Source organism: Acipenser ruthenus, chromosome 20, assembly GCF_902713425.1.
Source record: "Acipenser ruthenus chromosome 20, fAciRut3.2 maternal haplotype, whole genome shotgun sequence".
Lineage (NCBI taxonomy): Eukaryota > Metazoa > Chordata > Actinopteri > Acipenseriformes > Acipenseridae > Acipenser > Acipenser ruthenus.
This window is the reverse complement of record NC_081208.1, coordinates 24,084,366-24,156,454: the sequence shown is the minus strand read 5'-3', so window position 1 is coordinate 24,156,454 and position 72,089 is coordinate 24,084,366. Positions and strand designations below refer to the sequence as shown.

At 36.5% G+C, this 72,089-nt stretch overlaps 1 protein-coding gene across 2 annotated transcripts; it reads left to right on the top strand.

Moving 5' to 3' along the window:
• The first annotated feature begins 12,387 nt into the window (after positions 1-12,387).
• Positions 12,388-39,562, top strand: LOC117425530 (uncharacterized). Of its 2 annotated transcripts, XM_058993709.1 has the most exons (6): positions 12,388-12,589; positions 12,885-14,025; positions 23,577-23,753; positions 32,045-32,272; positions 36,350-36,563; positions 39,154-39,562. In XM_058993709.1, the coding sequence occupies exons 2-6, from the start codon at positions 13,540-13,542 to the stop codon at positions 39,330-39,332; spliced, it is 1,284 nt and encodes a 427-aa protein (XP_058849692.1). In that variant the 5' UTR covers positions 12,388-12,589; positions 12,885-13,539; the 3' UTR covers positions 39,333-39,562. The 2 variants fall into 2 exon arrangements, with proteins under 2 accessions (XP_058849692.1, XP_033898397.2); XM_034042506.3 differs by lacking the exon at positions 12,388-12,589 and having other exon boundaries at positions 12,820-14,025.
• Positions 39,563-72,089: the final 32,527 nt, after the last annotated feature.

Genomic DNA, 72,089 nt, shown 5'->3' with positions numbered 1-72,089 from the left:
TAGTGCTTTCTAGCATGCAAAAGAATTATTGTGAAGAAAATGCCTGTTCCTATTTTTAGCAATATAATATCGCTACTTGTACTCCCTATCTGAATGAAATAGATTTGTTTTCATTAACTTTCAGGGGCAGTTAAGCTCTGAACCATTTGAAAGACAAAAAAGAACGACAGGTTTGAATATCCAGTGCCTCCTTTACAAATGTTCTTTGGGAATTAATTACTTATGTGAATGCAGAGTCTGACAGAAAACTAAAATATTAAGCTTTCTTTTCACAATCCTGAAACCAATTCAATGTCCCTTAGAAGAAAGTAACAGTTTATGATGAAACCACTGTGCAGTGTGTGTCCTTGGCAACATGATGCTGAATACCAGACACTCTTTACCCTTGTCTCATGACCTGAACACCCTGACCTGTCATTCAGTCCTGAGACCCTAAAGCCTCTAAAGTTAGTGTAGATTGGGATAAATTTTAAGTTGGACTATTGTCAACCAAATGTATTTCCTTTGAACCAAGGTTCCCAGAGGTTAAAGGTAAGGGAGCTAGTGAATTATCCCCGTAACAACATGTTTTATTGAACACACATTTTAAAGTGAGCCGACTATTTATTAAGGGCAATTTAAAAAAAAAAACAGTGGTATTTCTTACAGGCAGCTGACGAGCATTGATGAGCCAAATTACCTTCTCGTGTTCGTACATTTTCTTATGTGCTGTATTTATGTCGGAAAACAGAGCCATTCTTTATGTCACAACAATGGAAACAGATAATATAATACTTGGCACTGTTCATTAAACTTGTAAAAACCATTATTGGGTCAGACCCTGGAGTTGGCCCAGGTACAGTTCTAAAATAGAGTCAACTGTCAACTGACATAAGGCAGTGTTTTAACTTGTAGTGAGAATGTGATAATAAGGTGATCACACAGGAAAGCTGCATAATTTATGGAGCTTAAACAGACACGTTTAGTATTAATACATAGGTTCAGCACTTGGCTGGCAGAAGAGCAGGTGCCAGTTTGTGTGAATCTAAAATGAATGAAGTGCTTAAAGGGTACCTAAGGACCTTTTTACTTTATTGTGTTACACGTTCCCATGTGTTGCTACAAACTGTTTACCTAAGGTGTGTGTATTGTTTTCATTTTTTTTTTTTTTTTTTACATTTTGACCACTTTTTTAACTTTTAAATTGCATTCCCTGTCTCAAGATGGCTTCACAAGTACCCGCATGGATCTCTCTGAACTACGTTTCAGGCAGGGAATGGAATGTAAAACTTTAAAAAAGTGGTCAAAATATAAAAAAATTAAATAAAGCAATGCACACACCTTACATAAACAGTTGTAGCAACACATGGGAACAAATAAAAAAAGGTCCTTATGTACCCCTTAAGTAGTAACGATGCACTAAGTGAACTAGTAGTCTGCAAAGCTTTGGCTCATTTGCTAGCAGTACAGTTGTAGAGTTACAGTAGGCAGCCTCAAAAATATGACGAGTTAAACAGTAATAATTCATGTAGAATAAAAGAAGTGTACAATAAACTACACTATACCTTAGAATAATTACAATTTTCCTTACAACAATAAGTATTCCTGCGGTTGTGTCTAACTATGAATTGCATATGGTGGGCCATTAGTCGCAGAATATTTAAGATAGATATTCTTTATCCACTGTGAGTGTTTTTGATACATTTTGTGCAGGTTTTTGACTCTGCACAATAATAATAATAATAATAATAATAATAATAATAATAATAATAATAATAATAATAATAATAATTTACATTTCGTATTAGATAACGGTTCCTATTAACAAAGGAATTACTTTAATAAACATAAATGCACATACATGCACATTTATCACATGTATCATATTACTGTCATTTCAGGAAAATATGTTAAGTACTAGTTCATTGTAGGATAAACTGTAGGATACTCACTGCATGCTATAAATGGTCTGCATAATGAAATGTGTATATATACTCAGGATATAGTACTGTAGAATATCATATGCTGTTTTGGTAGGGTAATGTACAATAGATGCATTTTATACAAGAGGTGGATGATATACAATGCTGTCCAGTCAGGTGTGTTATACACAGGGTTTCTGTAATTAAACAAAAATTGAAGTAATTTAACTGTTTTAATGCTAAGAGCTTTAGTCTGCCATCATTTGTGTTTTTTTTATTTGTATCCTTAACTTGAAGAATTCAATCAAACTTGAGTTTGTTGCCTCTTTCAATTTTTTTTTACAAATATTCTTTTCCCATTTTATTTATTGCCCTTTACAGAAGCTGATAAATGAAATTTATAATTAAAGTTCGGGAGGAGGGTCAGACACCAATCTCTGTGTCACCAAATTGAATCATTCAATTTACACATTAGCTAATTTAAATTGTTAGCACTATAAATACCCGCTTCACTGATCTCTCAGTTGTGTTTTGATTTCATCGTAACCCACCACCTCCCCATCTCCTCCTTTCTTAATAACAGTTTTTATGTTTTATCAAATGGGGGTCTCAGCCTCGTCCAGTTGGCCAGGCAGCGAACCCTCAAACCAAGTTAGGTTTGATGCCAAATGAATGTGTATATACAGCATACTTTTCTGTTAAATCGCATACTCCGCATTCTCTACAATAAATATTTGTACTAAAACATTTTGTGATTGGTGTTTGTCCCGAACTACTGAAATGCTCCTTTTTGAAATGACAGCTGCTTTTCTCATCATCATGATAAAGAAACAGGCAACTAAACAGGCAGACTATGGCTGACAAACGATACTCATACAGTATATAAAATATTTGTATTTCACAGCTTTTAACTGTGTGGTACCATTAAGACTATCCCTGTGAATGGTGACCTTTAGGTTTTCCAGATTTAGATATGTCGTTAGACTGGATCTTTTTGTTTACCGTGCAAAAGTTTCTGACAGGGAGTGGCTAATACGCTGGTCTAAAGGTTATCCCTGAGAAGACTTTTGTTAAACAACTTGTCTGAGGTTGGTATTCAAAGGAATCCTTTGTACAAAGTTAGCATAGCACTGAATCAAAATGGCAGGAAATGCAGTTCTGTGTGAACAGCATTTGTATTTTTTCCCCCTTGGTTTTCAGCTCATGGATTGCAGAGATAAAGAAAATGTGATACTTTGATCACATTTGTATGACTGGTGCAGAGCGAGGGTGTCGTACATAAGACAATATGAGCTTGCAGCCTGAACCAAACTGACATCTCTCTGAAGCAGAACCTCTGAGGAGCACATCATTTCCACCCCTATTCCCATTTGCTCTTAGATTTGTGCACAATTAGTTAATCTTTGAATGGATCTTAGGGCCGTATCAGGAAATTGTGCAATTGAAGATATGAGTGAAACAGCACTACTTTGTTTTACCTCATTGACTACGGAAGGCTAATGCTTCCCAGACTTTAAATGTTTGCCCTTTAAAATACACATCATTAGCTAAGTGACATAACATTAACCTTTACAATGAATAAGCTACAGGCAATCTCTACTTTCTAATACATCCCTTGAACCAATTTGAATATGCATTTGTACCAAAGTCTTATACAAAATCCATGATGCTGTTCTTGTAATGTATTTGCTCCTGCATTCTAACTGCAGGTAGCCTTTCTATTAGAGTTGATGGTAGTTCTGCCTTGGCATCTGATGTGCTCTAAATAAATATGCTGACTAAATGAAGTATGGACATTAAGCCTTAGCCTTATTTCTCATAGTTATATAAAATACTAGTTTGAAGAGCTGTACGCAATTACATGGGTAATGGTGAAATCTCTATATTAATTTTTCTGTGCTTTTCCACCAACGATAATTTATAGACCCATTTATTAACATTACTTTGTGCAATACAAACACAGTAAAATTCATTGATCTTTTGAAGATCACTGAATATTCTTGTGAAGGTACATTCAATTAAGCCCAGCTATCCACAATTGTTTTTGAACATAAAACGGACAGGGAAGACTTTCATTAGCCACGATCAAATAGAAAAATGAAGAGAAAAGCAGTTAGTAATTAGATATATTTTGCAAAGTAGCATTGCCAGGAATCCTATGTTGCAATGATGGTGTAGGCTCTTTGAAAATGAAAGCCTCTTGAAGAATATTAAAGTCTGTGTTTAAGAGCATGTTTAGGATCTTTGACGCAGTGCTTTTATTGAAGAATGTTCTTGATACTAATGATACATGCTGTGAGAGATGAATGCATCAGCTTCAGAAAGATGAAGAGGGTTTCATCAACCTTATCAGGTGCTGTCTTCCATTCATTACAAATAGATAAAACGTGCACATTTATGCAGTGTACTTTATTTTGAATACAAATTCAAGAATTACCATTTTTTAAAAATGTACTTCTAAACACATTCAGTTAAAATAATTCTTCCTTTTTCAAAGAATCAAATGTAATGCCTGGGTATGTAGAATACAATTTGTTAAATGATACAAAATGGTTCCCTTTACGTTTATCATTAATAATCATTGTATCTTATTACATATCATACAAAGTAGTAGCCCATCTGGACCATGTAACATGACCTCCGTATCTAAATGACCCCTGTTTGTCGTAAAAGTGGATCAGTCCAGAATGCTCTACATCTGTACCATGGATACAGTGAGATGCAGGACACAGCTCAGACAAGGACAATCAAAGCTGCTTATCAAGGTCCTGTTTTCACAGAACTGAAAGGGTTTGTGACTGGAAATGAAAACAACCATTTAAGAGCCTAAAGAACAGCAGCGTCTCAGCTGAATTACCTGCATACACACGGTCAATGCTTTAATTCACCACAGAATCTGTTGTCATGTTTATATAAGGGAGTCAAGACCAGAACTTCACAGGAACACATTTGACTGGTACTGTTATTTTTATTATTATTATTTATTTCTTAGCAGACACCCTTATCCAGGGCGACTTACAATTGTTACAACATATCACATTATACATTATTTCACATTATACAGATATCACATTATTTTTACATACAATTACCCATTTATACAGTTGGGTTTTTACTGGAGCAATCTAGGTAAAGTACCTTGCTCAAGGGTACAACAGCAGTGTCCCCCAGCTGGGGATTGAACCCACAACCCTCCGGTCAAGAGTCCAGAGCCCTAACCACTACTCCACACTGCTGCCTTTACTGTAAATGAAACAAGGAAGTACGATTGGTTGAAATGTTATATGGCGACCCTTTTCAAATATCGGTAGTCTTTTCTTTATACAGCTTTCGTCGAATACAGGTTGAAAATATATTTAAATTAGAAAGATATTGTTTATGGTCCTATGTTGGAAAACTTACTTTAAAAAAATGTATTCATCAATCTGTATGTTCCATCTTATTTAAATGGTCATTCCCATTTTCCCTGAAGACTATTAGAAACCCTGTTACTAATCAGTAACCCTGTGGTTGTTACCAAACTCTTTACCAATCAAACTGAAAAAAAACGTATTCCTTAAATACAAAATATATTAGGATCATCACTACCGGCACTACTGACAGATATATTTTCCATTGAAACTAATGTCATTTATTACAACAGATGATAAATGGTATTGGGGCTATTCCTTCACATTATAGTGCATTTATTACTGTCCTGGAATGTATGAACGGACACATTTTCTCTTGAACTCCTATGAAGTAAACATACATTCAGGATACATTCAGTCATGTTGGTGATATTTAAAAAGCTCTGATTGATTTGAGATAGCATTGACAAGTTGGTCAACCAAGGGCCACAACATTATGCTACACTAACACTATACAGCTATGGCCAAAAGTGTTGCAGCACCTAGAATTTTAGGATTGAGACATCATTAAAAAAAACAAAAACAAACAAAAAAAAAACTATATGAACATAATTTAGATATTTTATTGCAAAAGTCTGCCAGAAGCCACAATTGGAGTACAGTATTTCATGTTAGCTTTCAAAGTCACATTTTTCAATTTATATGGAAAACTAAAAAGCAATATGTAATTCGATATGTTAATGTAATTCAGCAAGTTTCATTCATCTTTATGAATCAAAATGAGTTAATTATATTGGGTGATGCTAAACTTTTGGCCATAGCTGTACATACACAGTGTATTATATTTATATTATACTATTAAAAAATAGTTTTATAACACAGAAGAAAGCATTAAGCAAAATCCTTTGAATGCTTGTTTACTTGGATTACCTCAGAACTGATTACTAAGTGTTGAAATTAAGGACTAGTATATATTTGATATAGTAAATATAATAAATACAATTAACAGCGTAATAGAAATGTGTTTGTAAACAATGCAGCTGCCAAGTTTCCCTGTCTCACGATCCAGATTCCTTAGAGCACTTAAAGAAGATTACCCTTCAAATCAAGTCTAAACATTCTTAGCAAAACAAAAATCACAACCAGACCAAATATAACAGCAGTGAAAGACTACTTTTTCATGACGAGTGTTATTAAGACTTTTCAATGTGTTTTTTCAACTCCATATTTTTAGTTAGGGCCATTGCATACCAGATCCAAAAAAATATTTTAAAAAAAGAATCGGTTCTATGGAAATTAATTTAACAAGCATGCTTATTTCCCATTGTACCTTGCATGCCAATTATTATTTTGGAACCGGAATCCTTTTTAATTCAAGTAGATTTTACCTGTGTTTAAAATAAACTGAATTGTGGACATCCTGATATAAATGTGAAATCTTTCAGCATCCAGTTTTAACTCATGTGATATTTCCCCAGCTGTTTGATTCTCTATTGGGTGGACCCATTACCGCCTTACTTTGCCATTTTGGCTGCTTCTCCACAAGATTAGTACTATATCTCCTCCATCAGTGCTATAGCAACTCAAAAACACAACTTTAATAATCTTTGTTCCAAAGTGTGGGCATTAACTCAAGTAGTGCGCAATGAACTCAATACACAACATCACCGGTAGTGGATGATAAATGACAGATCGGATTCAGTGTGCAGTGGCCTTGACTTTCTCTTTTTTTCCTGATCTTGCAAAATGTCAGGTTGCAGGTATATCCAAAATCTAGGCTATTTTGTACTATAATGGCAAGGACAGTTTTGATGACGAGGATTCAGTAATAGAGAAGGCTAAACTATGGAAGTATGAAAGCAGACACCAGACAATAATATTACCATACAGAAAAATGACATAATTATCTACCAATTCAGCCTCCATAGTGAGCTGTATTGATGACACTGATCCTTGTGTATCATCCTGAATACGAAGGGTTGGAAGCAATATTACCTTCAAAATAATGGCAGTTGGGTTTTCCATTGATTGATTTTGTAATTTATTTCATGAAATCTTGTTGAAAGCTAATTTATAGATGTTCAATACCTGCTTTCCTAAACAGTAATGCTATCATGAAAAGATTTATAAGCAGGCATCATTACCCACGATTGCCAATGTTGCTGGGAAAGTGCTTTTGGCTCAGTTTACAGTTCTCTCATAATGAACTTCTAGGGGTCGGACCAGATTCATAGAGCTCTTCTTCTCCATTAAATGAATAGCTTGGAATTAATAGAGGCTTAAAAGCTTCATGGGGCCTGGAGTTGGAAAACCGTTGTAACATTACTCATATACAAAACAAGGTAACATGCTCTTTTGAAAGCAATAAGTCCTCTCTAAATAATGGATTTCATTTGTTCATAGCTCATACAGTAATATGATACATTCAGTCACTGCAATATAATGCAATAAATTCAGTCACATATAATGTCAGTAAAAACTGCTGTAAAGAGAAAATCGATAACATTAATTCAGGTGGTTGGCTTTTTTTCAGGAAATGCTAACTTTTGCAAAAATATAGATTTGTTCACTTAATTTCCCAGGTTTTATGAACGCTACAGTTTCTACCAACTTTCACCAACCCCCCAAACACTTATTTATACCAAGAAATGACTTCACTTTTTGTAGAAGGTGCCCACTCAAAAACAAATGAAAGTGTTTTCCCATGCCACCTTTTAATTTTCCTTCATATATAACAGAATACTGGGGATTTGGCAAAGAAAACATATTAAACAAATACACAATAGCCAAAGGTGAAATACATTTGCTTTGAACCACCTGATGAAGCCCCGCTCTTGTGACCAACGAACGGTATATATTGTATTAATTTATATTTAAAAAGTATCTGATGTCCTGCTGATGTCAGTCACATACACTGTAGTTCTTACAGTATATAATCCTCATTGCATTAATGCATATTATATATACAGTATTCTTATTGTTTGGACGAAGCGTGTCATAATTCCAAATGTAGTATTTATCTCTTTTTTAATATTCCTCAGTGATGTCCGTTTAACTTGTTAATTGTATAAATGACCTTGTGGGTGCACAAACACACAGCGGGGGTGGAACAGCTGTATAAACAGCATTCGCCAAATGCTTCAAACAATAAAAGAAAATTGGCAGAAAAAAAAAACCTTTCTGACAGCGGTGCCACAAATTCATATATTCATAAAATTCATATATTCATAAAATTCATAAAAATTGAACACCTTTGGGTGTTTGATATAACATGTATAAAGATTATTGTCTTAAAAACGGGTTGACGATATTCATTAAATCCTTTTTTTTTATCAAACAGCTGTGGTTTTCTTGTTGCCAGGTGCTTGAGTAATGGTGAGAGCCAAAATTAGATGTCTTTCTCCAGGAACTGACAATATTTCCGTTAACGTTCTTTTCTTTACACAATGCAGATGGAAATGATTCTAGGTTCTCTATAGTATGTGCGCACTGGTGTATATACAGGATGTAAATTAAAGCCACAATGTCTGACAGTCATGAGCAGTTTTACCTTATAATTATGTGTCGATTTATTGTCTTCAACAGAGTTTCCTTCTGCATACTGTACTTAACCAAAAAGCAGATCTGTTAATTTGTTGTCTATTTTTCCCCTCCAATGGTAGTTTTAGCTACTCCAGTGCCACAGTGTCATATCAGAACCAGCGTGCTGTGGTTTGGTAATAGTTTGGCAACGGTTTCTTCAAGGTAATTAAATTGCTATAATACAGTGGTAGTTAAATATACTGTTCAATGTATGTGTCTGGAAACAGTTTCTGATTGGTTGACACCATGCTGCTTGAGGCTCCGATTGGCTAAATAGATTTAAATATACAGATTGTGGGTAGTTAGGTAATTATGTGTACAAGTTGCAAGCTGATACACAGCCCTGTGTTTTATTGTACAAGTCAAAAGCACATTTTACCCTTGACCTTGCCTGCCCAGGATTTTAGTCATGTAAAGGGGCTGCTCAAAATAGAGGCACCATGTCCATTAATTGTGTAATTATTGTGACAGCTTTTAAACAAGAGAATGGCTGCCACATCCCATCACTTAGATGCCATTATGCTTCACTTCCGCTGCTTAATTAAGTGGCTTTGTTCCTTGCTTATATACAACTTACAAGTAGTACGATTTGCGTTCTCATGCATTTACAGTGTATACGGAGAACAATGTGCTGTCTTGATTGTTGTTATCACCCCTTCGGATTGCCAATTTCTGAGCAGGCTTAGCTACCCACTTTATGGGTCTGAAGCAAACCCTGCACGCGTAATTCACACATAACTCTGGTAAATAATCACAGCTCTTGATTTATTCCCATCAAAACGGACCATGCTTGAATTGAGTAACAATTTGGAGCACTCCATTCATTGTGGCACAAATGTCCCTCTCAAATGAATTTTCTACTTTGTTTGAAATGGCCAACTGAATGTCACCTCACTGCTGCACCCCACTTAATTTTCAGAAGGACTGAAGATTAAGAGACAATTTCCCCTTTTTCTTTTCACTTGTCATTCCAAAACAAAGGATGCTGCCAAGATTTACATGGTTATACTACTGAAAAACCCTTCTACAAGTTACAAAGAGAGCAGTGCAAGGAGTGTAAAAGACCTTCTCTGGCTGACTCAATCAGTAGGAAGATTATATAATATTTGGCTCTTGTTGAAATTAAATCACAGGGTTTAACTTGAATCTTAATTTACCTTAAGAAAAGAGTTATATTTTTAGTGGAGATATTGTCATTGCTATTTAGATTCTCGTGTTTCTTTTGGAAAATGCAAAAGGCTTATTGCTAAAAAGAAAAAAAAAAATTAAAGGCGGTTCATTTGACTGACTGACAGCCAGCTGTGCATCAGTGTTCTCTACAGGGACACATTATATTAAGCAGGTCTATTGTATGTAAATGGCCTAATCTTGTTTTATTGCAAACTGTAATTACACAAGCATCAGATTTAAAGAAGTTTGTTGTAGAATCATCATTAGCTGCAGGAACATCACTGATTCAATGTGACAAGTCTGCAAGTGTGTACCTTGTTCTTGAGGGAGTACGTGGCCATTCATCACTGATTACCATCTCTAATTCCTTCAGGGAAGTTAAGGTTGTGGAACTGGAACTCTGCAGCAAATTCTGTTCTCAAGAATGGCCTATAGAATCCTCAATTTGCTTCTTTTGAAACGTCAGTCATTTAGGCAATCCTGGATAAGGAAGCCAACCAAGTACCCATCAGGGCCTTATCAAAGTCTGTCAGCTGTCCCACCCATTGTGACTACATTTCTATATATAACAGAATGTGTGTCTAATATGGCAATTGCAGGTGTTTCTAATTTTGTGTCCTCTGTAGCAAGAAGCTATGCCCCATACTGTAAATGAAGGTATTGCATTGTAGCTGGGCTGTTTTTGGATAACAAACATTAAATAGAGCTTATGTATTGTGTGCAATGAGCAAGTTAACTTGTGTTTTCCAAGATATACTGTAAAGCAGTATGGGGTTGCATCTTTAAGAGTGGAACTCTGCATGACTGGACTAGTTAACAGATGAATGTCTGTTTGTATTCGCTGTGATTCATACTGTACTCATGTTACAGACGTTTTCTCACCAACAATTAAAAAACAAAACTTCATACAGCAGTTCAAAAACTCCACAGGTGTAGGTGTTCTGTTAATAACACATCTACTTTAAAAGATCGACAGCCCAGACTTTAAAATCCATTTAATTCCCATTATCATATTTATATTGTCAACATCCTTACTGCTCCCTTGTGAAGTTGAGGCAGAATGTTTAAATGGAAGCTCCCTGTTACCTAATCACTTGCTGTGCGTTGTGTGTGTATGTTATATATGGAGGCTGTGTGGTCCAGTGGTTACAGAAAAGGGCTTGTAACTAGGAGGTCCCTGGTTCAAATACCACCTCAGCCACTGACTCATTGTGTGACCCTAAGCAAGTCACTTAACCTCCTTATGCTCTGTCTTTCGGGTGAGATATAATTGTAAGTGACTCTGCAGCTGATGCATAGTTCACACACCCTAGCCTCTGTAAGTCGCCTTGGATAAAGGCGTCTGCTAAATAAACAAATAATATATATATATATACTATATATAAATTGAACAGAATGATCCAAATCACAAGAAAAAAGGGAAGGTATATAACTCATTTAGTTGTGTTCTACAATAATGACATTTATTTTATCTGTTACTATCTGCTAGATTTTATCCTGCTGTACTTTATCAGAAAGCAAATGTTAATAATCCAGTTTGTTTCTATTCAACAACAGTAGGTGGAAGCCTACTTGCGATTAGGCATGACACAGGAAACTGATTTTGTTATCAGATAACATTGCCCAGGAAACACCTACAGTGATGATATGATCAACACAGGCTTATAATTCAACAACCTTCATCAATATGTAAAAATACAATATTCTGAGAACTGTGTGGGTAATTATAAACATTAGAAGAGTAATTGTGCTGCTTTGATTTGTAGCTTTCAATATATTAAGAATATTGGTGTGCTAGCATTTTATTTTAAACTCCTACTATTTTTGACACACAGAGACACACAACTTAGATTCTGTAATATTAAATTAGGCCCCTTTAGAGACCAATGGTTTGCTAGGAAGGGCCTAGTGGCTTCCTCTCTGGATTTTGCTTAGTCCAATTAATACTGTTTCCTGCAGGACATCGGGTTGCAGTCGGTTTTATGAAGAGATGTCCTGTATAAAAAGACATTAAAGGCAATGTGTGATTGAAATTGGTAACACCATTTCAGATTTGTTCCTCTGTTTTCTTTTGGAGATGCCTGGCTTCTATTTCAGCCTTTTTTCCATGCCTAGTTTGATTGTGTTTGTAATGCATGTATAGTGATCTCTAGTGTTCACAACTTCAAAAGTCAATACAGGGAACAGCAGCTCAGGCTTTTTAAAGTACTTTTTCATTTCTTAAATCATAAAACTGGAATCTCTTCCAGAAAGTTTGTTTGTAGGTGTAGCGTGCACGGGGGAAGGCAGCAGTAGGGCTGGTAGGTGACGTAATCACACACAAAGGCATAAGCCCAATATACGCTCCTTGTAAAGGAGCCGGCTCGTTTGTACAGCGGTATCGGCGCTATGCTTCAGTGCGAGAGGACCCGGGTTCACGCCCGTCCTCCGCCTGTGTGTGGATTGCCTCACCCTGTGTGATGCGCCTGCCTGCGGGAACCGAGATCGTTACATAGGCATTCCTGCGTCTTCCCTCCTACAGCATTCAGAGACACTTCATTATCTCGCCAATTAATCAATAAGTTCATAAAATTCTTAAATTAATCAGTAAGTGTAGGCAGTTCTTAAACGATGCACTTGTTAATTTTCCTTGTCACACATTTCACCAATACAGCGTGTTAATTATAACAATTGCGCTATTAACGTGTATGAAATAACTAAATGTAATGCATTATGAAAGATCTGCTGCCACGAATTAATTACTAAAATATGCATTTTAAATGTTTTACCATTTATTTGGTAGTCACCAGAATGCATATTTTGCTTAGGGAGAGTGTAATTACCTTAGTGTATGTTTAGTTGAGGTCAGCTGAGATGAATCTGGGATTCTGTTTTTATTTAGGGTGGACTAACATCGCAGTCGACTGGCGTCACCTAATCAATGAAGAAGTCGGTTTTCTGGAGAACTGTGCGAGGAGGAGTGGGATCACATGGGACTCACAGAGCAGGCGAATACACATTCTGGAGGACGCTAAGAAAAAAGATCCCGCAAGTATTGCATGCAAGACATGAATATATTATTGGCCACACTGCAAAGGCTGACTGATTTAAACAACCCTGGCAGTTGCAAGGCGTGGGTGTGTGCAATATAAGGAGCAAGAGGAAAAAGATTAAACATAGTATGTTACACCGGTAATAACACTTCGGTCATGAAATGTTTCTGATATGTAGCAAATATTCGCTTCTTGTTTAATTAAATCGTCTGCTTTGAAGTCTGCAAGTCTGTGGAAACCTGCTATTCTAAAAAAATGTAACAAATGTAGCGGCGTAGAGCAAAACCTGTGGTTAGTTTCCTTGCTGCATATTCAGAATGTGCTGCATGTGGATACCACTGTAGGATTCGTCTCCAGTGAAACGTCAGCGGCTGTTATGTTATTCATGGTTAAACTATCTTTAAGTAACTATGGGGCTCTTATCACATCGGTCCAACAGCAGAATATAACCGTGTTTCTTGTGAAGGCAACTTAAAAACAGTTCGAAAAATACATAGCTGTTTTATGTACGGAGGAAACATGGGAAACACAGAAGAGCGGCTGAACAGCAGTATGGACGAAGAGAAGTACAGGACACTGGCGTACGACACGGCGTTAAGTACTTTACTTGCAGTTGTGGTATACGTGGTGGTGAAAGTGAGTTTGGATGGAATTAGGCAGTGGAGGGCACGAATCTCGGTTCTGGTCGTGGGTTCTGGTCCGGTAGGGCTGACTGCTGCCTTAGTCGCTGTCCGCTCTGGGAAGGTGCTGAAACTGACTGTACTGGACGAACGCTATCGGACTGCTCTGCTGTGCAGACCCCAACAAATCGCTTTGGACCCCCGGAGCGTGAAGTTTCTACTCCACCTGGGTGTTGATTTTGACAACATGGAAGGCTGCTGGCACAATGACCACTTCTTCACCAAGATCGGGGTGTTTCAAGAATATCTTTTGAGCATTTTGGAGCACAAAAAACAGAAGGTCGATATCAAGATTAACCTGGGCACAAAGGTGAGGACAGAGTTATATTTATGTGTAGTTGTAAAGAGACGTGACTTTATATCTGTGTATATCTTATCCACTTATTGATGATTCAGTGCAATAAAAATAATTAATCATTAGCCGTGGGAACTATTGTCGTGGTGTCATAAAAAGCACATTGTTGCTTAGTTTGGGTAAAACGTGTTTGTGCTTTTTACGTATCAAGCTGTACAACGATCGGCGGCTGCTACTGCTGCTGCTGCTGTTGTGAGAACGTGTGCTTGCTCTTTATTTGAATTCAATGCTTACAAACAAGCACGCACACTTGATTATACACATATATCAATGCACGGTATAACAGGACTCGTAGCCATAAGCAAACAGCTCCATTTGCCATTGCATTTACTATCGCCTTTTTTACCCGCATCATCTTTCACTTTTAAAGTTCACTAGACGCCTCTGCATTAATATGCCAGTTCCCATAGCCCCGGCAACTCTATCACAATGACACCGATACGAGTTACAAATAGAACAGCAACAGAAACGTGTCAGTTAATCAATAATGGGGGTAACAGTCAATCATTGTATTTTTCAACCTTGAATCTCATGCCGCTTAGTGTGGGATAGTTAAACATGTGGGGCATGTTGAATACCATTTTAAAAGAATGGATCTGCCACAGGCAAATCAGCTTTATCTCGAGGTGTAACTGTATGTTTACATTGAAAGTACCACATACTGTATGTTGAAGGTAATTGAATATATTTTAAATACATATAGCATATTCTCATCGGTGTATTTGTATTTAGATTATTTTATTTTCTGGAGACAAACATGGGAGGGTATTTATGTGTATTTTATATTAACTCCTCTACTGTCTCGATTCATCACGTGGTGCTGTTTAATTTGAAGTGCTTGGCATAACCATACAATACGGGCTGCGCCATTTGTTTTCCCTTTACCTGACAGATCATTTGCTTTCTAAATATTTTGGTTATCTGAATAGATAAGTTGTTTTTAAAATATATTCAAATGACATCAATCAGAAAGCGTTCTCATATGAGTAGTAGGGAATGATGAACTAATCTATCTATCTATCTATCTATCTATCTATCTGTCTATCTGTCTATCTATCTCTATCTATATATCTATCTGTCTATCTATCTCTATCTATATATCTATCTAATACTATATGGAAGAACAAGGAACCTGCTTTTCCAAAGATAGAAAAAGTATGTAATATATACTGTACCACAACATTTCCCATTGATCGTGTACTCCTTAACCAATAACACTGGTGTTTTGCAATTTAAATCTGCCCAAAAAACATTACACATACAAAAGTGGCCAAGTTAGCATAAAGGGTACAGCCATATAAAGTGTCTACAAAGTTACATGCACAAAAAGGGTCAGCCCTGTAAAGGTGTAATGTACAAGTGGCTAAGTTGAAGAAGATGGATATCATGTATTTATTTATTTATTTATTTATTTATTTTCTTAAAAATTTAGTCGTTGCCAATTAGTTTTTATTATTTTCTCCCCAATTTGAAATGCCCAATTATTTTTTAGGCTCAGCTCACCGCTACCACCTCTGCGCTGACTCGGGAGGGGTGAAGATGAACACACGCTGTCCTCCGAAGCGTGTGCCATCAGCCGCCCACTTCTTTACACTCTGCAGACTCACCATGCAGCCGCCTCAGAGCTACAGCGTTGGAGGACAACGCAGCTCTGGGCAGCTTACAGGCAAGCCCACAGGCGCCCGGCCAGAATACAGGGATCGCTGGTGCACGGTGAGCCGAGGACACCCTGGCAGACCTAACCCTCCCTCCCCCCGGACGACGCTCGGCCAATTGAGCGCCGCCCCCTGGAGCTCCCGTCCACGGTCGACTGTGGAATAGCCTGGACTCGAACCGGCGACGTCCAGGCTATAGAGCGCATCCTGCACTCTAGCGAGTGCTTTTTACTTTTTTCGCCACTCGGGAGCCCCTTCATTTATTTTTTAAACTATTATTTATATACTACTACTAATAATCAATAAAACAAGTGGATTTCCATGTATCCAGGTGTGTCAGAGACCTCACCACAGTGCTTTAGAGAGCTAGGCCATACTATCTTCTCAGAGTTCTGCTTAATTTATATATCCAAAATGTATCCAAATTTAATGGCCAAAACGTTTAGTACATGCAGGTTTCATGTTCTGCTGGAGCAGGGGTGGCCAAAGTTGATCTTTCCAGTCCTAGTGTTTGTTCCAACCCTGTTTGAAATTGTTTAATTGAACCAATTAAACCTCCATCCAGAGTCTGTATTGGTTCATTATCTCACCTGATAAACCTGGAGTAGAATGGCCCCCCAGGACTGTGATTGGACACCCTCGTGCTAGAGTGTTTAGAGCTGTCCAAAAAAAAAAAATGTAGCTGAAACAACTGCTAGAGCTGTGGCAATATCCTAGATTTCCCATCAAGTTTGGTCCTGCACATGTCACAGTAATTTACCTCTTTCCTTTACTCTAACTTGGCTAGAGTGACTGGTGACTCCCAACATTTACACTTTTGTATTTTGTGTGAATACAGAGCACTATAGCAATATTCATTTTTTTTATGACATCAGCACAACTAGATGTACATTATAGTTGGGCATTGTGCAAACCACATTCCTTTTAAATAGAGTGTAGCCGCATACAAATAGTTTCGTTGCTACCTGAAATGACAGCAGTCACAAGTGCATTTTATAAATCTGTTTCCATTTACTTGTTTGTATTTCCCTAGCACAACCCACTAATTGGCAGATCATTGCATAGTCATCAATTCAAACATCCCTTTGCTTTCTAGAGGCACTGGTCTAGAATCGTTCATAGCAGTGTTTTTTTTTTAAAGAAAATGCGCAATAAAGTTAACATACCAGAAAGAATCTGACATTTTAATTTAACATATTAAGTAGTTCTAATTAGAAAATGCAGCCATGGTTGAAGCAATATGCATAAAAACCAAACACAACTGACCCAGTTAGAATGAGTGCAATGGCAAAGGCATGTTGCTAGCTGATGCCTTGAGATCTTCCCCTCATAAACACACCTAAATCCTGACCTGAATTATAATTCACTTGCAGTAAAATAGAAAACAAAACTAGTACCCCATGAAATTAGCTATTAAAGAAAGGGGGAAAACACTCTTCTGTACAGTGTAATGTGTGTTATTGTTTTGATAGTTGTTTATAAATTCTGCTCTATGAATAAATACGAGCATTGCCGCCCAATACATTTCAAGCTGTGTTTATCTGAATATTCTAATGTTTGTCCCAGCACTACGTAATGCTGTGGCTTTGTAATTCCACTTGTTACTTGAGAAGATTTTAACCAAGGCCTCCAAAGATGAACTGTAGGACAGCCTAATGAATTGTCCCTCAGTGTGCTCATTTGTAACACCTATTCCTTTCTGTCTGGATATTCAAGTAAGTGAATCCATGTAGTTACAAAATCAGGCTTAATTAATGCCTGTTGCAATTTGCAATGAATTTAATAACGGTTGTTTTTTTGGTATCCCTCATTACGCTTGGTGCTATTCAGGGAGCACTTTTTTAATATTGCAAAGTAATTTTTACTTTGCATTTAAATTGCCACATAGATGAGAAAAAGACCAATAATATATTTTCTCCAACCCTGTTTGATAAACAGCAGGTATTTGAAGGACAAAGGAAAAGAAAAAAACACAGGCAACTACAGGTAGAAAATTTATTTTAGTCTTTTAAATATATAATTAGAAAAACACTATGGGCAATAATACAAAGCCAGCATGCAGTCATTGACTACAATGTATACAATGGTTGGGTAGTTGTATGCATCTTGTATGTATTGCAAAATCTAATTCAAGATGTTTATGGTATGAAATAGGTTTAAAAAAGTTATTTATTTGAGAACGTTTGCCTTGTGGAATTGTTTTTTACCACGCTTGACAGTTTTATCATGCTTTTACTAGGCTATGCTTTACTGCTCTTCAAAAATTTACACAGTAGACTAATCCTAGCAAACCCATTTCTAACTTTAAAATGTAAAATTTCAAGTTTGTTGAGCGACAGCTTGACTCGGCTTTCAAATATATACTAGATGTCAACATGTCAAATGCCTCGCATTACCCAGTCACTCTATCCTCTTTCCAGAATTACTTCTGAAGCAAGGCCAAAGCAAAGTTCTGCTATTGCAGCTAGAGCCAATCTGAGTTTCATGCATGCCTGCCAAAGAACAGAACAACAATGAAGCTTTAAGCTTAGATACTGAACAGGCACTGTAGAGTCAGGGAAAGATCATTTATTACTCATTTTGTGATACAGCATACTTTTAAAGGCAAAATGTAATGAGCTGCCCTCTTTACCTTACTATAACAACCACTTCTGTAAAAACAAAATCATGCCTTGAAATCTGCTGTAAATTGTATATTTCAACCACTGCTGTTACTTCTTGTCTGTGTCTCAGACAGTTTTCTTGGTATGTGTGAGGCTACTCTGCTGTGTGTTATGTTCATTGTAATTATCAGTATCAGGCTGATGGTGAAAACTTTGAACACAAAATGTCTCTTGACATTAGTTTGATATTGTGATTACTGTGCACATAATGGAATTGTCTAGCTGTAATGCTGATTTATAGTTTGTTATTTCATATCTGTATATTCTGGTTCAAATATACATTATTATATTTCCATAACCATTTTCACTAGAAAGAGCCTTATGAAAGTGCTGATGAATAAAGAACCTGTGGGTGTTATATTCCACAATATAAAAAACAATAATACACTATAAACCAGTATTGTTCCTTTCTTCTACATACACATTGGCTACAAGTTTCTTTAGCAGCGTCTATAATGAATGATTAAAAGCTGTGACAAGATTGCAGAATTAAAAGGAGGAAGAGGGTTTGAGTTTATTGATGAACTATGCCAAAAAGATACATTCATTGAAAAGTGCATATCACAATGAATAAATACTGCATTATAAACTTTGGGAGTAAAACATGTGAAACATTATCAGAAGTACAAATGGACAGCATATTTATTATAGTGTTTGGAATCTTCCTGAATGTGGATACATTAGTACGCATACAGCTTCCTAGTGTATATTTCCAACAAAAGCTTGCATTTCTACTTTATCACTCTAAAGAGTTATCATTCTGTATGCAAAGTGTTTTCAAACAGCCATCGTTTAAAACCACAAATAGGAAATAGTGACAGCAGGCAAGATTAGGGTTAGAAATCTAGTTACTTGATCTCTACAGAGACTGAAAGCATGAGTGGGAGGCTTGCTCCTTCATATACTGCATTTCGCTACATTTAGCTGTTTTTTGGCATGCTGAATAGCTGTCTGATTTACACTGGCAGAGAGCTCTGCCAACTGGTTTATTTAAAACTTCAACCTTTCTCAAGGGATTTATCACACTCCAGCATCTTCTGATGTTTATATCTAATCCATATTTTTGAAGCATTTACTAAAGTCTTTAATGAACAAAAAATATAAATAGGAATAGGTAAAAGCAATCGCATATTAACTGCTATCTTCTCAGTAGTGAATAATCAGGATTTGTTTTCTTAACCCTACGAGTCTCCGAATTGTTCCTGAACTACAGAAATTCAAAGGAAACCAAGGATTAATTGAAGTGCAGTGAATATACTTGAGATGAAGAGCATGACTTGTGTGTGTGTTTTTTTTAAGTTATTGGTTTTAAGGAGAAATCGGGTACTTCAATACTTAATCAAATGTGACATGGTCAGCTAGGAGATATAACAATGCAGTCAGAGAACAGATGGCATACCATGGTAGATAAACTTGTTCACCTTTATGAATGGACGGCCGTTGTATCAGCGAAGTCGGGGACAGACAGCATTAAAAAAAAAAACCAAAAAAAACAAATCGCTGTCAATAGGGCCAAACCATAAATAAACCAAGCTCTGTATTTATTATTCACCAACACTCATAAATACATGGAATAATATTTGATCTTAAACTTTTGTTGCCTTGAATTATTAGGTATACAGTTCCTTGACAGTGTCTATGAAAGTCTGGTGTTCAGTTGCAAATGAAGCAGACTGATTGATGCTGACTGTCTTGAATGATCAGTGTGAACTGCCAAGGCAAAATGTGTTTTGAACATTTGAAGCTCTTATACATTAATAGGTATGGAAGAAAAATGTCTGGAAAGGAAATATCAATCGGCACTGAAGCACATCTTGACAGAGTAGAAAGACCTGCTGATTGCAGACGCATTGTTATTTAAAACAGTGCAGTAGCAGTTTGTGTAAAACATTTGGCTTTTTTGTTTAAAACACATTATTGATGAAAATGTCTTTAATCATCATTCTAAATTTGAAAAGAGCTACATTTCAATAATAATAAAAAATAAAAGTCCTGTTTCACAGATCTCAGACTACCGCACCCAAGACTAGTGCTAATTGTGATCTGTGAAACCAACCTAAAAATCAATTAAAACTACAATAAACCTCTCCGGGGTGTAATCACACGCCTCAGAGTTATCTCTGCTGCTGCCCCCCTCTGGTATTCGGAATGAAATGACAGACGTAATATTCCCTGGTCACATTCAAGGTTCAAAATCTGGCACAAATCCATACATTGATATTTCCATGACCCCCTCTGTAATGCGAAATGCTGTAAGATATATTAGAAAATACATCCTCTGCTTTTAGACTCGCTGTGAATTCTGCTAATCTTGTATTCTAGATTCGATGACCCAGCAGATTGAAGCCAGGCTCCATCAATATTGGCTAAATTACTGTTCCATAACATTACAGCAGTGTGTGAAAAGTACTAGTGGTCTAAACACTTTTACTTTCTAGTTTTGACGTATTTGATTGTTTACATTGTGTAAAAGAAACCCATTAAAGCTACATAGTTTACTTTAATTCCTAAAAAGAAAAAAACAAAACAACTTTTGATCAATATATGAATCCTGGTTGGCTTTTCCCAATGGTCACTATACTTGCAAGTTATGTTTAATAACAGATTTATGATGTGGACGTTAGGAGAGACCGTAAAATGACAAAACCCCTTGTCATAGGCACTGAAAATACAAATGCAAGTTTCAAGAATTTCAGTATTGGCAGTAATCAAGAAAAATAAATATACAGTAAAGGTTGACACACAGCAGATACAATGCGATTTTTTCATTGAGCGACAAGATACTTTCGCAGCGACATGACCATACACACCAGAAGCGACACAGATTCGATGCGACTGGTTTGATTTATACAACTATTAAAAATGGCTATTGGCAAAAATATGACCAACATTGGTACATATTCGACAATATGATGTGGAAATTATGAGTGTCTTCTCTGATGGTATTTCAACATATATGGCAATAAATCATACACACCAGGCTTATCCAGTTCCTTCAAAATGGACTCCCAGATATTGTCTTTCAAATCTGTATCTATGTAATTGCGATGACCTTTGTCATGAAGTTCTGGGTATTTTTCCACAGCAAGATTATTGTTTCCGCCGTCATTTTAGATACTGCTTCACCCTGCTAGACCACGTGCATTAAAGCTGTTATCTGATTGGTCAATTCTATAGTTGTCGTGTGACAAATCGCAAAAAATAGGATTCAATCCTATTTATTTAGTGTCACCCTGGTGTCGCTCATGCATCACCTGTTGTGTCGCCTGTGGTGTGAAAGATACTTATCAAAAGTATAGGTTCTATTCATTTTGTCTCACCGCTGCACATTTTCGCTTGTCGTATATAAAACTACGGACATTGAAAGTGTTTGAATACTTTATAGTGTCACTCTAACACCCCCTACAGCAACATAGACACGCTGTCTGTGAACGAACTTCTGACAAGATTCCATTTGGTTTAAAAAAAAAAAAAAAAAAAAAAAAGAACTGCAAACTTTGAACTAAAAAACCTTAGCAGATCAGCCCCTATGTTTTTCTGGTTTGTTGAGCTAAAGACCTTCAGGGTGTTTCCAGATAGGCTTGTGTCTTGTTTTATCATCCTGTGTTTCCAGTTCCAAACCCATTCAAATGCTCACAAAGTAACCTTTGTTATGTTTTTCAATAAAAGTATATTGTATTGTGGATGGTTTTGTTTTGCTATAATACAATCCTAAAGTCATCCATGTACAAAAGGCTGTTTATTATCTGGAAAAAGACAATATTGTGGTGGTTTAAAAAAAAAAAATCTATCTATCTATCTATCTATATATATATATATATATATATATATATATATATATATATATATATATATATAATATATATATATATATACACACACACACACACATATATATATATATAGATATAATCGATAGTCAATCAATAGATCTTCCTCCAGCTACTTTAATTAGCAAAGTATTTTTTTTCTATGAAATATGTTTTGCCAGATATAATCTGCCATTTTAATTGCCTCCTGAGATATTCAAATGAATCCCTTTTACCTTGTTTATTTCCTCCTCTATTTCCCCCTGCATCATCTTGTTTCTAATTCTATACACTTCTCAAACCATTCTAATGCAAACCATCATTAATCTATACAAAATGAGGAGCCGTGGATGCAAGCAGGTTTGCAGGCTACTAGCATTTTATTGATGTTGCTTGGTTCTTGTCAGACAGCCATGTGAAAAATGGTTGGAAGTTAAGGGGCACTATTGGTTGACATTGAATTCAATGTAGAAATACAGCACCGCTTTCTGACACATGCAATTCCCTTGTATCGGGGAACTAAACAATAAAATATTCTGACAGAGGCAACGAGATAGCAAAAAATCTAATTCTCCCAAAACCCATATACATGTAGAGGAAACCTATTACTGAGGTACTTCTACAGTACCAATACTTTAGATGTCCCTTTGTATTAAATATTATGTGTTCCCACTGACAGGAGAACACCAACTAACACTGAGAGTGGACTGGATAAGGTGAAAATATACACAGTGGGGAAAAAACTTTCTAAATACAAAATGACCTTTTTTATATGCCCTGCAGGGTTTGATTAAAGCTTAATGAAGTCAGCATGCTTCTTAAATAGCAGATTAAGTAAGAAAAGGTTATGTGTGTATCCTACATTAGCAATTATTTGTGTGATTATAATATTCAAGATGAAAGTCAAATCTATAGAATTAGACCTTCCCATTTTAAAATATATGTACAGTAGTTGTTTTTTTTATTTATTAAAATCCTTCACCAAGCATAGCCGTTGAGAAAAAAAAGAAAGATTTCCTGCAAGCAGCCAAGAAAGGAGGTAAGACAGACTGAAATGATTGAGATTGTGTTTCTAGGACAACCACCATGAGTATTAAAGGGAACTATCAGGTTATTGTTGTACCTACTTAATTTGACGAGCTTAAGATGGCTTCCATGATTAAAATGGTGTCTTTCAATATGGTGAGGAGTTTTTCCACAGCATTAAAAGGGATAAGCGACCACTGTAGTATATTGTTAGTACAGCCTTGGTTGCCATCCCTGAGATACATTTTATATAGTATGATGTGCTTGGAAAAAGCAACTTGCAAGTGACATTTTCTATGTGCTGTGCAAGTGTGTATAAACTGACTGTGGTATACCTCTGTGTCTTTGTGCAGTTCACTGAAGATTATCTAAAGAAGATCCCAGCGCAGGACTGGCCCCGGATTATCGTTGTGGCAGATGGATCTTGCGGAGAATCCTGCTCTGTTCTCGGGATCAGCTCAGACTACATTGTAGAATCATGTAATGCCTACGGAGCCAATGCAGCCATAGAGAGACTTGACCAGAGACAGGTAAAAACATTTAGCATTTACTGTAGAGTAGATATTTAGAATACCTTATTTTTAAAGGTTCAAGTAAGATGTTGGTAAAATATTATAAATCTCCTAATCATAGCCAAAAATACAGTTCAAAATACCCTTGGTCATTTCAACTGGATTGTTGATTGTGTGACAGTATTTTCTATGTCTTCTACCCTAAAAGTAGCTTTCAATATAACAAGTTATTACATTATGTTTATTGAGATGTGTTTTGTAGGGATGTAGTGTGAATACAGTATAACTGCAAACAAAAATAACCATTATTTATTATACAGTGCACATTAAGGTACAATAGAAACACTCTACAGTCTAGATTGTCCCTTTTAACTGAACAGTGCAACCCTTAGAGACATGCAGCCAAACTGATATGAACTGTATTAGAAATACAGAACTGTATTAGAAATTGGCCTATATGTTTTGAAACCCATTCTGTGGGACCATATTCGAACTGCTAGCCTTCCAGGCATGACTTCTTATTGTGATTAAGAAAGAAGGACTGTATTTAATATTTCACCTGTATGTTTAGTCTACGTGATGCATGTACATGATTCTCTGTTTCCTATTGCGAAAGTTTGACAACTGTGTTGTAACGCTGTGATTATGCCATCAAGATGGTGTCCAGGATGTTCTTTGTTAATTCTGACATGTTAATCTGCAGCATATTTACAAAGATTGGAAACTGCATCTCTGCCAGGGGAAAGTGCTTTTATTTCTGGGTCATAGGTCATACTGCATCCTCCAGCATGTCCTGTTGATTGAAATATGGGTTGTTTTTATAGACGGTAATGCAGGTATTGGCATGTAGGATCCATTGATTAATGTCAGTAAAACATTCATTTTTGGTAACAGTTTTATGGAATAAATACTGGGGGGGGGAATGCAGGGTCTGACAACAAATTAGAAACAGCTGTGACTTTTTGTGCATCCTTTTGTGTAAATGGGCTGTCAGTTTGTTATGCAAATGCCCTACCTAATAAAAGTACACTAATCTGAGTTTACACATCCACCAAATACTGTATTCAAAATACATGCGACATATCAGAATGTCTAATAATAGCGCAGGAGCAAGTATACTGTACATGGGCCGTCTCTTTACCTCTCCAATGAACAGCAATCGCAGACACCAAGTGGGAAGATAAAGCAAATGGCCAGTATCCTCTGTAACCTATTCCTTAAATATAGAGAAACTGTTATATTCCGTTGTCATCTTAAGTACCATCCTGACCGCACATGGTGGTCCTATACCCGATTCGATGGTGTTATACAAAGGGCTTGCAATTGTTTTGTAGTTCTAATAAGTGATCAACTAGTGCAGAGCACTTGCACTGTGGCAGTAGAAAACTCTTTTAGTTTGACAATGCTCAGTTTCCCTTAGCACAACATATGGTGAATATCATATGGAGCTGGGTTTCAGGTTTGTGCCATATCTTGCTCAACTGAAGGATTTTTTTTTTTAATTTGTCTGGCTCCTTGAATGGGGTACAGTGGGGGATGTCAATTTAGAGCTAATGAGATGGAACAGACTGTCAGGAGAGCACAGTAACATATGCCCAAATATTTCCATTGGAACACAGATGTTAGTGGAGACAAAGAATGAGGCACCTACAAATAATGAATATGAAACCTTGCTTAAATCAGTAAGACAGACAATGGGAGACATATTTTGAAGCAAGCGCAATTTTTTTTTTACTCTTGGATTCCTGCATTTTGATGCTGAAATGTTGATGAAAAATAGTCTGAATATTCCCTCAACAATTCTCCCAGAATTGAGCTTCTTCTTAAAGTGTTTCCATTAATCTTGCACCTCCTGCTCTTCCATTCACTATATAGGTCTCAAATGTTCAATTTTGAAAGAAAGACGTATTATAGCAAACATGTATTTTCAATGCAAAACATGACGACTGCATGCCTGCCTTTCATATATCACTTCATGTCACTAGGCTGCCAAGCATGTAATTAGGGAAGCAGTCGGTTGGGTTATGACAGGAAAGAAGGCATTGTAGGGGTGGGGGATAAATCACTCTCCAGTCGAAATCACCAAGACCATGCCAAACCACCTGAATGAATGTAGTATCCCTTATAAAAGGTTACTATAGTAAAAGCATAGCAAATAGTAATAAAGCAAAGTGAAAGGATTGTAAAGCTCAGAGAGGTGTGGTAAAGCAAATTAAAAAAAAAAAGGCAAACCAGGGTAAACTGTTAAGTGCATAGTACAGTCAAGGGAAAGGCATGGAAGAATTGCAAAAAATACCATGGTAAACTTTTAGAAGGGACAGTAAGATGTCATTTTTTCAAAGCTAACAATGTAAAATCTCCTGTAACAAGCATGTGAGGGATATCCACAGGTTCCAGGAAAGGTCCTGCTGCTTTCTGCTTAAATGCAATTATGAACAAAGCTAGTCATCTTGCAGGGATTTCATCTACCAGGTAAAAGAAGCCCTGCTGGCTTATTGTAGCTCGGGCTCAAAAGAGATTGCACAGAGAACCTCTCTTCAAAGGGGAGCTGCATTAATTTCAACGAGCTGCTGAAATATTTGCAAAGCAAGTATTGTTTGGTGCTTTGTAGAATATTGTCCACAGAAAGCATAGTAGTGGACATCCCTTAAAATAGATTTGTAATATGCTATATAATTAGAGCTTTGTTAAGATAAGCTTTTATGTTGAAACACACCCATACTCGTACGTACACTGTTATGCAAAGCATACAGAATCTCAGATTTTCATTATCAAATGTGCAATCACCCAAGCTTGTTTTTAGACAAACATCTGAACAAAACAAATTAACAAAAAGCTTTTGCTGAAATTGTATACTTTGTTATTAACAAGAGACAGGTGTATGAACAAATATACGTCTTATTATATTCTAAATAAGATAAGATGGTGAAATTTTAACCATGGCCGAATTAGGGCTGATATTTCTTTTAAGAACAATATTCAATCTGCTGTATCAAATATCTTCATAATAATGACTATACACTCTCTGTTTGCTCAGGATATTAATTCCATCTGTTCCATTTTGTGGCCTTATCTTTGCTTAAAACATGACCCCGGTATTCTCTCCATCTTTATTGCTGGCTGGTTTTCGGAGTGGCCTGTGTGACTATCACAATCCCTTAGGTACAGAAGGCAATTTGTCCAATGGTTGCATCATTTAAACTGTTAATACTAAAGTTAATGAATTTCTAAGGTGATTTAAAAAAATGTTTTTTGGATGCAAGAGATAATTATGTATTCGGGGACATTTTGAACAGAACAATAGTTGCTCTGTGATTTGCATTAGGTGTTTTATACTTTAATTTGCCAAATTAAACCACAGGAAACTGTCTTAATTTTGGACAAGAGAACACTCTTTTGTACTCAGTTGATTGGGCCTGGAGTTCGACAGCAGTGTAATGCATTCACTAAACAAAAAGGAGAACAAAAAAGAACAGAGACTGAATAGATGGGAAATGTTAAGTTTTACGCAATAAATACTGTTCATTATCTTCGAATGAACAGATTGATTTAAATGGGTTCATGTAATTAAAATGTACTGTTGTTTCTTGGCGTCCCGCTTTAAGTCATGGGTCACTTTTTTTGGTTTCTTATTCACAAATGGTAATTGTTATTAATTATTACTAAATATAAAAAACTGATAATAATAAAAACATCTCTAACAGAATATTATAATCCTTTTTTGAGAATAATAAAAAAATAACAGGAGATATTATTATGTTCTATTTTTAAATAGGATTTTAAGTGGGAAACGGTTATTCTACCTACTTTGACAGAGCACCTACTTCTGACAGAGCAGCTCCAATCCCAACACTGAATTCAAATGACAATTGGTAATGGGAGTTACAATGTGGCAGGGTAAGATCAAGGTAAAAAGGTCATTGAATAAAATAATATATATTTATGATATGATTTGATGGTACATGATATTGTAATGAAATGATTATTGATGGATGGATTTGATTTTCAAAAAAGGAATTGCTGGTGAGGCCGACTGAGTCTAAATTCTCTGTTTTCCTGATGAGCCCTTTTTTTTGTAAACCTACTGGAATCCTGATTAATGAGTCGATACCAGAGGCATTGGAAAGCACTGCACTGCTGATGAGCAGGGAACTTCAGCATGCAGCTGTGCACCTCTGAATCAAAAAAAGGCAGCAAAGTGCCTCCTTCTCTGCCGACAGAGCGCAATGCTAATCCATGTGGCGTCAACAGTGAAGCACTCAAAATCATTTCCGGATGCTGAAAGCATGCTGGGTTTAGAGTTTCTGATTTCAATTTTATGTTGACTACCCTGGGTTTATAAGCAGTTAAAATAAACCAGGTAAAAAGATTACAGGGTTTAAAAGAAGAGCCTATTGAATGTAGGCTTCAGTAAAATTGCATTTTGCTTTACAATACCACTGTTGTTTCTCTTGTAGTACAATAGCTGTCCGTACTCCCACTGACAAATTGCAATCTAATTGCAGGTAAAGTACACATGATTACTCCAATTAAAATACAAATACAATTCCAGTATCAAATGGAGAGGGTCACACAAAGGGATACTATATAATGAAACATGCGGAAATGCAATGTGTAATTATTTTGAATTTGCATTATGAAAAGGGGGTAGTATTAAAATAAGTACTTCCTTATTACTGATCTTTATGCCAGTGTATCGTCTCAGTCTTCCTGCTGTAGGTTGGAAAGCTTTTGAACAAGCCTCTCTGCATTCCCCAGGGAGCTTTAAACTGAGCTCTCAGGACCCGGACACAAGACAAGTAGGCATTGCTGTGAAGCCTACACCTCCTGTAATGGGAATTGTGACATAAACCTATTGCTTGTCATGAATGATATTGATCAAAGGACATGCCGGTGATATTTTCAAAAATCTGTTCTGAAAGAAAAACAGTGCTTGCTATAAAAAATAAAAGCAGTCGGAACTGTTCATGAATTATAAATGGGAAAACTACAGAAAGATTTACAAAAAATACTAATAATGCACCAGGACTCTATTTTAAATCGGTACCACCAGTAACAGAGAACACATAAATCCTGAAAAGCATTTATTTTCAATAGCTGGATGACTTGCTCCTCATACCATGTTTCATTTCTTGCTGCCAAAGCTGTTGGTGTCTAGAAGATACAGTAACTGGGCTCACCTAGTAAAGGCACTGCTGTATAAAATGCAGGGTGACAGATCAGGAGGTTTCGGGTTGAAATCTTGGTCATGCTGAGTTGGTTGGGGACCCACAGGGACTGCTGTCTAGAACTGAGCTCCCACAGACTATTGTGAAAAGTTTGCTGAGGTTGGCTTGCCTCACCACACCACAGCAACCCTATGGTTAGACACCAGACAAGTCTGGCTGCATTCAGTATGAACATGCTGCTAATAATGTAGCAGTATTACAGTATTATGATTACATTACAATACCATATAATCCCATGAACCTTCTGTAGCTTTTTTAGTGAAGTACTTACTTAAAACAATACATTTGCTTCATATCCATCTTCAACAAGGGAGTACTTTATTGTAATAATTTATGGGTTCTGTTGCTCCTTCCACCATACAATATTTTTTATTGTGTTTAGTGACATTAATAAGGGGGCAAAAAATCACTCCTTGTGGGGAAAAAAACAGCTTGTTTAAAGGATGCCAGTTATTAGCTTCAAAATGAAGACCAACCACAAAGCAGGCTAAACCCTTGCGATAGGCTTATTTGCATAGGATCTCATTAAACTTGCCTGATGTGTAACAATTGATATTAAAATGAAGCAGTTTTCTTCAAAAGTTGAGACAGCAGTGATTCAGAACCCTAGGGATGGCTTTGCCCGGTCATCTGGGTGCAAGAGAAAGATAAGCTGTCTTTTTGTGCTGGTAAGGAGTTTGTGCTGTCAGATCATGTTAGTGCCGTACTCAATATTTTCACACTGGTTCTATCTACAAGGGCCTAATTATGGATAGCCACGAGCTGTAATTGATTGGGTGTAAACTTCTGATCTGGGCAGTGTGAGCATGACGATGAGAAAAAAAGGATTTTAAAGCTACAGTGACCACACTGTTATCACATCAGTAATATTGGTATTTTATTTTTTCCTTGATCTCTAGTGCTGTAGATATAGATATGGGCATACATATATGCAATACTATATATTGGGTAGCTTTAGACTTGGTTTGTTTCAAGGTGCATATGTTTCTGAGTTCTGGATATCTTGTGCTTAGTGGGTCATGCATAGAGCTAACGTTAATGTTATTTTGTGTTACTGAACCTTGCTTGCATTTTATGGTGTAGGGTTTTGATTGAAATGAGCAGTTAGCAATGGTACTTAATGGGGTTTTAAACAACAGAACACATTCAATTTAGCTTTTAGCTTGGACAATGCATATTAGGAAAAAAAATAGGGCTGTAAAAAAATGATATATACAGTGCCTTGCGAAAGTATTCGGCCCCCTTGAACTTTGCGACCTTTTGCCACATTTCAGGCTTCAAACATAAAGATATGAAACTGTAATTTTTTGTGAAGAATCAACAACAAGTGGGACACAATCATGAAGTGGAACGAAATTTATTGGATATTTCAAACTTTTTTAAAAAATAAAAAACTGAAAAATTGGGCGTGCAAAATTATTCAGCCCCCTTAAGTTAATACTTTGTAGCGCCACCTTTTGCTGCGATTACAGCTGTAAGTCGCTTGGGGTATGTCTCTATCAGTTTTGCACATCGAGAGACTGAAATTTTTGCCCATTCCTCCTTGCAAAACAGCTCGAGCTCAGTGAGGTTGGATGGAGAGCATTTGTGAACAGCAGTTTTCAGTTCTTTCCACAGATTCTCGATTGGATTCAGGTCTGGACTTTGACTTGGCCATTCTAACACCTGGATATGTTTATTTGTGAACCATTCCATTGTAGATTTTGCTTTATGTTTTGGATCATTGTCTTGTTGGAAGACAAATCTCCGTCCCAGTCTCAGGTCTTTTGCAGACTCCATCAGGTTTTCTTCCAGAATGGTCCTGTATTTGGCTCCATCCATCTTCCCATCAATTTTAACCATCTTCCCTGTCCCTGCTGAAGAAAAGCAGGCCCAAACCATGATGCTGCCACCACCATGTTTGACAGTGGGGATGATGTGTTCAGGGTGATGAGCTGTGTTGCTTTTACGCCAAACATAACGTTTTGCATTGTTGCCAAAAAGTTCGATTTTGGTTTCATCTGACCAGAGCACCTTCTTCCGCATGTTTGGTGTGTCTCCCAGGTGGCTTGTGGCAAACTGTAAACGACACTTTTTATGGATATCTTTAAGAAATGGCTTTCTTCTTGCCACTCTGCCATAAAGGCCAGATTTGTGCAGTATACGACTGATTGTTGTCCTATGGACAGAGTCTCCCACCTCAGCTGTAGATCTCTGCAGTTCATCCAGAGTGATCATGGGCCTCTTGGCTGCATCTCTGATCAGTCTTCTCCTTGTATGAGCTGAAAGTTTAGAGGGACGGCCAGGTCTTGGTAGATTTGCAGTGGTCTGATACTCCTTCCATTTCAATATTATCGCTTGCACAGTGCTCCTTGGGATGTTTAAAGCTTGGGAAATCTTTTTGTATCCAAATCCGGCTTTAAACTTCTCCACAACAGTATCTCGGACCTGCCTGGTGTGTTCCTTGTTCTTCATGATGCTCTCTGCGCTTTAAACGGACCTCTGAGACTATCACAGTGCAGGTGCATTTATACGGAGACTTGATTACACACAGGTGGATTCTATTTATCATCATTAGTCATTTAGGTCAACATTGGATCATTCAGAGATCCTCACTGAACTTCTGGAGAGAGTTTGCTGCACTGAAAGTAAAGGGGCTGAATAATTTTGCACGCCCAATTTTTCAGTTTTTTATTTGTTAAAAAAGTTTGAAATATCCAATAAATTTCGTTCCACTTCATGATTGTGTCCCACTTGTTGTTGATTCTTCACAAAAAATTACAGTTTCATATCTTTATGTTTGAAGCCTGAAATGTGGCAAAAGGTCGCAAAGTTCAAGGGGGCCGAATACTTTCGCAAGGCACTGTATATATATATGTGTTTTTTTAAAATTTATTTTTATGTAAAACTACTTTTATCAATGATGTCTGAATGAAGAAAACAAACAAACAAAAGAAACTTTCTGTCAAATGCATTTACATTTCCTTAAGATGAAAGTTAATTAAATTGGGCTCAGTGTGCACACCTACATATTTAAATATCCCCACGTTTTACACAGAATAGGAATTTGAGGTTCTTCTCTCTGCTCTCTTTCTAATTCAGGTTCCCACCCCTGAGATACGGGCTCACAGTTTGTATTTTGATCTCTCTGCCTATGGGGTTGACCTGTTTGCTGGAGGGAAAGACTCGCAGAACTCGCAACAGGCACCGGTGAAGCCAGGATTCCATCTAAAAATCTATGGAACATTCCGCAATCGATACATGGCATTAGCTTGTCCCGCATCCGACTCCAGGGTGGTCCGCTTCCTACGTCACACTGCAAACTCATCGGTGAGTATGGTGTGAAAGCTGCAATGACTTCATATGAGAGACGGGGTAAACTGCTTACCCACTGTTTGCATTTTGTTTTTAATTTCTAATATACGGTAAGTCACTGTTTCTACACTGAAACCTTTTGTACACGGTTAAGGGCTAACAAATGTTTATATAGTTCTGTGAAATTGCGGAATCGCGTTGCACTGTAATGGGATGATGTATGGTTTGGTTTTAGTCGTGCCCATTAAAAAGAACCCAGAGGCTAGGAATGTCTTAATAGGACAAATGTTGACCAGAGAAAAATGAAGCAAAATATTGAAATCCAAAAGCGCAGACCGAGCTGGGATGTATCTAATTACAGAGCAGGGTAGCAATTCATTTTAAGTTCTAGTAATAATACTAATTACTTCTACATGTATACTAAACCCCAAACCTAAAATGAATTTATCATGAACAGAAACAAGGCTGATAATAGGAATTTATTAATAATTAATGGTTACAGTACTTCATTTGACTCTTGTGTATTAGTTCATTTCAAACTATAGAGTGGCACTTAATCTGTGTTTTACAGAGAAGGATAAGATATTTGAAGATTTACAGGCAAATTAATTGAAAAAATAAATAGGTCTCTTTCCATCTCATTCTTAACTGTAAAATGTAACTCATAACACCTACCGCAATTGTGATATATGTCACAGCACCCTGCCGCATCACAGCGGATGCCTTTATCCAAGGCGACTTACAGAGACTAGGGTGTGTGAACTATGCATCAGCTGCAGAGTCACTTACAATTACGTCTCACCCGAAAGACGGAGCACAAGGAGGTTAAGTGACTTGCTCAGGGTCACACAATGAGTCAGTGGCTGAGGTGGGGTTTGAACCAGGTTACAAGCCCTTTTCTTTAACCACTGGACCACACAGCCTCCCATTGGATATCCAAAGGTTCTGTCTTTCCCATGTGGTGCTGCTATTCTTATAACAAAAAAAGCAACCAAAATATTGATAAATTAGCCCCTGTAATGACAGCTATGCTATAATTACAATTGAATCCAAGCCATAGTCTGCATAATGTCAAATTTAGATTAAAGAAATGCTCATTTTAAGAGTTAATTTTTTACACTGGCTTGACCTGGCTTTTCAGTCATTATCTTGCATTCCTATTACTCATCTGCAGTTGTGGTGAAAGGTTAGAAGGATTAATGAAAATACTAATGAGACTCCGTCACAGGCTACACATACTCTAGATTCTAGGAAACATGTACGTGGTTACCTGGTTACTGCTGAACAACATGAATTGATCGCCCACTAAAAGCCTGAAATAGATTATTTGAATTGAAAGATGACGTGATCTATTATCACATTGAAAACAATTTGATCAAATTCATGCCACCTAGAACTGGTTGGAAGGGAGATATGGGTTCTCGGAAGAAAGATATGGATTCCCAGAAGGGAGAAATATAATTTCTCACCCACAGGCACTGCCTGCCCATCAGTGTCGTGCTGACTGCACTGGGCAAAACAAACATCATGCCCACTGTTACGAACCGTATGGATATCCAAAGCTCTGCAGATGGCCCCAAAAGCATTTAAAGAGGTTAGAACAGTTTCATGCATACAGAATGTATTGTAATCCTTCAAAACAAATGTCTAAAACTTTTTTTTGTGAATATGACCCATTTGTATAGTCAGGCTTTTAAAGTTATTTTTAACACCACCATTCTGTGTGTGTTTTTTTTTTTTTTTTTTAATAATAACCCTATAGTAAAAGCAAAGCAAAGTGTAATAAAGCACAGTGAAGGTATGGTAAAGCATAGGTAAGCATTGTAAAGCACAGAGAGGTATGGTAAAGCATTAGAAACATGGTAAACTATGGTAAATGCACAGTATAATCATGGGAAAAGCATGTGAAAATGCATAAATACCATGGTCAACTTTTATAAGAGAATAATGTAAGACCTGGATGACTTGCAATCTGTAGCCTAGTTTCTATAAACTGCAGGAGCATCCGACTTCATGTTTCCGAATGCACCTGCTCTGACATTAATCCCAGGAAACGGAAAAACACAGATAAGTGATTCTTAAATTAACATGGTGTCACATTTTCCACAATGACTTAAATTTAAACTCACTCGGTGGCTGTGTATAGCTAGAATGGAAACATAACAAGAATGGTTAGGGGCTATTGCATTGTCTATGCATCACACATCCACCCTCAACCCCAGAATTTGACCACAAGATAGATTGCTCGGTTAAAGAGATCTCATGTGCTGAAGGAGGCTTTTAGTCTATATTTAGGGTTTTTCTGGAGGAGTGCTGAAAATACAGTAATCTTGTTAGTCTGTCATCATGTGGCCTGTTTAAAAGATTCCAGTTTGATATAACCATTATTTCCCTGTATTATCTACTGTGTGACACATGTTAACAGAAATGTATTCCAACAAGTGTGGTGCAGCACCTGCATTTTTATTTCATTAAGCAACCCAAGTGAGTATATGCATCACTTATGTTTCTTTGACCGCTGCAAAATGAATGTATTATATCCCTGCAACTATACATGTATGTACTACTATTTGTTGCCATAATGCTATCACTGTAAATAACGTATAACACACTCGGGAGACTTTGTCCTTGACCTCTTACACAATAAGGCAGCCATCTTGGATGACCACAATTGCTTCAAAACAGCTGAATTGATTTTGTTTTTTAAATTTAATTTAGGGATGGAAGTAACAATCCACTTTGCAAAGTAGTTTCACTTCAATTTGTTAAAGGTAGAATTACCATAAGAGGTGTGACTTAATAAGCTCACTGTGAAGCCTACCATTGGCTCAAACCACTATTGCAATGGGAACCTCATTTCCTTATCCTCTGATTAGAATTTAGACCTGACCACTTTTCTCTTTCATTTCTATTTATAACATTTTGTTACTGTTTTTGCAGTATATTTAGTATTAGAAACTACAATATGAGAAAAAATGTTGCACATGTTTAAAGGCCAAAAGAGGACAATTCCGGCACTACTGACTGTTTTGAGTTAAAACATTTCATCTGGGGAAGAAAAAGAGATTGTGGATAGGTTTGGGTAATTTTCTAATGTTTGGGTATCAGATTAATGAACAAATATTCTTTCATTAGCCTATTCATTTTTGTTCTATATAGAAATATATCCACATATCCTGTCCACACGAGTTTAAACCACATTTTTCACAATCACGTTTTCAACATGTGACGATAGCACATTATTTACTGCAGGTAGTCTTCTAAATATGGTAACCGTTTTCCTTCACAATACACTTCTAACACCAGTTACTTCATGGGAAGCTGCAGAACTGTGTTAATGGCATGTAAGCTAGAATAATCAAAACCTTTGAGCACAATTCTGAATATCTTGGAGTCACAGTGGTTTGGGAGAGTTTCCCTTTAGCTTGCTTGTAATGAAACCTTAAAAGGCTGCCAGGCCAAGCGCTTTCTCCTCATTTGAACAATTAATTAAAGACTGCTAATTGCCAGTGTCCTCTTGTTTTTTTATTTTTTTGGAATCTTTTCTTCTCCCCAAAGGGCACATTATCTAAATGTTAATCGAATTAAGTTTCTGCCACCTGGTACCCAACTAGCAGAATCTAATACCATCATGCTGTAGTTGCAACACTTTTCTGCCACAGTTTCATTCAAGCCTAATGTGTTATGACACAGGTCGACCCCATAAAGCTGTAACCATTTTAGACATGGTTATATTAAATGTAAAAGTAGTTTTACCAAGTCTTCAGTATGGTGTTTTGCATCATGAGATGTAATACATATTATATTTAAATATGGTGTGCGCATAACAAAATGGAAGCAGGAAAAATAACCTTAAATTGAGAGAAAATTGCACAAGAGACCTACAAAAAATAATATTCATTTCTAGATATATGGTAGTTCCATTAAAGGGGAAACAAATTCTACATGAAACTCCATTTTTATGGCTGTCACTTGTAGGCAAAATTCCCATCTTGCAGTTCTTGTCCTTAAACAATTTTAGCACAGCAGTGAAATTCAATAAAGCAACACCTGCACGTTCACTGAGGATCTGTTGTTGTCTTTCTGTTTCAGATCATGAAGAACATATTCCACCAGTCTTTCAACGCATACAAGACAGACATTGAGGCCAGAGTGAACGACCTGACGCTGCATCACCTGCAGTGCAGCCGCAGGCTCTTTGAGATCATGCTGTCTCACAGGAGGATCAATGCAGCGTACATCGAGGGTGACAATGTTGCAGTTACAATCGAGGGAGAGGCAGTCAGGGTGTTGAATTTCGACACAGGTAAAGATACTTCATACCTTATCTTGTTTAGAGGAAGTAGCTTCAAATGCTTTAAAATGCTTTATTTTATTTTATTTTATTTTATTTTATTTTTTACATTTCCACTACGAGTTTGTTGTGTTTTGAAATTATTCTGAGTGGTTCTGGGTTCTGTTGCTCAGCGTTTCTCTCTGAACCTGCCTTTGAGCTTGTCTGGAGAATCCTAAGCGCCAGCACTGAGCAGCCTTCCTCATTCTGTTCTGCAGTCACTAATGAGTCTCCAGACATACCTTAAGTCTAGGTAAAAGGGAATTTAGAGAAATTTACTCAAAGCACAGTAAGGGCAACAGAGTAAAATACCATAAAGAGTAAGGAAAATGTAAAAAAGGGTATTAAAGGATTACAAGAAATGTATTCATTTACTGTACCTTATCCCATGTTGTATTTCAGCATGTATTTTTAAACATAATTCTAATTGTTTTTGAAAAAATATATATTCAAACATTACCAGATGGGGAATAAAACATGTCTTAATTTTCACTCGGGAATTCAACCAAAGCAAGGATTTATCTTCTAAATGTCATTGGCTGCCGGTTTTCTTTTCCCACAACAGCCATTCATTTCAATGAAAGCAACAGTATAACATCAGCTTATTTTTTTGTTTACTAAATGTGATACAAAAATAGTAATAATAAAACAAAGGCCCAAAAGAGTTACAGAAGAGTCTGTTTGGTTTTCAAGAAACATATTACTTAGTGGCTGCTGTATCCTGCATTACATTTAACATAATGCAGTTTTGATATTTTTATTCATACATCATAGGTCAAGCATGTTCAAGATTTGAAAAAGCCAGTAACTTGTGATTTGTGTAGTTTAGTATTGTTTTATAGACCTTGATTAGCCCAAATCTTCCATAATTATTGGATAAAGGCGTCTGCCAAATAAATAAATAAATAAATAAGTAAACATTTCAACACAGTAGAACTGAAATACTAAAATAAACTTAACATATGAAATAACATACATTTTGATTAGAAACATATTCATTCAAAATGCTTGTCATTTGAATTTATCTATCTTAGTATTTCTAAATTTAGCCTTAATCTTGTACAACTTAGTGGTAATTGGGATGAAGCAGATGTATAAGTTCTAATAAAGTCTGAATCATTTGCAAGCTTTTAAATATGCACCTGGCAATGCTCCATGTCCCCAAGGCATAATTAAAAATAGAACCGAAACTGGAATAAATGGGAGATTAGAAGTACAGAAAAGGAAAAGCGTAAACAAATTATTTCAACTCCAAAGACTGTGGCGAATAATGAGCAGGTGTAAAATTGCTGCCAGGTGTCTGCAGAAAGAATAGTATGAAATACCAAAAAAATGTAAACTTCCTCCTTGTGGGGGTGGGTGGGTAGTATATTAGAGAATATGAAGGATTCCTGGATATGACGCAAGCCCGGAATTACTTTCCTTTGAGGTGTCAGCATGTTGCTCAGTTTTCTCAGAAATGATGGCTGTTCACAAGCAATTTTTGTGCTCTTCTAATAAGAGCTGCGTTTGACACACAGTGATTATAGCAATTGCCCATTTAGTCACTAATCTAGAAATTTTTAATTTTCCTTTGTTGATTTGAAAACTATATACTGCCAGCATTTATATGTATTTGCTTCCTTATTTTACCTTTTTTTGATGTGAAGCTGTGGGGCTTTGGTATTTCAAAATTACAAATTGTAGGGGTTAAGAAAACCCTATTTCTGGTACAAATGTGTCATATTGTAAATTAACCATTAACCAACTGCACAAATAACACACACAATGCTTTGCAGTTTATGTAATAACATTAAGTCCAATGTAAGGGCAGCAGTGTGGAGTAGTGGTTAGGGCTCTGGACTCTTGACCGGAGAGTCGTGGGGACACTGCTGCTGTACCCTTGAGCAAGATACTTTACCTAGATTGCTCCAGTAAAAACCCAACTGTATAAATGGGTAACTGTATGTAAAAATAATGTGATATCTTGTAACAATTGTAAGTCGCCCTGGATAAGGGCGTCTGCTAAGAAATAAATAATAATAATTGTGCTGAGCTGCTGTAGAAGTAACGTAACAGTAATGTATTTTACAGTAGGTGTAGCCCATGAAGAAATGTTATCGTTTCTAAGCTTTCTTTTATTAATATACTGGCAAAACCTTTTTAAAACAACTGCAGAAAATTTGAAAATAGAGTGGATGTTTTGCGGTGTTCTGTTCTGTGACTAATCTGTGAAATCAAAGTCAATTTCATGAGACCCTACAGATAAAGCTTGCTATCACAAGGCAGTCATACACTGTATCAGCAACAATCTGATCTGTTGGTGATTTAACATTAAAAATAGTAATGTGACCGGGGGGGTGGGGATTGCGCAGGATATCCTAAGGATGAAAAATAAAATGCAAGCCACATCAACTGAATTTAAGAGCAACAGACACAGTGTTATTTACTTTTTAAATATGTTTAAATAATGTTGCTAATGAGGAAAGTAAACCTATTTTAAAGCCTGTATCTCTCCATTTATGATTACAATGTACAGTGACTACAGTAAGCTTTGAGTTAAGTTTTATTAATTTTCTTTCAGGCTGTGGTGTAAACTTGGGCTTGAGAGGACTTGAGTCCCTGGAGACATTTATTTACAGAACCGCCACTGCCTTGGACCAGAACGACGTGTTTGAGGCGCTTTCTGCAAAAATACAGCATTCCAAACAGGTGGCAGAAAACTTCAGACAGACTGGACTCGTCATAACAATGTTTGAATAACGAGGGAACGAGGAACCGCTTCACAAGGTTGCTGGGGAAGTTGTCTACTGAAGAAAGATCACTGAGTTACAGACACTAAAAGCACTGTGGCTGCAAGGGATCACTGTAATGTCAATTAAGGAAGAGCCCCTTTATATCAGTGTTTACAGAGGCAGGCTGTATTGTTCGAAGTACAGATATCATCACTTGTAGATGACTTGTTAATAAAACACATTTTATTCCTGTTAAAATTCATCATGATTCCCCACAAATATGCTCTTTTGTAATTTCTATTCTGTAATCAAAAGTTCCAGTGCAATGCATAGGGCCCACATTACAGAAGTGCAGCAAAAAGATAAACACAAGCAGATCCGGCATCATTTTGTTTTTTGCTTTCCATTCATTTAAACAAAAGCTTTTGAACACTGATCAACCAATACATATTACAGCACTAGTAAATCATTCTTAAAATAGTTAATGCAATCCATAGTAGCTGCTGACCCCAGTGGTCACAATTAATCAACCCTTAAACGAAATATAAACAGGGATTTAAATATGTATTTTTTTATTTGATAAGGTATGAAGTTTAAGTTTTAAAGAGCTAATAAAACAATTGCACACTCCCATTCCCAATGGTAAATACGGATTTTGGATTTGAAAACATAGGGTATCGCATTCACAAAGTATTTACCACAGGTCTGTGTTTGCAGTGAAATAGCTTCTGTATCCTCCGATTACCAAATCTTGTATTTTAAAATCAGAATACCTGTTTGCAGGATGTCGGTTGCCTCAAACCCTATAATTTTAGACCTATGGTACACAAGAGCAATACAACAAGGCACTAAAATTATAAAAATAACTCTGCTTTCTCTGGCAGATCATACATGTTTACTGCAAATCCTGATGGTTTAGAGTTGTTAGTTTAGGGCTTTAAAACAGCTAATGAAATATTGTAAATGGTCTTTGTTGTCTTTTGTACTGCACCCCTGCAATTTAATGTATATTGATATGTTCTTTCTGTATGTATTAAGATTTTCATTTTTTTTCCCCGAAATTGCCAGAGAACTTACTATGCTCCATGAACTTACTATTAAGCCCAATTGGTGCAAAAAAAACAAACAAAAAAACACACACACACACACACACTATATGTACTGGTTTACTCAACTACTACTGTATATTGCAACAGAATGAGTTACTATTTCAGTTCAGTGATAACTTGGTGAATATGGCAGAGTAGAGGAATTCTTCAACAGCTTAAATAGTGTCTAGCATTATACGAGAAAAGGTCTTATTATCAGAGATGCAAAGGTCAGAACTACTCCATTAAAATGCATTGCCATTGCCTATTCTTTTAGGAGTTAGACAGATAAAACTGAGGCCAAAAAAGTTCCTAAAATAAGTGAGTCTCACCCCAAATGAGTGAAACTTGACATGTCTGTATTATCAAATGATTCAAAATTAATGAGGAAGGCTGTTTAGTACTGGCATTAATGATTTTCCAGTGAAGCTCAAAGCATGAATTATAATTACTCATTTGAAGCAACGTGTACTTTAAAAAAGCTAAGGTGTTGTCACTCTGCTCTTATCAACATTTTGCACACTCAGGTATCAACCCATATCAACACCCTGAACAGCTGTCCCAGAGCAGAGCCTTGAACTGCTGCAGTTTTCTTTGAGGCAAGAATGAATGATCCTCTCAATATAACGATGGGGGATACTTCTTTTTACTGGAGCATTAATGACCTGCTTTTAGTTTAGAGCCCTCTGTCTATATGTCATATTCCACAATTACCAGGATTGATGGCTTTTGACACGACTGAGTTCCCTAGCTTCTCTTGGGCTTTCATTGCATTGTGAAGGCTTTCACCCTCTTGATGTTTCAAAACTATTCCTCTCATGTTCTTCCTTTTTTGTTCTGTGTTTAAATGACTCCACCACTGCTGATGCTGCCATTTGGACTGGCTGTTAATGCATACAGCACTTCCATCTAATTGTTTCATATACATTCTCACTGCCACTCAGTCTCGTTCCATTTAGTCAGGCTGGCTTTTGTAAGCATTATCATATTAGTCAGTGGTTTGGATAAGGCACATCAGCTTTCCTCTCAGTTTAATTTTATATTAAAAGTGGAACTGAGATTCTAAATTGAAGTGGAAATTGAGATTCTGTTGAATTCACATTGGTCTAGGGCAAAACCTTTTTTTGGCAGTTTTCTGAAAACACTTGGATTAGTGTCTGCTTATATAAAAAACTATTGGAAATTGTATTTTGGTATGTTTAGGGTACGTTGTACACGATTTCTGTGGAAATAATGTTTGTGGTTGTTAGGTGTTCAACCTTTAAGCTTTCATTTATTATTTTATGGTAAAAGCAATATTTTTTAAGAGGTATATACTTGTTTCCCTTAAACAACTCTTGAACCTGAATCCAGAATTAACTACCAGCTCTCTCTAACGCTCAAAGCTAACAATAAATGCAATGATATTCTCAATGTTTGTATGAAAAAACAGACAAAACATGACAAGTTGAATTGTTCTTCACATTAGCTGTTTAAGAATGTCATTGTGTCCCTATACTGTAAAATATAAATTGAATAAAGTGTGATTCTTGTGTAACCAATATTTTGAGACGTTGCAATTAATTCAAGTTAAGATTTACCAAGTTCATTTGTTAGCTTTTAGTTCTTTATAGTTGATGGAGTCTGTAATTGGGTGGTACTAACTTTCCAATAAAACAATAACATTAAGGGAACCTGTACCACACAAACAAGACTCTAAATTAGTATTTACATCACGTGTTCTGCCCGATTTAGATACACTGGTCCCTATTTAGTAAAGATTTTAACACTAGTGTGCACATCACACCTTTTTTGCGAATGGTAAATGTAACTGTTAATGTGTTATAACACTCGTGGATATCAACTTAGAAGATTCATTCATTTTAAGGACTCTTAAGTCTACCAAAGTGCTTGTAGTTGCACTTTAGATTGAGGGGAATAGCCATGTAATAGCATAGTAATAATGGTGTAAATACCAATATTTCCTGCTCTTGCATTGTAACTACTGGTGGAATAAGTGTGTAGTTGCATGGAAATGGTCTGTGACAAGGTGTTACTATGTAATTACATCTAGTATCAAACCGTTGTTCACAAGGCTATTTCTTGTACTTGCAGAGTACCATGCAAGATCAGGAAGTCTTGGTATTAACCTGCTCTTACAATGTAATTATATGGCTATTCATGCCATGTGATCTAAAGTAGCGAAAACGTGATCATGTTATCATGGTTTCTTACTAGTTTTGAAACATCACTCTAAAGAGATTTGCTTTATGAAATTAAGAGTATTATACTGTATGTGTGCAAGAAAAATCAGTGCCATAACTTCTACTATAACAAAACGTGGAAATTATTTTGTAGTCTTTTGAAGGTATCAACCAATTGGAGTTGAATAGTTCCAAAGGTGATAAGGTTTACTAATGGACTGATGTTGAGTAAATGTACATGTTTGAGTAAATGTACTCAAAACTGTAATTTGTAAAACTTGTGTGAGTAAATTGAATTGTTCCTTTCAAAATAAATCTGTATTTAAAATGGTTTTCTGTTGTCAGTCTGTAATTCAGTTTTACATTGTTTTTAATTGGTGTTTTAAAAAGACTAGTAAGACCTTGAAAAGCTCAGAAAATGTTATTTTTGAAACACTATTGAAAAATGAAATCATCCACATTCCTAACTATTGAAAACTGGCATTCCAAAAAGGGTCATATAGTCACACAGGTAGCAAATATAACACTAGGACCTCAGACTTTGTGTAATACACAAGTTCTGGGGTCGGCCTTATTTCATCTTGTCTGCCTTTTATAAGGAGTTATGGAGGCTTTTCGGTACTACAGCTGAGACTCATTATGACAAAAATTGTTTTTGCCCAGTACAAATGTCAAGATGTCTTCTCCATCAGCTGGAGCTTCCCAAAACAAGATTCAAAAGCATGCCTATAATTTTTCCTAATGGTTGCTTTGACAAGAGGAGCAGCTGATGGAAGCAAGTTGTTTTTTTATGAACTGATGAAAATGCTGCTGACACAAACCAGTCTGTTGTAAATAGACGGAGAATATTGCCAGTGTAACTCAGAAGACCAATAATGTGGCATTCACATTCAATAGTGTTTATCTCTTTCCATCAGCAATTTTAAATCATACCCAATAAACAAGCATAGCCGACAGTTAAACGCAAATCTCAGATAATTTTATTCAACACATCTATTTTAAAGGTTTTGCAAGTAGAGATTCATGGAAAGGGCAGTACTTACTTGTTCAACAAAGTTTCTTGCAGGTTACATAAATATTACACAGTGCTGATACTGTACCACGATTCTGCAATGTGTTTAGTTGGGCCAAATTTCTACCACAGTTGTCTGAGGGTTGATCACAGGAGAGGGAGTTAGCTATGAATGGCACACATACTGTACTGTATACAGTGTCAACATATACATAAAATTATTTCTTTATTGTTTCTCAATATTGGAAATAATATGCCTCAAGGGTTTCACTGGTAAACTGTGAGATATCTCCGATACCATACCATGCATATGAAAAAAAAAGTCCTAATTAAGCTACTTGTTAGTTCAATTTTAGGGTTTAGTTAAGTAATTGAGAGCTTGGTTGGAATGAAAACCAGAAGACACAGGGGTCCCTAAGGACCAGGATTGAGAACCACTAATGCATATGATCCTTTGGACCATACAGTTTTTACTCTGCTTTTTGAAGAAGCATTGTTGACCTGGGTGACAGAAGCAAGTACACAATGCACATATGCCAGGGGTCTCCAGGGGACAGCTACTGGGTCTTCTGGTTTTTGTTTCCAACAAGCTCTCTGTTACTTAATAGCACCAATTATTGGCTTAATTAGTCAAGATTAACAGGTGTTCCAGATCTTTAGCCATTGATCATGAAAACCAGCAGGATAGGGGCTCTCCAGGACCAGGGTTGGAGACCCCTGGCATACAGAATGCCCCGGAAGCAGCAGCATTCACATGACCACACTTTCATCTGTTCAGGCTTTCAAGATGGCGTGTTTCCATCAAAGCTTCTCTGGACTGAATTGTCAGGCCAAATGTTGATTAGAGTTAATGTTTCTCCCTGCTGCAATCTGGCTCATGGTGTGTTTCAGGGAGGCTGTGTGGTCCAGTGGTTAAAGAAAAGGGCTTGTAACCTGGAGGTCCCCGGTTCAAATCCCACCTCAGCCACTGACTCATTGTGTGACCCTGAGCAAGTCACTTAACCTCCTTGTGCTCCGTCTTTCGGGTGAGACGTAATTGTAAGTGACTCTGCAGCTGATGCATAGTTCACACACCCTAGTCTCTGTAAGTCGCCTTGGATAAAATGCGTCTGCTAAATAAACAAATAATAATAATAATAATCAACAGAAATATAGCTAAACAGAATAATGTTCCTTGCAGAAGTGAAACCTTCACACAGGCGTGGCTTTTTGTTACTTCGTCCACTTATAAACACCCATCATGCATTCTGTCTAGCTCTAGACATCCTGAGGTGGGTCGCTGCCAGAACCCGAGTCGGGACCGGGGTAAGAGCACCAGTGTGATGAAAGGGGCTAAAGACTCAAAAGGAAATGTCAATAAGTTGACATCGAGTTCTTGAAAGTCCTTAGAGAAGCACAATCATGCATGCCTAAAAGATAGACCAGAGTTGAATCTTTTAAAAATAGAAAAGTTACAAAAATGAAGAGAAGCAACCAGAAATCGATAGTAATCTATAACTATTTTTTTGTGTACATACATGTTTTAACGCAGTAAAGACAAGCAATGTTATACAGCCAGTAGGCTATGAACTGGTGTACTGCCAGATTCTACAAATACAGGCAAAACAGAATATTTGGTACTACTCATCAAGTGCAATCAGCAGAGAAAGAGAAACTACTATTATTACTACAACTACTATGACGACTACTACTACTACTACTACTACTACTACTACTACTACTACTACTACTAATAATAATAATAATAATAAACAGTTATCTTCTTTTAGGTGTAGGAGGTACAGTGCCTTGCAAGATAATATTGTTGTACCTTTAAAACACTAGATGGCAGTAAATACAGCAAATGTGAAGGCTCTACAAGACAGCTTCTACTACAGCTGTGAAAATTCACAATAGCTTCTTATAATACCATGACAACCTGCAGCAGAATAAGTGCAAGTTCCTGTACAGAAAAAAAGTAGTGGGGATAGAGGATAAACAAACTGTAACATTATGAAATAATGGCTGCAAACTCTAGAGGATAGCTATCAGAGGGCTAATCTAAACAGTTAATATTCGAAAGTTAAAAGCTTGGTCACAAATGCATGATGAATTCCAATGGAATATCATCCAAATAACACTATTGCAAAACTTGTACAACAGATACAAAAGGGAATTTGTGATTTATTACATAGCTTTGGGTACAGACTGTAATGAATCGGCATCTCAGCCCATTGAATTGAATGGAAAGTCAAGGGCTGGACCTGAACCGCAAACTTTACGGTTCAAAGATGAACAACTTACCATTCAACTAAAGAGCAAGCTCTGTAGTGGAGAGGTAAGTGTGTGTCTTATGCTGGTGTCAGTATTATTATTTTTCAGGGCAAACCATGTATAATTATCTCTTGTAATAAAAGCCCCTGAGTTGCAGTACATAAAAACAAACAATCATGTTTGTATCCTTTTTTTCCCCAACAAGTCACATAGCCATGGAATTGTATGTAAATTGTATGTAAAAGAGTATGTAAAAAGGTAACTTTCTTAGCATAAAGTTGTGTTTAGTTATGCCAAGCGTGTCAGTGTCTATTTAAAACAATAGCTTCGATATATACAGTATGACTATAATTTCTAAATTAGGCAGACACATTTAACACTTGGAATGCACCAAAACTCATCTAGGCTTTAAACCTGGTGAGTAGGCCTATCTGGACTTTAGAATTCACCTCACAATTTGCATGGTCTACCTTCTACATTTTCAGATAAAATGCACTTAATATATTTTTTATTTGGAAACCAAAAAGAGTCTTAAAATATCTAAACAGATTTTTTTTTTTTTGTAGCGAACTGATTGCATGCTACATGCCCAATTCATATACATTGCCTGATTTACCAAATTGAATGAAGAATCCATATGCTTGTGTGCATGGCAGCTGGCAAGTAGTATGGAAAGCTCCTAAAAACAACCCTGGGCATGGAGCCTGCAGTTTTGGTATCTCAGCTGCTCTAAAGATGTTTTCAGACACATTGCAGCAACCTACATTTTGGCACATCCTGTCATCTCTTCTAGAACTTCATGGTCTTCATTGTGAATTCCCAGCACTGTTAGGTGCTCAGACACTTGTCTGTGAACAGGTGCTTAGTGAATACAGCAGGTTGTTCTGGGGTCACCAGGCCTACTTATAATCGTATTGCATGAGAACACTAACTGTACTTCTTAGCAGGCTATGGTGTGGAATCCACTCTGCTTCTTTAATTACATGAGGGCATGCCATGGCTTTTTGTATCAATTACTCTCTGCATGAAGCATTTAGCAAAACCAGATCCACTTCTACAATTAGTTCTACTGTGAAATTTTACAGTGGCAGTTATTAATTGTTTTGCAGACATGCCCACTTTCCTAATGTGTCAAGATCTGTCAAGAGGCACTGTGTGTCATGGCTAAAATGATTCCGGCTATGACTGTGCTGGAATCCAGATTTGAAATTTAAGCTAATGGAAGCTTGGACAACTAAAAGAAAATACTTTGCTCCAAAAAGTTTCTTCCTTACCGAGAACAATTCTTTAAAACCATGTAAAGTATTGATTTCCCCACTGGACTGCATTAGAAAGGGGGAGGGGCAGATGACATTCATAAGCTTCAGCTTAGGTGCCTACCTTAAAAACTACTTGAACCTACCTTTGAAGAATGTACCCTGAGGTAAAGCTTGTAATACATACTTCTTAGTTTATTAGAGTTGGAAAGTTTGGGGTAGGGGTGTCAAGTGTAAAAGTGTAAATACTTCAGTTTAGTTTGCTATCTCTAAATGTATAGCCATTCACTAAACATTACAACTAAACTAAAGCAGTACATTTGTTATCCTTTATTCTGTATTTCTTACTTTAATTACACAATTTCTGTATGCCATTGGCAGTTAGCAGCCATTTACAAATATGTGCGAACATTACATCTTATCGTGATTAAACTTCTGATGAAGTTCAGTGCACAGTTCTTTTAAAATCCAACATTTTACAAATGCTTAGCTATTGCATCTCACTTAAAGTAAGATTTGCTAAATTAATGAATTAGCTACTAGTTTTTTAAATCATATAAGCTTGTATTGAACTAGCAAGAGAATAATAACCTATTCATATGACCTAAATAATACACAGTCATCATGTTTTAAAACACCATTGTGAGTTAAGGGAATGGTAATCACAAGGTTTCAAAGCTTGTTGATTGGGCATTGTTATGTAGGTTGTGTTCATAAGCCATTGTGTGAGGATTGGATACACATATAGGTCTTAAAGGAAAAATCTATTTAAAAACCATTTTCGGGCAGATGCCAAACCAAAATCTGAAACTGTCACAACTGATAAAAGATAATGAGATCATTCAAGCTTTTAACGTTGTATAAATATTGAAGCAAATGTAAAAAAAGGAAGTCATAAACATTCCAAGTGGATTATTTGAAATATTTCACTTTAATATATATACTTTGCACAACCAGGGCATACCCTGCACTGCTTTTACCAGCCACTCTGGCACCCCATTAAGTCATATTATTGTGGGTACATATTAGGTTCAAATTCCAACTAGAAAAAATTAATGGACATTTTGTTGTAAAGGCCTAGAAGACCCATACGGTAACTATCTGATGCAGTAGGAAGAGCTCATGTTAAACAAAACAATCTTTTAAAAGCTACTTTGTAATAAAAGCAAGTTTAGAATTAGAGTTTTATAAGCATAAACATATTGTGTATCAAGTGGTGGGGGGGGGTTGTCCTTTTTTCTTTTTTTTTGTTTTAAATCAACAATAATATTCAGTTGTAGGTTTCCCATGGTCTTGATTACTGCTTGTCAGTGCCTTGGCATGGTAGCAGGAAAGGCTTAGGTGTATGCCTACTGTAGTTAATGCCGAATGTAAAGCCATATCCAAATCAGTCTCAACTGCAGCATTAACTTGTAACTAAGCTCATTTCTTCCACAAACCAGTGCAGTTGTCAGTTTTACAGAATTCTGTAACCATGCAGTTTACTAGTACTACAGATGGACAATCTGTCTAAACTATGTATCCCTATTAATAACCGACTTATATGCTAGATTCCCGATAAAAAAGCACCCGCACTAAGCCATTGCCCAAGCCATGTGGTTAGTCATGCATGAAGTCAGATGAAGTATGATGAAGACAAAATGCATGCCATGTGTTTGGAGGTTTTGTTTTATTTAACATCAGTTTTAAGAGTGACAGTTACATATATGTGAAAGTTACATATATGTGATAAGAGCGATGTTCAACACCCCTACGTCGGCTTAAGCAGGATTGGACTTGGTACAAGAAGAATAGATGAACAGGCAGATGGAGATGCTTATAATAAAGCTGATTTAATGAAGGAATAAAGTCATTAGCATTATTAAGTGTGATTGCTGTCACCCAGACCACAATACAGGGAGATTAAAGCACTTAGTGTAAATGGCTGAAAAAGCAGTGCTTTAATAAAAGTACATTCAATGATTGAAATATCTTTTTTGAAATATGTTTGCCTTGCAACATGCTTATCTGTATTTGGAAGATGATTTATAAAACCCCCTTGGACCATTACTAGATTAAGCAAATATCAATATGAAATGTAGCATTCACAGTCTTGGATACTGGTAAATACAAATGTCTTGTGTCAGCCTTTCAGTATTGGGTGAATGTACAGGCCTGCAGCTCAAAGGACTACGACATCACCAATTTGGTTGTTTCAGTGTTGTTGGTTCACTAGTCATCAGAATAATAGTAAATATAAAATGTAGTTTGAAGTTACTTACTCGTAATTTTCTTACACATAAATTGTCCATTGTTCTCGGTAACTGCTGTGTTCACTAAAGAAGTCTTTGCTAGACCTGCTAAGGGCTGACAAATGTAAGCCCTGCTTTAAACATTTCCTTCTTATACTTTATGTAGTTACTGTACATGCTACTTCTTGGCATTGTTAGTTAGATTCTGTGATTCTCTGAGTCTGTTCCAGTCATGCTGGAAGGCTCGTAGATCCTCTCCATTTGCTACCCTAGTGCTGGATTTAGAAATGCTACAAGAAACTTACATTTAGCGACAAACGTTTCGACTAGAAGTCCTTTTCATTGTCTTCACAGTCCCTCTTAATACACACAGGTTTCAACCACAACATCTTCATGCATTCCTCTAGGAACATTTAGCCTGACATAAAGTGACTTTTGAACCACCCAGTAAAATGTGTTTTTGTTGTTTTGTCTGACTTAATGTATAGTATAATATGTATATTCCCAGTATAGCATATTCTGCTATCCATGCTGGGGGTCTAGTGGAAACGTTCATCTGTTCTGTTCACCCATAATGTATGTTGCACTGGAGTTTTACATATATCTAGAGAAGTGCAATTTCATCCAGTTGTGATGAACCTTATTGAAGTATCAGAAACATTATTGACTCCCTTATTTGCATGTCTCATTCTTAACCTTTACATACCCCCTTCCTTCTGTATTAGATTAATTTTCTCATTTTAGACACTGACTGTCCTTTTGCCCCTACCGAGACGAGAATGCTAAATTAGATGCCATAAGCAATGAAGGTTTTGGATTGAGAACTTCTGTCAATTGGGAACTGGACTGAAGCCACAAGGCTTTGTTTACCCTTTGGAACTCAAATGGCCTTCATTTTAGAAATTACTTTCAGCTAACTCACCTTGTAAATCACTTTAAGTTTGGACCAAGCTTTGAAATTAAAGTTTGGCTGTAGTTTATCTGTGAACTGGGCCCAGCATGACTCGATGAACCTGTCTTTCAATATTGAATAGAGCTACAGTGCCTTGCGAAAGTATTCGGCCCCCTTGAACTTTGCGACCTTTTGCCACATTTCAGGCTTCAAACATAAAGATATGAAACTGTAATTTTTTGTGAAGAATCAACAACAAGTGGGACACAATCATGAAGTGGAACGAAATTTATTGGATATTTCAAACTTTTTTAACAAATAAAAAACTGAAAAATTGGGCGTGCAAAATTATTCAGCCCCCTTAAGTTAATACTTTGTAGCGCCACCTTTTGCTGCGATTACAGCTGTAAGTCGCTTGGGGTATGTCTCTATCAGTTTTGCACATCGAGAGACTGAAATTTTTGCCCATTCCTCCTTGCAAAACAGCTCGAGCTCAGTGAGGTTGGATGGAGAGCATTTGTGAACAGCAGTTTTCAGTTCTTTCCACAGATTCTCGATTGGATTCAGGTCTGGACTTTGACTTGGCCATTCTAACACCTGGATATGTTTATTTGTGAACCATTCCATTGTAGATTTTGCTTTATGTTTTGGATCATTGTCTTGTTGGAAGACAAATCTCCGTCCCAGTCTCAGGTCTTTTGCAGACTCCATCAGGTTTTCTTCCAGAATGGTCCTGTATTTGGCTCCATCCATCTTCCCATCAATTTTAACCATCTTCCCTGTCCCTGCTGAAGAAAAGCAGGCCCAAACCATGATGCTGCCACCACCATGTTTGACAGTGGGGATGGTGTGTTCAGGGTGATGAGCTGTGTTGCTTTTACGCCAAACATAACGTTTTGCATTGTTGCCAAAAAGTTCGATTTTGGTTTCATCTGACCAGAGCACCTTCTTCCACATGTTTGGTGTGTCTCCCAGGTGGCTTGTGGCAAACTGTAAACGACACTTTTTATGGATATCTTTAAGAAATGGCTTTCTTCTTGCCACTCTTCCATAAAGGCCAGATTTGTGCAGTATACGACTGATTGTTGTCCTATGGACAGAGTCTCCCACCTCAGCTGTAGATCTCTGCAGTTCATCCAGAGTGATCATGGGCCTCTTGGCTGCATCTCTGATCAGTCTTCTCCTTGTATGAGCTGAAAGTTTAGAGGGACGGCCAGGTCTTGGTAGATTTGCAGTGGTCTGATACTCCTTCCATTTCAATATTATCGCTTGCACAGTGCTCCTTGGGATGTTTAAAGCTTGGGAAATCTTTTTGTATCCAAATCCGGCTTTAAACTTCTCCACAACAGTATCTCGGACCTGCCTGGTGTGTTCCTTGTTCTTCATGGTGCTCTCTGCGCTTTAAATGGACCTCTGAGACTATCACAGTGCAGGTGCATTTATACGGAGACTTGATTACACACAGGTGGATTCTATTTATCATCATTAGTCATTTAGGTCAACATTGGATCATTAAGAGATCCTCACTGAACTTCTGGAGAGAGTTTGCTGCACTGAAAGTAAAGGGGCTGAATAATTTTGCACGCCCAATTTTTCAGTTTTTTATTTGTTAAAAAAGTTTGAAATATCCAATAAATTTCGTTCCATTTCATGATTGTGTCCCACTTGTTGTTGATTCTTCACAAAAAATTACAGTTTCATATCTTTATGTTGAAGCCTGAAATGTGGCAAAAGGTCGCAAAGTTCAAGGGGGCCGAATACTTTCGCAAGGCACTGTAACTCATGCCGGTCTCTCAAAAGCTGGTTAAAGCTGAAAGACATACCTACTGCACCCTCAATTTTAAAAACAAAACTAAGTGGATTATTATAAAGCCCTAGGTAGAAAATCCTGCTTCACAGAAAACTAGCTAAACTCCATGAACCAAAGTCAAACAGTACACAAGGAGAAGTCAGTCTATTCCTGTAATCCTGTTTCTTGCATGTGCCGTAATAGGATTACCCAACAATAAAACTCTGCAAATACTGTAAGATAGTGCTTTCTAATGTAAATGATGTATCTGAGATTGATATGGATGTTAATTAGCGATTGCCCATAGATGGTGCAATTGTATATGCCCAGTACAATGACTTTTTTCCTGAGATATTTGGGTCAAATTTCTAGTCCAAGTAGGCTTATGTTTCTTGTATTTCAAATTTTACCTCCACTGCCAGCCTCAGGCCTCCTTCATCCAAACTGATGGAAGAAACTGTACTACAGTAAAAACAAGTTGTAATCTTCTTGTGTGCTATTAGGCCTAGCTCTTTATAAATGGATAAATGCAGAATGTATAGTCTTTACTGTGTTTTATTTTGTAGTGTAATTTAACAAGTAGTTGGGTTGTAACTACTTGCCCATTTGAGTAATTGCTGTGTCATTACATTGTAATTAGGGATGCACCAAATCCAAGTTTATGGGATTCGGCCGAATACCGAATCCATCTCAAAAGATTATGCTGAATACCGAACCGAATACCGAATCTACAAAAACTAGTCAAGAAAACTGAAGGAAACTGTTGAATGAAAAACAGACTGGTGTCCCGAGATTCTGGAGCCTGTTAACAACCCTGTCTGAGCTATGAGGAAAAAATTACTGTGATGAGTGACCTGAATCTCCCTGCGAAATAAAACCCACGTTGATTTAAAATGCATCGTGTCAACTACAGTAAGTAACAGACTTTAAAATGTTGATGTTCAACACTTATCCCCAAGAACTCACACTATGTCCTATATACAACAACACTTAGAAAAATAGACAAGTAGTCACTCAATACAAGTGATAGCTAAAAGCTCTAAGACAGCAAAGGTTAAAAAGATTTGCCTAGGACTTGAACTATTGAACAGTTATCAATTCACACTCTTCCAGTGACTTCTTGAAGGTATTTGAAGACCCTTGCATGCATTCAATCTCTTTTTCTAATTAAATTCTCATCTAGAGCCAAATGGCTTCAAGGGCAATAGTCGTGAAACCTCTGAACTTCTCTTCTGTGGCACAAAGCCTCAATTAGATAAAAAGACAATAATTAGCAAATCTTTTATCTGGGGTATAATTTAATCTTTAATGAAGGACATCTTAATCAATGATTTGGAATGACAAGTTCATAAATAAATTAGTTCTGCCAATGGAAGCGTGGCAGTAATCAATGAACTATGTTAAACAGATATGGGAGAAAGGGGTCGCTGCTAAAGCAACAAGTTACTGTCAATACAGGTGCGAAGTTACATTTCTTAAGCTTTATATACAGGTTCTAAATCAGGCTCCACAGTTATATACACCTACAGGGACAGGGCTTTCTACACATTCAATGCTATACACATGTATTGTTACTGCCAAGTCACACATTTATGATACATAAACAGTCAGGTGTGTTTGTCAAACTGTTGCACTTTTTTTAACGAGGCTATTCTCAGCAACATGCTGCTTAAAATCCATCTACTGCAGAGTCATGTGACATGGTTTATCATCTCTTCCTGTTCAATTATGAAGTAGAGTAAGGAGACGTCATATTCCTACACCAGCCAGGTAAACTAACTCCCACTATATTTTACCTTAGGACCCATTACAATATACATGTAAAAAGCCTCCAGTAAGTTCTTAATTTGCTGGTAGCCTCACACATTAGGAAAGGTAAAGGTAGCCACCCTTGACTCAGCTATTTAACTAATTAATTAAACCACTGGGTGGCAGCATTGCCTTTGCAGAGTGGGCCAACTGAAATTAGTTGCAGTTTTTTGCAGACAGATTCAAGTTGAACAAGGTAGAGTAGCATCATCATTTCTTATTACAATTGTGGATCATTCTGAGTTGGAAAATGAAGGCTACTGCAAATCCTCTGGCTATTGGCTAGTTCCATTATTTAATGCATTCCATTAACAGAACTAGGAAGCCTATAGAATATCCACATGGCACACAGTACTGTACTGTATCAAAAAAAATGTATTGCAAACTACATACTGTAGTCCAGTAATAAAATACAATATACTAAGCTGACAGATGATCTATTCTTGGGCCATGTTAAGTGAAAAAAATCACACTAATTATTATGGTTATTGACCCATTAATAGCTAGGTGGGTTTTTGGGATGTTTTGCAGAAAAAGGTCTGGTGCCTATTTCCCCTGAAATTATGAGGCCGTATACACATTTCCACAAGCTTCCATCAAAACACACAGTCATCCAAACATTATATAACCTTCAAAATACAGCTACATAGTTACACTGTAGTTACTATTACCATATGTTGTTTTTCTGTGATTCAGAGACATGTTCTTGCTTTGGCTGTGCCTGATTTTTTTAATTTGTTTGTATTTTTATAATAAAATCATTTTTTTTACCTCTGCTTTGATATGGTTAAATAAGATTATAAAATAAAAATAAATACAAAAATACTGACTTGCCAAAAAATTACAGGTGACCCGCTAAAGAAGCCCACACTGTATAGCTTTAACTGTATAAGCGCCTGTGGCTGTTTAGATTTAGCTGGTAGAGTCCGTCTGTCCCCTCCCTTTTTGATCCGTTGTCCCGTCTGAGTTCTTCTCTAACGTGATACCTCAGTGTACAGCTCCAAACATGATCAGTGACAGTTATAGCCGCGGGGTGAGGCTTCCAGTGACAGGGGCAGCGGACTCTGATTTGAGACAAGTCATCACAAACAACTGCAGCTGCCTCTTCAACTGACATTCCTGTTACTTGATGAATGAAGGGGTTGACGAAAGTTCTTTCGACAGAAAACTTTCGCTGACAAGAAGGTGACAGGTCCTGGCACAGCTGGTCTCAGAGACATCTTGAAGGAGGCCTGGCTGGTTGCTAATTTAAGCTTAGTGATGGCATGTGGCCTTGGGCACACACCAGGTTGTGTATACGTTTCAAAGAATGACAGGAGGCAGACCTGGTCTGGTCTGTCAGTATTACTATATAATGCCTCTGATAACGTCAGATGGTTATTAAAGCTTGGAATATGATTGCCATGTAAGGCGTATCCAATTGGAAAGAGGTTGTTTTCAAATAGGAAGTAGGTGTATTAGACTCCTGTTTGAAATCCAACATTGAAACCAAACCTTGATAAGGAATTTTGTTTTTAATACCTATAGATTGCAAAAACACAAACATGAAGTTCAAAATAAGCTGATGAAAATGCAATTTGAAAAGGAACATTTTAAAATAAAAACTGTTGGCGATACAGTACACGACAACTTTTTATTGATAGCTTAGTAGCACTTAAATACAGTACATGTTTTGTTTCCTTTGTTTTACCTTTTAAAGCAAATCAGATCCATTGTGTTTCACAAAACTCCACTATCATCATCATTTACAACCAATTGCCATTGCTGGCTTTACTATATGTTCATAGAAATACAGTTCAGCTAAGACACTGGCGAAATATGAGATGGTGTTAATATCTTGTGCCTCCTTAAAAATAGGATTTACTCATTTCCCAGGAGTAATCACTCTGTAGGAATCCAGTTTACTTATCTGGATTCAAAAGGATATGTTACAAAAATAACTTTGAAATTGAAGGAGTGTAACAAATATAAAATATAAGTCTTGTAGAAATGCACTAAACAAATGCAACGCTGTTAGCATCATTTTAACAGATGCTTTGCAGCCGCAGTTCTTATTTGCGCTTTAGCCTTAAATGAATATGTAATTCTGGGCGTTCCTGCAGAAATGAGCAAAAACAGGGTGGAGATGAGAGTGCAAATGAGGGATCAAAAATATTGTAATGAGATGTACAAAAGCTGCGGGCAATTGTGACACTTACAGAATGCATTGTATAGATGACGTTTACATTTAACAAAAAATGTTATATTGATTCTTGCACCCTTGCATGTATAGACATTATCCTTTGGGCACCCTCTGCTGCAGCAAACCACAACTCAACTGCCGCTATTTTATTTGAAAAAATGTCACACAACTCTCACTAGAGATCTCGCTAAGATGACACAAATAATATTTAAATGAGTACATTGCGGCTCTCTTCATTAACATATTTTTTCTTAGTACATACGACAAAATGTGCACGAATTGTCGTAATGGAAATGCAAATTGCGGTATGTTTGTGCTGCGACTGGCCCATTTTAGTACATCTACCCCTTTGTCTTCTGCCTTCTGCTAGTGATATCTCTAAAAAAAATGTTAATTTAATATATATTCTACCATTTACATTATGAAACCTAGTAGGAAACAACTTGAAAACACAATTTTAAAAGTTCTGTGACATTCTAACATGTTTACATTTTAGAGAAGAAAAAAAAAATGTGCTAAATGTACTTCACTCTACATGTGTGTATAATACCATGGCAACCTAGTAAAATGTGTATTTGTTTTTTGCATATAAACATGTCATGCTGACTACCACTATTAACAACCAGCAATGACATACAGTGAGCTGGGCCTTCCAAACGGCACATATTAGCTATACTGTAAAAGGGACACAGCATCACTAATTTTTATATTCAATGTGCTTTAACAAACATGACAGCCACACTGGGAGAATAATGAATAATCATTAGCAAAAGGTCTACAAATTATTGATGTAAAATAAGCAATGATTTTTTTTCCCTTTACCATTCACTGCCATTAACAAGTAACTTGCAATCCAATAAATGTCACAATTGCTTTCACTTAATTAAAAGAATAGATATTATATTGTAATGCAGGCTGGCATTTATATCTCAATTTCCGTGGACTGCAATTTACAGCCGCTGCTTTATTTGAAGGGAGCCACAAATAATGGCCATTAAACTGACAAGGAATGGATACAAGATTGCATTAATGAAATTAGATAAGGTGGGCTAGTGATATACAGAGCACTTCTGCCAAGGAGCTGGGAAAAAGAAAGTTCAGATCCAAAAGTTTTTTGGTTTTTTTTGGATACATAAATATTATATACTTTTAATATAAAAACACAAAACAAAACACCATATAAATGACAGTATCGAACCTTTGTAAAATAACATTTCTTGTAATTTACAAAAGCTTGAGATGGTTTTAAAAATAGGTTTTCACCCTTTTTGCAGGCCTGGTACTGGTATACTGTAGCTTGCCTCGTGTTTCTCCAGGTAAACTTTACACTTAATATGTTAAATCTGGTTTGCAAATCCCAACAGTTTGCCAGAGTAGCAGCCATTTTACCCGCAATACAAAACTATGACTTTTTAAATTTGTGGGGGAATAAATAGACATTTCTTTGGTTATTTTTGATCCTACATACATTTTTAGCTAGTGCCACTGCATTACAGGGTCAAATACAATAAGCAGAATAATATACCCGTCCTGCCATGAATAAATATATTTTTATCTTTATCAGCCATGGGATATGGGTAAACCAACATTAACCTTTTTAGTCTTTGTTATAACAGCTCAACAATTTTATAATGTAAGGAGTCTGTTTAAGGTGAACACAATACACTACACAATGATTTGTAAAGTAATCTTTGATTAAGGACAACACAGTACTTAATCAGATTTATAACTTTTAAACAGCAAGTTTGTTTTTACTGGTAGAGGATTAGGACAATTTAATTCAACTTGCATACCTGTGTTTTGCTACTATGGCAGGCTGTATCTCTATCATACTAGTAAAGTTTGAGAACTGATACCAAAGTGTGACAGTTTTCATGATCATCAATGCCAATATTCTTCTACCAAGTGACCCTCAGAAAAGGTGGTCTTTGAATTACTCTGCCAAGCAATCAGGTTAAATCTGCACTGGAAACATGGAATCATGTTCCCAATAAGTTATCATTATTGAATTAATTTAAAATCCCATTTTACAGAGATTTAAAAAGATGACTAGATCAATCATCTCATTATAAACATTTACATTCATGTATGTTATGAGGCAAAAGCTGTTTATTGTGCTGAGTATCACATTTTTGGTCTTAGGAAAATTCTGTTTTCTGATAGCTTATTACACATGTACGTTTTATTCCTGTCCTGTACTCATTTACTTATTTTGTTAAAAGTAGTTTGTTTAAATACCTGACTAACGTTTAGGGATACATCAAAATAATACAGTTAGTTACACAAGAGGCATTCCATTTACTTTCCATGTCAAAATGTATTTGGTTGTACCTAACCTACAGTTCATAATTATAATTACTCTGCCAAGCAATTAAGATAGATCAGCCACATAATGTGTTCTCAATAAGCTGTGATTATTGAATTAATTTAAAGTACTTTTTATAAAACAGATTTAAAAGTCTGACAAATCGATCATCTCATCAAAAAAAACAACAACTGCCTAACAATGTAAGAAATGTTTATAACATTAAAAACATTTAATTACAACGTATCTCAAAATACCAGGACAAATACTGTTTGTTCCAGGAAATGCATTCATACATTTTAAACTGAGGTTTTCAGTTGGCTTAATTGTATTCAGAGATTACTTCATCATAAGACACGTTTTAGAGATTTGAGGTGAGAATTGAATTAGACCCCCCCCCCCCCCCCCCCCAAAAAGCTTTGTAATACTGTTATATAAACTTTACATTTTGACACACTTGGATTATTTATACAGATTTTAGCAGTATGTAAATAATGAATTACTTGAGTTTTTACAACAAACACATTCATTTGAAATATGCTATAAATTAACATAATATATTAACATTAAGGCATCGATGACATTGTGTGCATTCAGGATATTTTTTTTTCCCTAGCTTTATTTATTTATTTATTTATTTATTTATTTATTTATTTCAACAAATATTACCAACGAACATACTGTATAACACATCCAATGACATGAAGTAGACACATCGAGTCTCACAAATTTTTACTGCGACTCACTCTTTTCAGGTTCTCTTTTTCGTAAATCTTAGCAGTCTCAATCTCATTAACTCATTTAAAAGAGTGTTCTCTGGATATTAAACCCTGTAGTTTGATAAAAATGCTTTATACAAGCTGCATTTTCTTTCATTGCTACTGCCACTGGGTGTCCCACTTATTCAGTTGCCACCAGCTTGCCAATTTCTTAAACATATTCCCTGTCAGACCGCGGAACATGTCAGGACTGCCACTCTGTGCACTTTGCCGAGGATCTTGCCTTAAACACAGTGCAAACTGACAGCAGTGCCACAAAAATGAGCTCCTCAGAAAGAGGTGGCTGAAACCTTTGAAAGCTACTCTGGTGACACAAAGTGAAAAAGAGCAGTCAGCCATCCTAACGTGTACACATCTGCTACATCTAATAAACTGTCTGTCTGGCAAAGTTGAGCTTACAAAGTCTGCGGAAGAAAACATTGGGCAGACAGGTCTTGTATTCGAATTAGGAATGACTGGACCTGATCTGGAGACCCAACAAGGTCCTGGCCTTGTAAGACGCACAATCATGCACATTCTTACATCTTTGGACGTTTCAGCCATTTGGTTGTCATTTCCAGTCATTCTCACAAATTGGCCATTTTACATCCGAAACAAAATGGACAAAAAAGAGCAATCCATTATCAGACATTTTCAGTCATTTTGCATAAACTGACTGCTTTCCATTTAAGCAACAGAGACATTAAACTGTGTTAACAGTTACTGGTATTTCCACAAGGCAAACAAAAAAAAAACCTTTTAATAAAGTCCATAGTGTATTGAAAATTCTTTTTGTGTCTTTTTGTGAACTTTCTATACAGAAATACTATGTGGGCTTGAGCTGTGTTATTGCTGACCAGAGTACGTCTAAAATTGAGTATTTATTTAAATAAATATTTTCTAAATAAACAATCCATACTGGAAGATTTAATACAATTATAGTCTTCATTTCCACTTTCCTTGATCAAATTTGTTATATAAAGATGTGCAAACCATGATACACTTGACTGTGTTACCTAATATGCACTAAGTATCTCTTCCTTGTTAAGTTTGGAAAATTGAAAAAATAAATACTTTTGTCATTGTGTGTAAATGTACTGAAAAACAACAGTGCTGGGCACAACAAAACTTGTATTTTATCGGTTTCTTAGGTCTGTCATGAACTATATTGGTATATATTTTAATACCAATAAAGGATTCTAAGCATCTGTAATAGGATATATTTACACATGTGTATTACTGTGTGGCATGAGGGTTTTAATTAATTTGGACTGTTTTTGTTGTTTTGGAACAAACATGTACAGTATTTTAGGATGGACATTATTAAAACTACCATAAGTAAACTGTACTCATAACCCAAGTTTTAAAATCTATGTCATAACGCAAGCTGTAAATCACAGAAGAACTTCACAGCATTTTGCAGGTCTTTCGCAGAGAATTAGAATTTGGGTTTTCTAAATGCCATGTTTTCAGATAGATTTCCCATTGAGTGGGGGGTATGTTGCAAGTTCACAGCCTTAATTTATGTTTATGTTGACAATTACTGGTCAATCTGGCTACCTAATCTTGGGCTGTAGCTGGGCTCTAATTGCGAATACATGCCGTACTCTGGGTAAAGAAACACTCCTATGCTTAAAAAAGCAGATAGGAGTTGGTCAAAGTTTATGGAGTACTTATCTATAAACTAATAATGAGAGTACAACTAAAACCGACAAGCCTCTCCAATATAACCTACACTTGTGTGTGTTTCACTGTTTGTGTTTACAGCCGTTCAGACAATTTGCCAATATTTTTTTTTAGCCTAGGAGAGCAAGTGAAATCTAGTATAGCCTCTGCTATTTGTACATTAGTGGGTTGAATCTCTAGGCTGAATCTCTATTGTTAGTAATGGAAGGGGTAGGGGGCGGGTATTCTTTTTTTTCATTCCTAAAAGACTGACTTATTTAAGACCATTTTATTGCAAACAAAAACCCTGGGAGTCAGGAGAAAAAACCTAGCATGGCTCCCAAATAAATGCACTTTTTAACAGAGGATAATAATAATAATAATAATAATAATAATAATAATAATAATAATAATAATAATAATAATAATAATAATAATACTTTGTGTAAATATTCTTATCATGGTCACAGTCTTTCATTAATGTAAATTGAAAGAAAAAAACAAATACGCACATTTAAATTGTGATAACATTGAAAAAAAAGTATTTAAAACAGCCAATTCTGTTTTTCACCCATAATCCCTTACCAGTAGCAGTAGATAGAGTAGCACTTAAAGATACCGCTTATCATTATAAGAAGATTTAGGAGATCAAAACATGCAATCACACACTCAGCTAAATTACACTTAGCAGGACTAAACTCCTTAAGCTTTAACACCAGCTCAAGTAATGTTTTCTTTGGCTCAGCTACCCCCCAAGCAATTTAACTTGAACTGTGACACTATATTTAACATTTATATTCAATCTGACACTGCATGTTTTGGAAAGGAACATTGAAATACTGATTTTCTAAACATGACCTACTAAAATCATATGTACAGGCCTGGCACTTTTTTTTTTTTTTGACATTTGTTTAAATAATGTAACCTACACAGATCTATACAAAATAAAAATATAAATTGCACCATTTAATTTGAGTACTGTGATACAATGGGCAGAAGTTTTGCATCACCCTATAGAATTAACTAATTTTGCTTCATAAAGTAAAATGAAACCTGCTGAATAATGTTACATTAACATATTGAATTACATACCACTTTGTAGTTTTTCATATACATAACAAAAACTGACACAAATTAAAAAATGTAACATTTTGAAATCTAAAATGAAATACTGTACTACTATTGTAGCTTCCAGCAGATTTACATGATGTTAAATAAAAAAAAAAATCTAAATTATGTTCTTTTGGCTAAAGCTCTTGAAATGTGTAAGACATATTACCTGTATAGTTGGTTGTGTAAAGATTTCAGATAACTGAAATTGATTCTGGTTACAAAATAGACAAGCTGACTACTTAATTGTAGCTAGGCAGGCTGAAAGAGAAGAAGCTGGATTTTGAACCCAGTTGCTAACATTGGTGTAAAGCCCTTGTTTAATAAAACATGTGAGTTAGAACTGGGAATCCCAGGCTTTTAAATTAGAAGACTTTGGTTTTAATATAATCCTGCATTATCCAGTTGCTTTAAACAACATTTGTTTAACTTCTTTCCATACAAAGAAAAAAAAATCTTATCAGCCATCTGGGCGCTGTTTTTACAAGGCAATCCATTTCACTAAAAAGAAATTAGATGAGTGCTTTATATATTTGACAGATAGATAATTGGCCTTATTTAACCCTGACCCTAAAATGACACTTAGCTAAATTTTAATCTTCTTAGAATTATTGAAGCATTCAATTAACCAGATTAAACTAAACAGTCAAGAAACAAGATTCACATTAAGAGACGCATCTGTGCTTTATAGTCTTTACAATTATCTGACCAGATACATGCTTGGGAGATGTTCAGTGTTAACGTGTAGACTTTTACAGCAAAACCTGAAACAATCCTGCTTTTATTCATACAGTTATTGCAACACAAATATTAGACCTGTGATCATTAATCTAAACCACACCAAATCCTAAAGCTGCAGCTGAGATAATTATAACCTGTCTACCAAGGTTATGGAAACCAGGCATCTAACAATGCTTGTGAATCTCTTCTGTGCATTTCTGTCTATAAATATATGCCAGGAAGTGTCATTTCAAGTGTTTTAAAGGACATATATAGATCCGCCACAGTTTAGATCCAGCGAACAGACCAAACAGTGTAAGCTGGACATACATGACTGTTTCATTTCTTATGTTCATGACATGTATTTTGTATGTACATGAAGCTGGTTGCCATTGACTTGTGCTCCTTTCATTTCCAACGTTTTTTTTGTCTTCTGGATCACTTCTGTACCTTGCTGCTTCACATTACCTACCTGCTATGCCAACAATTATATTTATTCACATTGAGATTTCTCTATACAGTATGCATTAATGGCTTGGTCTGAACCATCACTGTTTCAGGGGTTTAATATGTGAGTGCATGTATAGAATGTCCAATTACTGATGTGAAGACATATCCTGTTTAAGATAGCAAACTTTCTGAAGACAATTTTATCAGCTAAGGAAATCTTAATAGGTGCCATATTAAACAACAGAAAAACATTCTTCCAATATGTTCAATTTCTTAGCTGCACCGTTTTATATCAACTGTAACTGTGAACAACATTCAAAAGCTACATTCTAGAAAACACACCAACTCCATGTAACAGGGCCAAACTGATGCAAGTCCTTGAGGGACGATAGGAGTGTCGCTCCAGCAGTGCAGTACTGTACGTGATTGGCTCAGGCACAGATCACCTGGCCTTCAAGGAATTAGCCTCCATTTGGAAACTATTTACTGCCCATTACACCTTTGAAGCTATGTGTGTTTCACATTAGTTTGAGGAATTACTCAGACAGCACTAATGAGAAATAATTGGATTCAGCTTCATTTAATTATGTTTGATGTCAAGTCTCACTTTATTTAGCATTATTATACAACAAATTTCAACTGCCAGATTGTTTTTCCCTTTTTAATATAAAATAACGGAACATCAAGTAAATGCCTAAATAAACACTGAACAATCATTTAAACAGGAGTCTGTGTGCATCTTTCTGCCAGTATTCTGTATATAAAATCTAGTTTGCATAAAATATGTTTTCTGAGCCTCTTTGAATTAAAGCAACAAAATATTCTTCAGTAATAAATTATTAGTAATTGTAAGTGTCTCCCCTTAATCAAATACTGCTATTTGAATTTGACTATTCAATTATTATAAGAACTATAAACCAATATAGTGCTTGCAGTTTCATAAAACTGTAAGTAGCTTCAAATGATATTTTCTTAGATATTTTTAACAGTCCCCTTAACTTTTATACGAATTGCAATCATTTTGAGTGGTAATTTCTGCAATTGCTCAAATACTGTATATTATTATATTTCTATATATATTTTTTTTTCTTTAGCTATAGGTTCAGGAACTACTTTTTTGTTGTCTTTCATAGACATGTAACATTAAAAATAAATAAACTACTTACTATTTAGGAGAGGCCCAGTTCTGCTGACACCAAGCCTGACTTTAGCCAATACGATTGTCTCTTAATTTCATTAACACTAAAATTAACAATTTTACAAAAGCACATATGTACATTAGAGAAGGTACCAAGATATCTCCTGAAAGTAACTCCAGTTCCAGTCCAATACCCATAATATTATGCATAGTGAAAGACAGCAAGACATTACATGTTTGGAAGAAACTAGGATTAAAAAAGGGTTGATTTAATATGGTTAGACTCTCTAACAAGGCAAATACTTTATTCTGGTAACGTATGTTTCCAATGGTGCACTAGATTCCCTGGAGATATCATTACCATGCATTACCTCGGGGTATAGTTCTAGCAACAGTCAAATCTCAATGACGCTGTATTAAACTGCATATGCAATCCATACGGATGCTGCCAATGTATATATCATATAACTGAGCACTCTCTCATCTTTTTATGCTGAAGGTGGATAATCCATCATAACAGGTGTCAGTGACCCATCGAGTACCCCCCCCCCCAAAAAAATAAAAATAAATAAATAAATAAAATCCACCCCTTAACCCACCAATGAATGCTTCTTTTGTTTTCACTAGCAAAGTAAACTGTGCTCAGACTGGTATATAATGATGATGGTTGGTTGCTCTTTTGCACTTTTGATGATAATGGAAAGAAAGGGTATTGGGTAACAACGCATGTAAGTATTTGTATAGAACTTGAGAGTTTTCTTTTTAGCTTCTGATTTTATTTTGCCAACTTTTTCAATGCTCTGCTCAGATATGCTTGTGGCAATGTGCTCCGCCCCTGTGTGCATTTCTGTGTTGTATGTTGCGTGTGGTGTGTTAATGTTGGTGTATTGAGATGGCTGCACAGGATATATATGGGTGTGTGCAGCACGAGTTATTTAAAATGTATAATTGTATTTAGGCACGGGATTGCACATCACTTCACGTGCATTTAAAGTATATAATATGTGAGCATGAGGTAACACATAATTAATTCACGTGCTGGGATTCAAGTGAATAATTAATTAGTAATTGAATCCCAGCACAACAGTATATATAGATGCACGTTTTACTCACTCTGGGTTTTTGGGTGTTCGCTGAGTAGTGAACGGGAGAGAGAGGAGGAGAACTAGTTAAATAAAAAGATAACAATTGCTATTGTGTGCTGGTAGGACCAGCACGATACTTGTTTGTTTAAACTCACCGTGTTTGTTTGTCTGTCCGTGCACCGTTTGTTAAGTGTTAATCCGTTTTGTTTGTCTCTTTATTTTGGCCTCAAGTGCCGTGTCCTGTTTTCTGTTTAAAACCTTTTTAGTTATAATAAACCGGCGCAAGCAAACGCCTTCATCATTTCATTTCATCTGTCTGTGTGTTCATTTCCTGGATCTGACGGCACCACTCAGCCAGCCGTGTGACAATGCTCTATTCTAAATGTATGCATTGTTACAAACCACTTCTACTAAGCTTATCAAACAGGCCTGCCCTGTACAGACACCGGCTTTCTATTGGACTGCTTACTAGGAGACTCAGTCCTTCTAATTTTGTATCTCTTTCATAAAGAGCTCCACCCCATGGTAGCTTCATCCTAATTTGAATGTTCCCAAATTATCCCAATTTCAAGCTTTTCAACATTTGCTCCCCGTTTCCATCGTCAAAAAACATAATACATATGAAGCTACAGCTGCAATATCAGAGATCATAAACCAGCATAATGAACATCACCTGGGTTGTTATTGTTACAATGTGTGGGTCAAATACTATAGGGTACAGTCATAGCTTGTTAAAATGATACTCTTGGTTCTAAAAAAAAAAAAAAAAAAAATCACCAACTGTGTTTAATTTGTGAGGCATGCCATTCAAGAACGAACCAGCAGATTTTGTTTTCCTTTTGGATAACTGTATTTCTCACAGGGTATATAAGAGTGTGTTTTCATTATAAATCAGTCATACATTTAACATGAATGTTGATATCAGTGCCAGTTTGATAAAGTCAGACTGCTTTTCAGTCATTACAAGTGTCATTAACCAGCAATGTTGTTGATAATCTGTTTAATGATTAAGATAAAACACTCCACATATTCCTGAAAAGCTCCTTAAGGTTCATTTATATTGAGATGTGTTACTACACTGGCATGCTTTTATACAAATCTCTACCAAAGTTAAACTTGTATTGTTGTTGTTTAAGAATCAATTGTGTATGTTTAATTGATGTAAAAAACAAACAAACAAACAACAAAGAATGGACAGAGAAAACTAAATATAAATCCGAGTATTATTATCCAACACAGTGTGCATCACTTGCTATATAATTGATTGTCATGACAGTTGAGTATACCAAGTGTGGTAGCGTGGCGGGCAGTCAAAACTGACTAGCGGCAGGAACAGCAAACACCCACAGACAGAGTTATTGTTCAGCGCCTTGGCGCACTTTTATTCTCACCAAATAAAACAAAACACAGGAACAAAGTAAATATTTGAACCAAAATACTATAAACCCTTTTTGCAAACAGAACAAACCAAAAGCCTATCTTCACTTGAAGATACTAACTTCACTGTATTGAAGTCCCTAACTCACACAGGACAGCTAAGCTGTTTCCCTGTCTCAAATCTAGTTTATCAATTATTTTAATCCCTCTGTACTTACGTTCTCCACATTCAACACTCCTGCCACCTCCTTCTTACACTAAGAACAAAAGGACAGTTTATATAGCACAGATAATTGCAAACACTCAGACAATCAACACCCTATCTACCCAATTAGACAGGTGTTTTTCCCTTTTCTGGCTGAATACCATCAGCCCTAAAGGCTTCCGGGAAATGTAGTTTCCCCAGCCACTTCGGCCATGACGCCTATCATGAACTACAAGTTTTTCACCTTAACAGGGGAACATAGATCTTGTCAGCCTCAGACTGACATACTTATTAGCCCTCACTGCCCCACACAAGCTAAATCAAAGGGCATGCCACAGAATGTAAAATTAGTTATATATCTAATGCCCATTGCCCATTTGTGCTACACCATGAAGACCTTTTAGAAACATAAAATGATATTAAATAATGTTGATATTCACCCCACGAGAGGTCAAATTAGTGGCTGTGCTGACCTCAAAGTAAAAATCTGCTTGTATCTTACACAACACTGCATATATATATATATATATATATATATATATATATATATATATATATATATGAGCTGAAAAAAAGCTTCCATTACAGTTTCAATATTTTTCCCTGACTGGATTGTATTACTCTACCCAAAACATGATGATTGGTTGAGATCACGATTGAGCTTTTTCATTGATATTATCAGTGATACATTTTGTAGTGATGCATATGATGATTCAGGAATGTATAGGAATATGCACCTCAAATGTAAGAATGCAACAGGTCTGTGAAACAAACACTCTATTCACATCGTATGCTGGGCACCATGACTCAAAGTGAACAGGAAATATATAAGTCAACTGAATTCTAGAGAGCGATTACAGAAAAAACAAGATTGTTGGCATGTTTCATAACACAACCATCACTTTTGGTTTCTATTGCACTGTTGTTATCTAAACTGGTCAAATCATCCACAAGTCTAACTTTCATAGTCTAAAAATTCCTTTGTATTCATTGTATGGGTGAAGAGCTCTATGCTGTTTCCATATTAAAGCCATTTGCTTCCGATCTGATCTGAGCTTTCAAAATTTAATCTGAAGACTGCTGCTATTGTACAAAAGACAACTTCAGAAAAATCCTAATTTCCTAATATTTGCATTTCAATGCTCCATAAACTTGTACCAATTACTTGCAGATCAATGGTATCTTTGAACTCTGTTTTGAAAGGAACGTTGCTGGAGTGAAGAGGTCTTTTGTCTACGTGTTTAATATATGTCAGCTACATATCAGAGCCGGGGAAAAGAATTAAGGGATGTTTCAGAACCCCACATCTTGGCTTTCTCACTTTGATTTTTTTTATTCTGGAAAGGGATTTGGATTAACAAGAACCACATTTGAAATATGTTTAGTTAAAGCTAACAATAGTTCCACAAATGACCTTCGACGCAATGGTTCTGTACTTGCGGGCAATGTTAGCGTTTGGCGCTGGGCTGACTGCCCCTAACAGTGGCATGGGGCAGCAGTATTGGTATGAGTCATCGGTATAATGGAACCACAATGGTAATCTATTTAAAATAATTATAAAACAATTCTAATCCTTAAAATAATTACAGCATTATTTCTAATCTAATTACAGTCTCTCTTGGTATATTCTCTAAATCTTCCTGTGTGTTTTCTTTGAGTTTTGCTCAAATATAGGACTAGGGAGGATTACAGGAAGAATTAGGGATGGTAAAATTCACAAAAATTTGCCATTTAAAATGTTGTTAGTATAATGTAGTTTCATAATTCTACTAGATTATCATCTGATTATGACATACTGTTAGTCTTGATACATTTAAGTGGTCAAAATACAGGGAAGAGGACAGATTTGAATATCCAGATAACTGTACACTGTAAACAATTCTTCAGCAGTCAATTTGTTCTAAATAATTAAATGAATTTAGATATGACAATATGTTTAACACCCCCCAAAAATGTTGACCATTCCTTTCTAGGTATGTTTTACATCGCCCCTATTCTTTTAACAAAATGAAATGACAACATACCAATTTAAACCTGGTTTTGAAAGTTACTTATGGTGGATTTGAAAATGGTTGAATGCCCCATGTGATTTAATCTCTTCAAGGCTCTTGCATCATCTCTGCAAGAGAACATTCTTTATATGAAGTCATTTCCCTAATACGTATCTTCATTTTAACCAATTTAATAAAAAACACTTTACCTGGCCATAAAGAATTCATAATCCTGCAAGCCCTCCTTTTAAAACAAGTAATTTTAAAACAAATGCACTTAAAAGTCTTTTGTTACTTAAAAGTCTTTGTCACATAAAAACATTTTTTAAATTCCTTTTACACAAACACTTTGCAGTCACAAAATGCTTAGCTTCCGACAAGAATGCTCTAATGAGGGTGGACGGCATTTCCTTTGGACTGGGTTCAAATGCACTGAAAATAAGTGTTTATATCTACAATTTTGGCATTAAACAAACATTTTTCTCCCCCTGGGCTATTCAGTCTATTGATCCACCATGACATGTATCATATATGATGTAATGATGCTATCATGTCCCATGAGAACACCTGTCTCCATCTCATGGTAGATTGGTAGAGAGAAATGCCTGGGTTAATTACGTGATTTTATGCAGAGATGCCCATGTCAGTAGGAAAACTAAAGAACAAAGCAACTTTTTCAGGAAAACAGCATCTCTGGGAGGCCAACGTTTTGGCAAAATGTTTAAGATAACATTATTTTGAAAAACAATTTAAAGAGAAAGCACCTAGTAAATGTATAGATTATACTGTAACCTTAAACAGTGCATGATAAAGTTGTATAGAATAAAATGGTCTTTTATCCATAAGTGGTTTCAATTAGTAATCCTTCAGATTTTGGAATGTACTGTTAGTGGTTAATTAAAAACACTGAGAAAGACTAGTCAAAAACGTTTGCAATATAATTTGAGTATATGATAATAACATACTGAACGACTATGATGGGGTACACCCTGCCCCTGTGTGTGTTTGTATTATTTTGTATTTGTGTTGTGTTTATTATTGTTTCACTGTATGGTTTGGTGTGTTAAAAACACAATGTTTTGTTATTATTGTTTACAGCCTGGATGGGGTTAAAATGCCCCATCCAGGTAAAATCATGAGAATGTGTGGTCAACAGCGAGTGATCATTGACAAACTGGCTGTTAACCACACATATGAGAAAACCCGTGCCGAATGTGGCAGTGGGATAAACTAGGTAGTTAATAACCAGTTAATCCCTCTGCCACAATATAAAAACCCACAGCTTTGGCTGAACATGGTTGGAGTGGAGAACAGGAGTAGAGAGAGAGGAGGTAAAAAGTTACAATTGCTACATGTGCTGGTTCAACACCAGCACAATTCTTGTTTTACTTATTATTTGTTTTGGCCACCATGCCGTCAATAAAGGCTATTTGGCTTTGAATTATATATATATATATTTTTTTTTTGCTTGGTTTAACTCCAGAACCATCAAACTTTGTGGACATCCTACCTTAAAGGTGGATGGGCTCAGTGACCAGGCTATAGGATACCTATACCAGCCTCTAAGGCTGCTAGTTGAATTCCAGTCAAAGTCAATAGGAAGACATTTCTATCTGTTGACTAAAGTACCTATGGTGCCTTGTGACAGAGATCGAATGATTCTTGGTGTTAGATCTCCTTCCCGACCTGTGAGGGTGCTGAGTAAAGGGAACAGAGTACCATGGACTAGATGGCCCGACAGTTGTGATACGTGAGTGTTTTGTTTGTTTTGTTTGTCATTATTAATATAATGTTGTATTATTATCTGGACGGCTAACACGATCCGGGGCTGTCCAAAGGCCAGCACTAAACCCGGATCAACATCACGGCACTTTGTTGTCACAAAAGAACTGTATTCACTGCGAGCACTAGAGCACGCAGTGTGGACTGGTGTTGGTGTTTGTATGTGTTACATGTGGGTGAACTGAAACGGGACGGTTATTATTTTTGGGCAAACCCCCAGATTATAAATAAGCAATACACACCACTGTATTGCTTCATTAACATTGTTATTGTTTACTGCTGTTAGCCATCAGGCATTGGATTATACAATTAAACCTTCATTGCCCCTGGATTATCGTTGTTTATGTAACACAATTTTTGTTCCTGGGTAGTAAGTGTTATTTCCTAATTGCTTATGCCTCAAAAGTATAGAAAATGGCTATTATTCCCCACAAACTTTGCTTTTGTGACCAGGACAGTGATATTTTGAAATTTACCTATTTCCAATGAGAAAACGGGCAAATTTGTGTCTTTTTGTTCACATAAAGTCAGAAAAAAACAACATATGAATCCAAATTAACATGTATTTATACTAAAGTAATACAAAAATGACTACAAAAGATTTAGAAGTGAGTAGTTTTTCGAGATTTACGATTATACTGTAAATCACTTTCACGAATCAGCCCCCAAATGTAGTCTCCCATCATGTTCTCGTTATACTGTCCTTGGTAGCGGAGTTCAGAGTCCAGTATATCCTGGTGGAAGCGCTTGCCTTGCTCCTCCGAGTATGCTCCCATGTTCTCCTTGAATTTATCAAGATGAGCATCAAGGATATGGACTTTGAGGGACATCCTACAGCCCATTGTGCTGTAGTTCTTCACCAGAGTCTCAACCAGCTCCACATAGTTTTCGGCCTTGTGATTGCCCAGGAAGCCCCGAACCACTGCGACAAAGCTGTTCCAAGCCGCTTTCTCATTACTAGTGAGCTTCTTGGGGAATTCATTGCACTCCAGGATCTTCTTTATCTGTGGTCCGACGAAGACACCGGCTTTGACCTTTGCCTCAGACAGCTTAGGGAAGAAGTCTTGAAGGTACTTGAAGGCTGCCGACTCCTTATCTAGAGCTCTGACAAATTGTTTCATAAGGCCCAATTTGATGTGCAGTGGTGGCATCAGCACCTTCCGGGGGTCCACCAGTGGCTCGCACTTGACGTTGTTCCTCCCCACAGAGAACTCGGTCCGCTGTGGCCAGTCCCGCCTGTGGTAGTGCGCCTTGGTGTCCCTGCTGTCCCAAAGGCAAAGATAGCAGGGAAACTTGGTAAAACCGCCTTGGAGACCCATCAGGAATGCCACCATTTTGAAGTCTCCTATGACCTCCCAGCCGTACTCATCATACTTCAAGGCATCCAGCAAGGTCTTGATGCTGTTGTAATCCTCTTTGAGGTGCACCGAGTGAGCCAGGGGAAGAGACGGATACTTGTTACCATTATGGAGCAGCGCGGCTTTGAGGCTCCTGGATGAGCTAT

Coding starts and splice junctions, on each gene's coding strand:
- LOC117425530 (XM_058993709.1), top strand. CDS start 13,540: ATGTACGGAGGAAACATGGGAAACACAGAAGAGCGGCTGAACAGCAGT. Junction 23,754..32,044: donor AGAGACTTGACCAGAGACAG/GTAAAAACATTT, acceptor TTTCTAATTCAG/GTTCCCACCCCTGAGATACG. Junction 32,273..36,349: donor GTCACACTGCAAACTCATCG/GTGAGTATGGTG, acceptor TTTCTGTTTCAG/ATCATGAAGAACATATTCCA.